The sequence below is a fragment of the Nelusetta ayraudi genome, unplaced genomic scaffold, assembly GCF_046127955.1.
Source record: "Nelusetta ayraudi isolate G7.1 ecotype Tasmania unplaced genomic scaffold, CSIRO-AGI_Nayr_v1 ptg000089l, whole genome shotgun sequence".
Taxonomy (NCBI): domain Eukaryota; kingdom Metazoa; phylum Chordata; class Actinopteri; order Tetraodontiformes; family Monacanthidae; genus Nelusetta; species Nelusetta ayraudi.
This window is the reverse complement of record NW_027466139.1, coordinates 397278-468281: the sequence shown is the minus strand read 5'-3', so window position 1 is coordinate 468281 and position 71004 is coordinate 397278. Positions and strand designations below refer to the sequence as shown.

The following is a 71004-nucleotide window of genomic DNA, read 5'->3' as shown; positions in this document are numbered from 1 at the left end:
CATTCGCTGGGCAGTTAAGAACTGAACAGAAACACTGTGTTTATTTCTATGTGGCAATATCTTGGCAACTACTTGTAGTTCACTTCCTGTGACTCACTATAAACTCATGTGAACTGCTCACAAACAATGACAGTTTTTAAGAGTGATATCCTGTTTGGACGCACACTCATGCAGGCGAGCAATTTCAGTTTAGAGAAAATGTACAAATGTTGGGAGAGACGCCGTCGCTGCCGGCTGAGATTATAAAGAAAACAGACCAGCCATGCAACAACCTCGCATCAAATAGTGTCAGATGAGAGCATGAAGGAGTGTGTTGGGACTTGCCCTGACCAGTGTGTTCAAGTGCGATTCACATCATCATCAGTCAAGACGATGACAGCACACAACAACATCAAAGAAGCAATAACATCATTAATACCAAACATTATTAGTGCGAGACCTGGGCTGTCGAAAGGTTGGGCGGTGGTGGTGGTGGTGGTGGTGGTGGTGACGTGATGCCACAGAGTGATGGCATTCAGTCTGCCAGCGTTTCCTTATTTCAACATCAACCAACTCAATACTGTTCACACAATCCTCACAACAAATCTCTCAATCTTCTTCTGTCAAATCAGGATCCAGTTTAATGTGATTTTCAGGGTCGGGGGGGGGGGGGCTTTTATTTCTGTCTTTCAGAGAATAAGAACAAAGCTTTTAAACTTGAAATAATGCACAGTGCACTGATGTGCTCTCTCTCTCTCTCTCTCTCTCCCTCTCTCTCTCCCTCTCTCTCTCCCTCTCTCTCCCTCTCTCTCTCCCTCTCTCTCCCTCTCTCTCAAAAGACAGAAAGAAGAAAAATTGTTAAGATTCTCTTTACGACAATTGTGGATGCAAATGTTAAAATTAAGTAGGTGCTTCTTTCACTTCTTTCTCACACACACACACACACACACACTGGGAGCGTTCTCTAACTCCTAACGAGTGGGAGTTTGATGGGATTGAAGGGAAGTCACGAGTGGCCACTGACTGGCAGTCAAGTCGTCACAGCTCCTCACTAACAATGGCTCTGGGAAGAGTGTGAAATGCTGAGTGGATTCTTCTTCTTCTCCTTCTTCTTCTTCTTCTTCTTCTTCTTCTTTTTACAGTTGGGTCTCCAGCTGCTTGGGCAGTTACCACCCAGTCGGTGCGTTACGAGCAGCGTCAACACGGACAGCGTTCAAAACATATGTCGCTCGTTTACAAGCTGCTGCTTTATATCCACACAAGTTACACCACCTACCTGTTAACAGCGCCGCGGGCAGCAGGAAGCAGTAGAAGAGCCAAACCACCACCTGAAGATCCATGGCGGGCGCCCCTTATCGATACCTAGCGCGCGACCATCGGCACGTGGGCTTGATCAATAGCCGCGATCGAGCCGTGCGGTGAAAGTTCTGCTCGGCGAACTCCACTGCTGAGGCTGGCCGAGTGTGTCGCCCGTCGCTGTCATCGTGGTGGTGGTGGTGGTGAGAAAGAGGCAAACTTCTTCGATTGACTGATTCGGTTCAGGAGGCGAAAGTTTTCTAATCACAGTCCCAGTTCAAAGTCGTCCCGAAGCAGCGGCTGCAGCCTCAGACATCCGAGCGGTGAGCTTCCAGTCCGCAGTGTCGCGCAGGAAGAGAGCTTTTGTTGCATGTGCGCCTCGGAGAGGCCCCCGTCCGAAGTTAAACTGTGCTGTCGGTGGAAAATATGATTCACTGGCAAAGTCAGTCAAAAGGGCGTTCGTTCATAGAGCAGCTATTCAGCGAGCTGCTGCTGCTGCTGCCTGCTGCCTGCACGGTCACCTCCCTCCCGCCCTACACACACACACACACACACACACACACACACACGTACATACAGTTCACAACCAACGTGCCTGCATGGTTGACTGACTAGAGTTTCTCTTCATCACCGTCCAACTCAGAAGAAAGCAGCCTGCTGTGACTGATTCACTAACACCACTGTTGGCGGGTAAAACGGGTCGCTGCCACCGCTGGACTTTCAATCCGCGTTAAAACTCGGCGCTAGATCAAGAGTTGAACTTGGAAAAAAAAACAAAAAAAAAAACAACCCCAAACATTCCTGATCAGTGGCGCCACCCAGTGTTCCAATAGAGTGTGTGCAAGTGTGTGTGTGCAAGCCATTCATTCTGGATGGATGGACAGCCAGTCCCAGCTGTCACTGGGTGCAGGCAGGGTGACACCCTGGACAAATGGCCACTTTATTAGGGCCACATGGAGACACACACACACACACACACACACACACACACACACACACACACACACACACACGACCAACTTAGAGATTCCAAATCACCTCACATGCATGTTTTTGCACTGTCTGGTCAGCAGTCTGGTCTGCTGCGTGGTAAGCAGACCGAACTGAAGAAGCCATTCCTGATCAGTGGCGCCACCCAGTGTCCAAATAGAGTGTGTGCCAGAGTGTGAAACCAAAAAGCCAAAGTGTGAGGTATTCATATTTAAACTTCCCTAAACAATTAAATCAAGTTCTCACTTCTGTTCAGGTCACTTCTGGGTGAATCTTTCTCACCTCCTCCCTTCATCAAGACTGAATCCTTTGTCCACTGTTGCCCTTGTGTTTGAAAGCAGGCTGATTGAATGCAATTACTTCAACGTCTTCAGTCAGTTGTAATCCTCTCATGCCCCTAATCAGTGTCCGTCAAGCATGCACAGTACACAGGGGTGTCTTTCTCTGGGAAGTGAGAACAAAGTGCACTTACAGAGTTGTTTTTTTAAATGGACATTCATTTAATTATGCAAAGAGCTGCATATTGTTGTCAAAGATGATCAATACAGGGTACTCTGGGGAAAAGAAACAGAAAGGAAATGCGTGAACAATTATGGTTGACTGATGATCTAGTTATTTTTAGCTATATTCACTAGATAGGGTGACGATCATCCACTTTTTCAAGGATAATGGGAAATGGAAATGCAATGGCATCAATAAAGTCAGTTGTGTTGAGTTTGGTAGTTGTTTTGGTTTGGCAGTACTGCTCATAGTTACTTCACATAAAATACAAAAGACAAGACAAGAAAAGACAAGACAAGAAAAGAAAAGAAAAGAAAAGAAAAGAAAAGAAAAGAAAAGAAAAGAAATGAAATGAAATGAAATGAAATGAAAAGAAAAGAAAAGGGTTTAAAAGTGAATTTTGTAGTTTCAGACTTACATGACCCTAAAGCCAAGAGTTAAAGACCGTTTAGGTATTAATGACAGAAACATCACGAGTATCACGTTAGAATGATAAAAAAACAAACAATCAGCTCACAAATAATACAGTCCGGTAGAAAACAAAACAAAAAACAATCCAATCAAATCCGTCCAATAACAGAATACACGTAAGTAAACATTGATTACCATCGGCCCTAAATACTTGGTAGCTGATTGGCCACCCCGTATGAGCCCAACTGTCCCTTTAGCGCTCTCTGATTGGAAGGAGTCGCAATGGGGGCGTGGAAATGTTGAATCCGCGCGAAACTTCGCATCCTGTCTGATCAGAGCACTTCCGGCTCCCTCTTGTTGCAGGAGACTACATAAATGGCTATCGACTGGCTCTCCTAGGTCATTTTTTTAAAAAATTGTTTCGTGTTCGTCGTAGTATCTTTCTCCTCTTTCTCTTCGCACCAGCAGCACCATGTCGCAGGTCCGAGTCACCGATTACTTTTCCCAGCGAAAGAAAGGCACCGCGGCGCCTGTGAAGGCAGCCAAGCGCTGCAACCCCAGGTCGGGTTCCTCCCAACACAAAGACCCGCTTCGACCTCGCCTGTCCTCCGTCCACCGAGAGTTTGTTCGGGTTATCGACGAGGCGACGGAGGGCGGCCCTGTGGAGAAGACTTCCGCCGCCGTCGACAAAGATTCCCCCGCCTGTCCGCGGACGCCGAAGCGGGACTCGCGCGAAGTGGAGCAGCAGCTGCCCGGCGGCAGCGCCTCCTCGTCCGCCACCGCCGACCACAGCGCCGCCAAGAAGAGACGGCAGGCCGGGGAGCCCGCAGCCCCAACCACCGCCGCAGCCACGGAGAAACTCCCCAAGAAGAGGGCGCGGAGGAAAATAGTCCTGCCCAAAGACTCGGTGCAGGAACTGAAGGAGACACGTGGACAGGAAGAGGTACTTTTGCACGAGTGTTTCTGTGAAGTCGTGTTGTGGTACTCGGAGATTTTGGTCTCCAGACCGCATTTTAAGGCAAGACAAGGCAGCTTTAGCTGTACTGCGCATTTTCATACACGAGGCAACTCCAATGCGATTTACGTGATTAAAAGCATGAGAGTTTAACCTGCAAATAAAAAACAAAACAAAAAAAAACAGTCACACACTGTCGTTTGTGTAGCATAGCAGCTAGATGGTGCTTCACCATGTTTACTTTGAGCTCTGGGCTCTACTAATCTGGTCTGAATCTACAGATCTCAGTCCTACTGGGTTTATAGATGAAAATGTTTCAAAAATAATTGGCAACGCAGCAAAGGAAATTATTATTATATCATTTTATTGCTGAAAATAAATGTTGCTGTTCCTTTTAAAGCAAACTTGTCTGGTCTGGACAGTCTTGGTCTGGTCTTGGTCTCGGTTGGTGCAGTCTTGACAACAACTGAACCAACTTAACCCTTCCACCAGAAAAGTGCTGCTACATTTCTCGCAGGGCTTTCTTTGTAACAGGACTTGACGTGTGGTGTTGTTGTACTTGCTCTCCAGGCTGCGACGGAGACCAGGCTGACGGAGGAGACCCAGCCACCGGCAGAAGAACGTGTGACTGCCGGGGACAGCGGTTCCCCGCAGAGTAGCCAAGTCATCAGCAGAAGGACCAGAGGACGGACCAGCGAGGTAACGCCCACTATATGTCGTTGTTATCTTATGTTTTGCCTTTGCACATTCAAGGCTGATCTGCTGAAGGAAAAAAAAACATGTTTTTGCCGACATCCTTTTCCAATAGAGGCGTTTAGGAACACAAGATTACACACAACTGAAAACATTTCCACTCTTAATCCCCTATTCTGGGATTTTCTTTGCTTTTCTAGAGCCTGTGCAAAGAGGACATTGCAGCTCTCAAGTCTCGTCTCCAGAGGATTCAGCAGCGCTGGAAGGAATCCAGTGATGCTTCTGTCGCTGTCCCCACAACACCCTCTCCCGCCCCCCCGACCGCTTCAGCCGCTGACGACACCAGGTCTCGTGCTCGTAAACCAACCAAAGCTCCGGTCAGTGAGGCCAAGACGCTCAGTGCGACGCTGGCTCGAGCCAAAGAGCTCGCAGCCAAAGCCCAGAGAAGAACCGAGGAGAAGGAGGCGGAGGAGAGCGCGCAGGGCGACTCAGGAATCCAGGACAGGTTGGTGAAGGAGCAAGTCGGCGTCATCGTCATGGCACCTCTCGCTCACAATCACGCCGATCAGTGACGGTGTTTGCACGTCTGTGTTGCCTGCAGCAGTGAGCTTCCGGCGTACCAGAGGTATCACACCCTCGCCCAGGCGGTCCCGCCCGGCCTGGCCCTGCCCTACCAGTACAAGGTTCTGGCTGAGATGTTCAGGAGCATGGACACCGTAGTGGCCATGCTGCACAACCGCCACGAGACGGTGACCTTCAGCAAGGTCAAACAAGGAGTTCAGGACATGATGCACAAGTAGGTGACAAGTGACTTTTCAGATTTAGTGATTTTCCTTTGGGGTTTTTTTTCTGATAGGATTTCTATGCAGTCACCAGCTGCACCACCCATGCACATCTTCATGAGAGAAGTGTGTGCACGACCGACACTCTGGAATCTCATCTCATCTCTTCTTCTCTTCTTCTCCTCTGTCCACTGCAGGCGCTTTGAGGAGAGCCACGTGGCTCAGATCAATGCCGTGTTTCCAGACGCCTACACGTTCAGACAAGAGAAGGACGTCCCCACGTTCAACAGCAGCATCAAGAAGGGCAGCTACCAGCTCACAGTGCAGCCCATCATCCACACTGGTCAGGACAGCATCCCCTCCTGGCCCTTTTATACTTGTGTATATTCTGTGTGTGGTCCTCTTCATGTGAGGTTTCTCACTTCTGTTCTCAGGCCAGAATGAAAGCGCTGCTGCCCTGTCGGCCTCCAAGCTGCTGGAGCGGAGGCACATCTTCCACATGAACCTGGTCACCATGGTGAAACAGCACCACAAGGTCAGCAGATGCTCCACTCCACTCGGGTTCCCCCCGAGTTGTCGTCGCAACCAGCCAGCCGCAAGAGGCTGGCAGCAGTTTAAAACCAAGCCACACACTGCACTGACGTAGCCTCAGTCGGCACATTGACTTGCACACTAGATCACTGGTTAGCAGCGCGTGCTAACAGGCGCCCTCCTGCTGCCTCCCTGCAGACCTTCTTGTCCTCAGTGGTTCCTGCCATGCTGGTGCCTGAAGACAAACTGACCCGCTGGCACCCGCGCTTCAACGTGGACACGGTTCCAGCCATCCAGGGCAGCGCACTGCCTCAGCCGCCCCACACGGAGAAACTGGCCACCGCTCAGGAGGTCCTGGACAAGGCCCGCTCACTCATGACTCCCAAGGTAACAAAGCCGCTCTTGCATGATGTTTAAAACTCTTTGTCCATTCCACTCCGTCACCGCAGTGGTTTTACTCGATGGTACCTCGCTGTTCCTGCAGACTGCTTCAATTCTGCATTCTTGTGGTTTCAGATGGAGAAGGCTCTGGTTTCTTTAGCTTCGAAGACGGAAGACAAAGCTCCAGAAAGCAAAGCTGCGGCGTCTCCACCAAGTTCAGTCACTCCTGCGACATCATCAGCTGCTCCTCTGCCTGCTGCCCTGAAGGGCGTCTCTCAGTCCCTCCTGGACAGGGTACTGCAACTGATTCTACTCTCACTGTTTGATGTCTCTTTGCCCTCTCACATCTATCGGTTGCTGTTGTTTATGTCTTCAGCATTGTGCGTATATTTATTTTTTATTTTTTTATTTTTTTAAAAGATCCGTGCAAAGGAGGCGCAGAAGCTGCAGGCTGCGATGACCCGCAACCCGGTGCAGGAGGACCGCCTGCTGATGATGTCACGGCTCCCAGAGCTGGCCAGGATTTTGAGAACTGTGTTTGTGGCCGAGAAGAAGCCGGCGCTCATCATGGAAGTGGCCTGCAACAGGATGATTGTCAGCTACAGGTCTGCCCTCAGCACAGGTGAGGTTCAAAAGCTGCATGCTGGGATGGAATTAGAAATTAATTTATTATAAAATGCCTTCACATTACTCATGATTGTAAAATAAGCTTCCCCCCCTTCAATAACCACCAGGTGAAATGGAAAAACACATCCGGCTGCTGGCGGAAGTTGCTCCCGACTGGCTGACCATTCATCCAATCAGGAAGGACTTCTACCTGAAGCTGCAGAAGATGACGGAGCTCAACGCAGTTGTGGACAAAATCAGCAGCAGGTTAAAGGAGGAGGAGGAGAGGAGCTGAGGAGGCGGAGTGACGTAGACCAGCCGCTGTCTGCCATGACGACTGCTGGCAGTACCACACTCAGCCGTCGCCTCCTCCCACCTCCCTCCCTGTGGCTGTCACCTCCCCCAGCCTCCCTCCCTGTGGCCGTCGAGGCTTCAGGAAACCAGGAAGTCCTGGTCGGTCAGACACTCGGTAACCACAGGAAGCAGAAACTCTGCTTCTTCAGCCTCCCTCCTGAGGTCTCACTGCCCCTGCTTTAGTTATTACTCAGCCCCCCGGAGTTATTTTGGTCAATTTAAGATGAATATTGTTTTGTATTGTTTTACTTTTTTCCCAGCCTGGCATTACTATGATGTCTTATTTAAAGGTACACACATTGTTACTCTTTCCCGAACTTAAAGTCTCCGGCTTTATGGATGTCATTTTGATGGTACATCACTACCTGGTGGGTAGAGCCAGGCAACCAGAGAGCCCAGTTCTGTCACCACGACACAGCAGAGAAGCCAGATGTGGTGACGTGAATAATTGGGAGGATGATTAAAGCATTGTTTGCAATAAAAACAAAAATAAACCAACCGTACAAATGTGGACTTTTTTTTTAATACTTTTTAAGTATTTTCTTTTGTAAGGGTTAGTTTGCGACCGAGTCACCTCATTCGTTTTCATATTTCCTCTCAAAAATAAACAACCCACCACCACCCCCCCAAAGAAAATGAAATTGTAGATTTTTTTGAGCTGAAAATGAGAAATTATGCCAGTTATTTTTTTGGTGCATGCAAAAAACCCAACCCTAAAATACTGACTTTTTGTTTTCCAGATTGAATGTAATAATTGAATCATAAGATGATGCACGGAGTGAGGTGTCAACTTTGTAACAATACTTCAAGACAACAACAGCTTTTAGTTTGTTCCTTTTATTGTCGTTACTGTTATTCATTCAGGAGCTTTGTGCAATTAGATTTGCAATTTTCTTTTTCCTCGACAGACTTGATGGACCGAAGGTGTCTCAAAGTGCTCTGACAAAAAGCAAAATGTCCAAAAAAAAAAAGCATAACAAAAACCCCTAATGTTCTCAAACATTTATAGGCTATATTCATATTTTTTTTTTTACAGTCATCAAAACATAAAAAAAAAAATCAACAGAAACTTAAAAGCTGAACTGAGTCGCATGTTTAAATCATCCTAACTACAGCTGCTCAGATGATCAGAAGGTCCAAAGCTGGTCTGCAATAATGAGATGAACCCTGGATGTTCATACATCACCGCGTCTCCTCCTGCTTCGATCTCGGCTCACGTCAAAAGGAAGCAGAATACGTGGCTGCATCTCAGGACCACTTGAGAGTGCAGTCTTGGCCCCTGCTGCTGTCGCTGTCTGCTCGCCTGCAGTCCACTGTTGTGATTTGATTGACACAACTACATTATCCATCATCAATGCCATCGCACTTCAGCCGGTTGGTCGGTCAGTTGGTCATTTCTGCACGACTGCTCATGTATGGAGGTATATTTTGTTGCATTTTCTGAAGTATTTCTTAAGTACTCCTCCACCCTGAACGCAGGAGTGGAATACTGAGTATTTGCAAAAAAATAAAAAAATAAAAAGTCTAGATGGTGAAAGTAATTGATTGAAATCCAGCTGGGTGAAGCTGTAGCCGTCAAAGCACCAGATTGTGGACACAAAGTCTCTGAGGAGATGGAGTACCAGTGAGCTGCTGCTAGTACTGAACCAGTGAGAACACACTGTGTGCTTTGAGTTTGTCCACGCCTTTCAGATCTTTGAGCTCGATGACGACCAAGCAGCCCAAGATCTCAGCCTGCTGCTTCTTCATCAACTCACAGGCTGCGTACAGAGTTCCTACAACACAACACAACACACATTCAGCTTCAGGGTGCAGGGTTTAGGTGCATATATCCCATGGCAATGTGTGAGCCAATCAGATTATTATTATTATTTTTTGCTGGATGGTTACAGAGCCCCTCTAACCAGGGGAGTCCTGACCTCCAGTCGCCAGCAGGTCATCAATCAGCACAATCTTCTGTCCTGGGACCACTGCATCCTCCTGGATCTCTGCTTCTGCCTGCAAGAGCACAAGCTGGACTCTTAAAAAGAACTTTTGGTATCAGGAAGGAAGCGTTAGATTTTATTCTATTTTAATGATATTTCTATTTTCATTTGACAACATACTTTTATCTTTCTTTATAGTATATATACATTTCTATATCTAATGTGTCATTTAGCAAGACTCATATTGCTCCCTAACTGAACGAAAGAACAAGGACTGACGGAGAAGTCACTGGAAATAAGTGACAGGAGTGTGTGTCCACTTGTTTACCTTGCCGTACTCCAGATCGTAGGCCACAGACACAGTGTTGCCCGGCAGTTTGCCCTTCTTTCTGACCAGCACGAAGCCGACACCGAGGCGCTGGGCAAGCAGAGGCCCGAACAGGAAACCTCGAGCATCTAAACCTGCACACACACACACACACACACACACACACACACACACACACACACACACACACACACACACACACACACACACACACACACACACACACACACACACACACACACACACACAGGTGACCGGAAGTGAAGTCAGTTAGAGTGCAACTGCTGCCTCATTGGCCTTTAACACTCTTTTATTATATTATAAAGTAGTTCGCTGAAGCTGTTTTTTTTTTAATTTTCTTTTTACATATACACATATTGACTCAGATTTAGCCCTAAATTAATATTCAACAAACATGGATGTCACTCAAGAAAATTATTATTATTTTTTTTTTTTCTAAAGTGGCAATCCTGGATTGAGGTTTTTGAAAAGCACATTTGAGAGACATGAGAGCGGAGTGACCAACCTAATAGTGTAGAAGGCAGTTGGCCTCTGCTCAGAACACAGAAGCAATGCTATTTGAATCATAGAAGCAGCGTACAGTGCTGTGACTCTGACACGTCGCTGGTGCACAGACGGCTGCCTCACCTACGATCAGGTCCACCTGAGGGAAACTCCGCCTCACATGATCCTCAAACAGATCGGTGACTGCCGTCAGTGCAGCTGGAGCCTTCAGTATGGGGCAGATATCTCTGTGGGACAGCACACAACAGCAACACAGAGACAGACCAGAGGAATAATGTGAAACAGGAAATCAAGATGGAATTCAACTACGATTTGTGCTTTTGGGACAGAGTTGTGTTGTGTTGTGTACGTCCCGACCGGCAGACACCCACAGTAGCTTCAAGTAGAATAAACAGTCATAAAAAAAAGATCTTAAAACAACAACAATGAGCCTTTGACAGCCACTGGAAGCTCTTTCCAGTCACTACAAACAGGAATGAGTCACTTGCATTTTCTTTTCTCAACAACGCCAACCACGTGAATGACTGATCAGATAGCTGTGCTAAAGTGCAGCTCGTGGAGATAAAGCGAGTCCATTTTCTGGACACAGAAAGCCAGTTCCTCCGAACAGCACCTGTTTTGTTTGTTTTTGTTTTTGGGACAATAGTCACATAGACATTGTTTTTCAAGCCAGGAAGCACTTTGGCAACATTAAATAAATACACTGTCACAAAAATATTTTCATAGCATGGTTATTTCTATGAGTCAAAGATTCCATGTTTTTGCTCTGGTGTTTGTTCATCACTGCAACTAATTTGGACAAATTCATCTGCTGCATTAATGCAAATAATTTAATCAATTAAATGTATAATACATAGCACTAGAGTTCTTTACAGCAGCTAAAATAATACCAAAATAATAAGAATAAGAACATACACATAAATCACAACGAAAACATCAAAAATATATATTAACTCGATTAATTCGCTATATAAGGGACATTTATTCCCAATAAATTCAACGTTAAGACAGCCGGTTTATCCAGCAGGCACGAACAAACATGGAAGAGATGCAATAAACGGCGTGACGCGTGTTTGTCTTGTGTTAAAAATCCACTTCAACCGCTTGTGTGTTGTTGTTCACACTGGAACCGAGTCGCACGTTTACGACACCGGCGCCGTGTGTAGAAATGTTCACCACGTGACAGTTCACGCGGAGCCGCCGGAGAGGAATGAAATCTTACCGGAAGAGAATTCCTTTGTGCGGAAAGTCAGCGAAAGCCCGGATGTGCTCCTGCACGAGCGACAGCTTGGCCTCCGTGTCTGCGGACATTTCTGAGTGCCGTTTATCCTGACAACACCAATAACAGACACTTCTTCCTCCCCCCCTCGCTGCTTCACCCACCCCTCCCCTTCCTCTTCCTCTTCCTCGTTGTTGGCAATTTAAAGCTTTCTTTCGCCGCTACCGCCCCCTCCCGGACAACTTTATGCTAGCGCCCAATTTCCAAGTTGAACAAATTGTATTGACGGCCTCGATAGATCGCTAGCTAGCTAGCCAGCTAGCTATATATGGACATTAACACAACACAAAACACATTCAATTGAAAATAAATGTATTTATTTTATATGTGGCAGATTGCTCGAAATCTTTCCCCGACAGGTTCAAATATTTGGCAATCAGTGACAAAAGCTGCCATTGTTTATTTAAAAACAAGTACAAATCAATTTGTTTGGAAGACAAAATAAAGTCATTTGAAAGTGAGAATCCACCACCAAAAAACTACACTCAGGTACTTAACATGTAGTCTGCAATGAATTAGCACAAGGCTTCGTCAGCTGTCACATTTCTGCTGAGTGTGCGCAGCCTATCAAAAGTTCAGCATGTCAACTGTCCCATGACTAAAACATGGAAAGAAAGCATTTGTTCAAAAATCAAAATACCATTTAATACAGGCTTAACAACAGCATGCAGTGTGTATAATGGTGGCTTGCCCATGAAGGAAGAGAACTCCTTATCAAGTCAGAATACATCAGATGCGACAGCTTCTACTCTGAAAAAATAGAACAAAATAACAAATCCGTTCCAATAATAAACATTTTTCTGCCGTATTATAGTCTCAAAAACCAAAAATTGTAAATGCGAAGGAAGAATAACAAAGTTGAACATTACTTAGTTTGTTTGTCAAATCAAATCTCTGTTGTAACCGCTGATATTTTTCATGTATCTATATGCGATGTCATGCAGAACAATCTTCTGCTCTGATTCTATCCAAGCAACAGAAACTCTGCTTCGCGTGCAGACGTCTTGCTTCCTGCTGCTTTACACATTGCGAAAGAAAAATGCCTATTTTATTGCACCTAGTTTGAATGACAAGAACATTTCTTTGAAAAGACACAGAAAAAAGAAAAGGAAAAAAACGTAGCGTTGACAACGTACTGGCAAAAATCAAGATGCTAAACTTGGCTAAAGCTTCAAATGCCAACGGCATCCGCACTCTTCAACCCTGCTGTCATTGTTCAACATGTCATTGTTCAACAAAAATCATTTCTTTTTCATTTTCTATAGAAAACGTATCTCAGGGAAAGACCGGGAGATTAATCGATTAAATAATGGACTCTCTGGCAGTGAGTGATACATTTAAATTTCTGTCTGTCACATCACAATTGCAGGCCTAGCCATGCTGAGGAGAAACACACGCACACTGCCCATTGAAATCAACAGCTGATGTCTGCAATGTGTGTGTGTGTGTGTGTGTGTGTGTGTCATCAGCACCACCACCTACAAGGAACCATCAGCTTTGTATGATTTTTGTTTTGTCAATGACATGACACAACAGGTATACTGGCAAACTTCAAGGAAGCTACAGAAGATGCGATGCTCGTTGATGCGATTCATACAATTTTTTTTTTTTTTTTTTCTTTACAACAAACCGATAATAGTAGAATAGTTGCCTCTTCTTTCGAAATGAAACCCCGCCCCTGGAAAAATAAACTAAAGTACGATGGATGAGGAATGTAACTGAAAGGTTTTGCATTAGTCGAAACGGAAATCTGAGTGAAAGTTGAGAGCAGTTGCCATGAGGGGGAGGGGTCACAGCCAGTTAGGCCATTCAGACATCTGCAGGTGAATTCACTCTCATCAAATGAACTTTTCAGATATCCTCAGCGTCGTCCTTTCCCATTTCCACGTCCTTTCTAAAAACCCTCGATTCTTCATCGTTCCACAGCAGCCACCTTCTGACCTGGCCGTAGTTGCAGATCTACTGCGGTTTTACTTTCAGTCATCCAGCCTGTACGTTGCTCATGTCTGCAATTAAATTGTCTCGCCATTAAAAGTAAAATCAGTGACTCGATGGCCGCTCGCCCGATGCAGAGCGTCGCTCAGTCAAAGCTGTATTGCCGATATCGGCAACTGTCATTTAGGATAGGAGAAGATTCAAATGTGATTTTCAGTGACATTTTTAACCGCGTTCAGACTGGCAGCCAGAATGCAACGTTCAGCCCATCCAGACTGAAACCGGAGGGCTCTTTGCAGTCTGAACGCTCAACAAATCACGTGAAATCCCACTTTTTGTGAGCGTGAACGGGGTGAATGTGATTGGCTGGAGGAGGAGGAGGAGGAAGAGGAGGGGGCGAGTCGAGACAGTAGTGGATGGCTGGATGTTTCCTAGTAGCTGTCATAAAGTAACATGTTCCCCCAAATATGTGGATTGATATGACGAAGAAAGTAACTTGGGAGTCGGGGGAGTCATCGAGCCATCAAGCTGCAACTTGTAACAATAAAATGACATTCTCATATAAATATATAGATCTCAAACTCATACTCCATAACCTAAACTCATGCGGTATGGAAGATAAAGATATGGGTTAAAATCTTGAAAAGTTATGACATAGCAAACTGAGTGAGCGGAGCAAATGAAGAACGCTTTGCTCCACTCTCACTCACAAACTTTCACTAAATAATAGATTGTGTGAAACAAAATGAAATCATAACAAATAATTCAAAGCTGCTCAGAAAGCAACAAAACAGAAAAAAAAACATGTTTTTTTTTTCCTTTTGTATGTTCATTCCATATTTGTTGTTGTATGCTTATTGGCAAATTTTGAAAAAAAAAGTTTTAATCTTTAATTTGTGATTATATTGCCCTTTCCATCATTGTACTGAATGAAAGAAAATCTCAAACTCTGAACCACTGACTGGTGGTGAACGTCCAGAGATCCTCAACAAGCTTAAACCCCAAACTGGAGAAACAACAAATAAATACAAATAAAACACTCTTTTGACTCGGGTCCATTCACGAGACGGCTGTCAAAATTATGTAAGGAATGCTTCTGTACATGTGATCTTAAATTAAACAGGAAAATACTTTGTTTGTAATACACTAAGAAATTGAAATCTGATGACAGATTTCTTATTTACTGTCTGAACTGGCAGGATCTTGTTTTTATCATCACATATCTCCTCTTATACTGAAAACCAGACCATTAAAAAAAATAAATGCACAAATATATATCGTCTGTTTTGCAATTGCACGCAACATATCGGTGTATATGCAAAACCTTGCAAAATGTTAGTGACCAAAAAAAAAAAAAAAGAAAAAGAAAATAAAAGACAATGATATTATTTTAAAATCAAAAATTGGAGAAATATTTGGCTCATTCTGTTCTGAATGGCTCGGATACTGCGACATATTTACAAAGTACCATTATTTTCACTATTATACATTTCTCTTCTCATAGTGTACAATACTTACAATGATTGCATTGAATAGTGTTTCTGGCCTCACACCTCTATGCAGAGGAGTCATGAATATCTCATATATGACCAGGCGTAAAGGCAGATTGCTGTCATTTGCCAAAACAGCACATTTGTTTTTTGTTTTTTGTTTAAAAAAAAAAAAAAAAAAAAGTCATATAGTGTGAGAACATCAAGAAGGAATCATCGTGGGTGTCTGTTTTTGGTTTTTCATGGAAAACGTGGTATGGATTTGCTCTGTGAGCTGGTCAGGATTATTTTCAGTTACAGTATTGATGTCACACAACTACAGCGTGCTAAAGTGTCTGTGCCTAGTTTTTACAACGAGTGAAACTGACCGGTCGGAGACACGCGACTGGGTTCAGGGCCCTGGTGCGGATGCAACGGTGTCTGAAAAGCCTGAAAGTGAAAAAATTTAAAAATGAAAAGCCAAAGTTTGGGGGGGCGGGGGGGGGACAGCAGCTGGCAGTCAGCCACCGCCCACCACCTGTCTGTGTTTAGGTTCCAAACCAACTGCTTGGTGATGGTTTCCAACCAATCGTTCTGGCACTGCGTCTGCTGCTGAAATGCAAACTCCCGAGATGTGAATATGAACTGAAAGATCTCTTCAGATTTCTTCGAGCTTCCTCTGTGTGGCTTGGTGGTGGAGGCAGTGGGCCTGTGGGGAGCTACTTCTTAGCCAGCTGAAAAGGATGTTGACCCTTTGAACATAGACGTGAACGCACGTTAATCATTTCACACACGCAGGGGCTTCCTGGCGAATACACACTTTCACCAGTTAATGAAGTTTAATCGTAGATGTTTATACTTTATGAATGAGGGATGAAAGTTTGGCTGGGCTGAATCTGAGCCTCGCCATGTGACATATTTATAAAGTATAAGAGTTACACAGTTATTAAACAGATCATGGCTCGGAATTAAAAAAAACAAAACAATCAAGTGACAGAAAAACATTCAGAACTGGTAAAAGTGTGTGCTTACTATCACGTGTTACAGAAGTATTAAGGAGTGCAATACACTGGATACAAATACATCGCTCCGTGTCTTGCTGCCACATTCTAATAACAGGCACCAACTTTTCTCTCAGACTCGAGCTCTTTAACACTGGATTTCCAATCCGCGCTACAAATCCGCAGACAGCTGAAGCAGTAACAGACCACTCAGTCCAGGCTGTGAGCAAACCTTCAAACCACTGCAAAGCAAAGTCAGCACACCACCGTCGAGATCAACCAAACCAAACCATCCACCGAGGCCGGCGACACTTAGAGGTGCAGTGTGTAAATGAGGTCGACTGGTGGTTCACAGAGGTGGAACCTCCTCATCAGATGGAGAAGTCGCCAGTGTGTGTCGTCAACGGCATCCTCTGTCAAATGCATGAAAGCCACCGGAGTTCACTGGGAAGCTTGGAGGAGGGAGGCTGAGTCAATTAGGGCTGCAATCTTTAATGTGGCCACCAGGTGACACAAGTTTACATGCTGCACCTTTAAGACTTGAACGGCGATGGAAGCTTAGTATGAAGCCATTCCTTCCAGACCGGCCCATGTTAGGTCTGCTCCTTTGAATGGTGTTTACCTGTTGTGTTGCCAGTCATTGCTATGGTGACAACAACAACTGGCAACCTGGCTTTTGGCCATCGTTCGGCTCTTATTTAGACTGAGTTGTTGTCTGAAGGTTTGGCTGATGGGGTTGCAAAGTGATTTTTTTTTTTTTTTATACAAAACAATTTTTTTTTCTTCCCCAATCTGTTCATCCTGTAGAACACAATGTTTTAAATAATATATATATATTAAATATTAGTGAATACATATAATAAATAATAAGGATGTGTCTTTAGAGTGGCTCGGTTTTGTTTTTTATTTTGCAACGGGTATAAAACTGACAGGTGACATCATCATGAGGCAAGGCACAGATACATGCTGGCTGAAGTCCAAATCGCTCCCAGCTCCTGCTTTTCACTCCTGAATGTCACGTTGACGCTCGATGCTGAAACTGCACGTGCTGCGACACTCTGACTGACTTTTTATTTTGAAATTTTATTTTTTATTTTGGATTAACAGCAAGTAATTACAGCACTTTAATAAGAAAGTACATTAAATTAGAAATGATAATAATAATAATAATAATAATAATAATAATAATAATAATAATAAATTAACAAATTCTACTTAAATCTAGTGACAATCAACGCTCATCTTAATTTAATTATGGCTGTCACCCTGAACATTTTTAACAAGGTAGAACTTATATGGACAGAAGAGATATAAATGGACCCCCCCCCCCCCACTCCCCCCCCGCACAGCAGCCAGCCAATGACAAAAGCAAGAATTCATGTGAGGTAATGTGTCGAAGCAGGAGACAAGAATCTCTCCAGGCATCAGCAAATTCAAGCTGTTTATAACATCAAGCAAGCGTTGTCAGATAGCAGCAACTTTCACAAACAGCTTGATGATCATCTTCATCATTTCTCCCCTGTGTTCAAGAATGACTTTCACGACTAAAGTTAGCGAGTTTGAGTTAGCCTAATGAGCGCAGTGTGTGTGTGTGTGTGTGTGTGTGTGTGTGTGTGTGCGTGTGCGTGCGTGTGTTTTTCAGATTAGCATGTCAGGACAACAGAAGGCCAAACATCAAGGATGTTCCAACTCATTGCTTCAATGGCTCGATGGACATTAGACGACGCAAAGACAATTGACCGACATCGACGCACAAGTTAATACACAGAACCTGACAGCCAAAAAAAAAAAAACAACAACGACAATGACTCGACAAAACAATAGATGCGTTACTTTTGCTTTTCTGTCGCACAACCCCCCGGATGAAAAGCCTGGAAACTGTGCGTTTATATCAATGTTGGAGGGTCTTGGCTGAATCCCCCCTCCATGGATCCACAAATCGAAGTGTTAAAAACAGCATGAACAGTAAGTGTACTTCTTTGGTTGGATGATCGTGCCCCTCCCCCGACCCTACTACTACTCCCAGTCCAGAGAAAGAGTCTGGCCCACGGACGCAGCAGCAGGGACTGGGATGGAGTGGGTTGAACACAACAACCCCTGGACGACGACTGCACGAGCTGCTGGACCTCCTGAGCTACTCTGCACAAGATATTAGTATAGCCGACGTCACACTTTACATAAATTATATTTTTTGAAAAGATGCAATTTCATTTTGCTACCTGAGCAACTGTGTCCTGCACAAATTGCACCAACAAAGACCTCGTTTTGTTGTTTTTTTTGTTTTTTTGTTTTTGTAATGCAAAGCAAAGAAACACACAATGAATCCGAGGGGAACCTCAGAGGAACTGCTCCAGCTGAAGCTGTCTTCCTTCTATTCCTAGAAGTCCATTTTTAGAAAGCTAGCGTATCACTATGGTCCCTGAGCGTGACTCTATACCTGCATTGCCTCCACTGCCATACCCACCTAATGAAGCCTGGAAGTGTGATCCTCGAATTATATTCTAGAATTACGCGTGAATATAATTCCAAAGTTATAGACTTGAAAAGCATGGAATAAAGACTTGACGCCGATTGGCTGAGAAGGCCACCATGAAGACCATCTGCACATTAAGTGTGAGTCTTCAGTCGGTGTTTTCTCAGTATTTGCCAATCTTGATAAACTACCGGTAGTTGTAATCATCTTTAGTCCCAATTTTCACCAAATAAAAAGCGAAATAAGAAGGCGTGGCTTGCTTAGTGTCTGATGTCTGTGTGCTTTCCAACAGAATCATTGAAACTAAAGACGAGGAACTTATACCTTCGTTTATAAACAGTGGTACTGCAGTGAGAAATTCAATAAGATCGCCTCACTTTAGCTCATTTTACCCGCGGTGTAGTTTGCCACCGATGGCTGTGTGGATGCTGCTCGATGTTTGTTTTTAACATTGAGTTTTGGCAGAGGAGAGATCAGCAAAGACGTCCCAAAGGTTAACACATGGTCACTCTATAGCCCACAGATCAGTGCAGCATGGTCTATTACAACAGCACAACACAACATAATACAATAAGTTAATAGGCATTATTCACTTCACATTATGCACAAATATCATGCATATGTAGCAACATTATATATATATATATATATATATATATATATATTTATATATATAACTTTTGATTATAATAAAATAATGCAAGGATAAACAATAAAATATAAAACACTATCAAAAGTATTTAAAAATAAACAATCTGTACAAAATGTTATTTTTTCAAGACTTTTTTTTCCTCCCCAACGTAACAAGTAATAAAACTGTAAAAACAGAAATAAATATGTACAATAACAACAAGCATTCCAAGTTATTGTCACTGCAAAGAGAAAGCAAATGGAAAATACACAATGTTAGTTCAAACAATGGCAATGGTAAAGTTAGCGCAGTGTGTCAGCTTAGCAATGATGGGCAACAAAACCCAGATGACCAAACAGCATCTTTATCAACATGAGTATGGCGATGCCCAAACTCCCCCCCGTCGCTCTCTGACCCCGCCCCCCTCGGCCCATGATTGGCTTAGTGTTCTGTGTGCTGCACTAACCCTAACCCTAACCTTAAGCCTAAACTTAACCAATCTGAGACCAACTCTAACCTTAACCCTAAGACGAATGCCAACCTGGACCCAAACCATAAGAAATCAGAGACGGAGGGACACGAGTGCATAAGCGAGGGGGCGGAGCCTTGGTGTCGCCATAGTAGGATTTGTAATTTCATGGCCAAACAAACAAACTTACTTTGTTCCAACATCCTGGGACAGGTAAGCCGTCATCCCCCTGCACAACAAGAGAGATAGTGTGGTGTGAAAATGATTCATACACACACACACACACACACACACACACACACACATTCACAACTTGCAAAGCGTCTTAAAGTTACATATGCTGGATTGTTTAAAGGTCTTTAGGATTTATTGTATAAACTCAAACAAGAGTTACTTGAAATTTGTCTGATTAATCATCAGGTCCCATACTTTGCACCTTAGCTTTTTTAAAGATAAATAAATAAATAAATAAATAAAATAAAATAAAATAAAATAAAAAAAACTCCATCCCTACCGAGTAAATAAACTTCCTTCAATTAATTTTTGTTTGTGATGTCACAAGGGGAAAATAATTCTCACAGATTGGTGAGAACAGCTCAACCCCGGTGTTTGTGTGTCCACCTTTTATTTGTCCAAAGCTAACACGGAGTTGTTTGTTTTTCTAAAGTGGGGTTTAAAGGTGGCTAACTGTCAGGCGTGAGGGCTTTGAGGGCTGATTGGTCTTCTGCCAGAGATGGAAAATCTCAGTATTGATAATATGGGACCTTTAAACCTGGGCGGCAGCTGGCTATGAATGCCAATTAACCAATGCAATGCAAAATACATCACTCAGACAACATTCAACAGTCGACAATTCAAAAAACTTCCACAGTTGGTGAATTAATTCGGCTTTGAAAGACGCAATTTTTCACTGAGCCAGTTAAATACACTCTTCATTAAATCCTCATTTAGTGGTTTGACTGATGAGAAAACACTGAAATGTTTTTTCAGTTTGTTTGAATTGATGAAACCCTTTGGTGCTGAAAGAGAAAAACAGTTATTAGACTTTCATCTTAAACCTCGACCTTTGATAACAAACTGCTTTTGCATTTCATTATAACCATATTGGCCGTCATATGAAAATTACAATACACTTGTTTTATTGCTCAAATAAAGCTTAGAGGAGGATATTTTATTTCTTCTAGGAAAGTATTTCTTTGAAGGAGGCCATAGAGTAGTTGAAAAAGAAAATCTCATATGTCAGGCAGTTACACGTCATGCAATCAAATAAGGATCTGGAAATGTTAGTATGATTAAAAACAACAAAAGAAAAAAACATTGCATATGGCTGTTTTATAAATGATCAAAAGAAGGTTTTTATGTCGGCAAAGGAGTTGAAAGTGATGAAAAAAAAAATGAATGATGTATCTACTCTAAATGACACATTTAGGTATTTATTTCATGATCAAGTGTTTGTTTAGTTGCTGTCAGTTTTGCTTGCTTTTATCATGTAAACGCTTTAGCAACGAACGTCCTGCTGTGACGACAAGAAAAGTGCCCCACGCAAAAGACGACTGCTATTCAGTTAGTTGGCAGCGTCGTGTTAAAATGGAAGGGTTCAGCAGATTCTCCTGTCGTTGATTTTCCATATCAAGAGCAGTCGGCTAAGGTGGCTCGGGCATCAGTCTGGGAAGCCTCCTAGATGCCTCCTGGGGAGGTGTTCTGGGCCAGAAGGAGGCCCTGAGGAAGACCCAGGACCTGCAGCAGGTCTGCATCTCTGCCCAGACTGCTGCCCCGTGTAAGTGGCAGAAGATGGATGGATGGATGGATGGATGGATGGATGGATGGATGGATGGATGGATGACTTCAATTTAGAGTGAAGGATTAATATTAAGATTAGTTTTTGCTAACTTATTTTATCCATTGTCAAGTCGAGTTAGCAAAAGGAAGTTACAGTCCTGACATTAGTTCAAAGGAAGGTGTTTGGTCAGCCTGCATGCTTGCATGTCTGTGCAGGTAAATTAGCGGTAATGATCATGTGTCTCCAAACTGGGGACATGCTGTGAAATGAAAGGGAAAGGAAGAGCACCATACCACAGGGCAAGGGGCATCCAGCCCATCCAGGCCCGGTAAGCCCGGTTCACCTTTCTCCCCTTTAAAGCCTCGGAAACCCTGTTTGTGAAATCAACCTTTTAAAACCAGTTCTCAGCCGCTGGAGCAGAGGAGCGTTTGTTCCCCACTGCTGGTTGGAAGCAGAGTCTCCGCCTCTTTCCGCTGGGTGACTGGGCCCAAGTGTCCTGAACATGAGGGGTAATATGGTGCAGACAGGAACTGGACTTATTGAGAGGAATGCCAAATTATCAGCAAATGATCCAATCAGGGGACGTCTCGTTTTAGGGACTGAGAATTTAGAGTCCTGCTACCAACAGTCCAAAAATAATAATTTTGTTCATGATCAGAGCAGTTTTGAACTTAATCCATATCAAATGTTAGGTTCTCCTAACGTGAGATCAGCCTGGAAACATCTTGAAAATCAATTGTTTTGGATTGGAAAGCCCAGCCACTGGCCAGTGGTGCTGGATGGGAGCAATGGAAAAAATGTTGTTATGAAGCAGGAGAGATATTTGGCCTGTGCAGAAGTCCAGTCTCATTTCCTTCAATAAGTTCCTGCAGGTTCCTGTCTGTCCAGTTCTTCTCCCAGGTAGAATTGAGTTCCTTTGTCCGTCCATGCAACACCACCACCGTTCAGTCAATCTTTAAATGGAGGGTGGCGGCGGAACTGATGGAGCATTCCGTCTCAAGTATCAAGTCAACAAAAAAAGGTATTTGGCCTGACGTTGCAGAGACAGCGGAACAAAACTCTTCCTGAGGTTCAGCAAAAACAAGTGATGAGCAGCGGCAGAGGGAAGAAGACCGGAGAATACCAAGCACCGAGACCGTGCTGTGTTCTGCAGGTGCTCCTTCCCTGCGCCCCTTGGCTCCACGGCAGACCACCAACATACCAACGGACACGGGGCATCTAATCCAGGTGCTCCTTGGTCTCCCTTATCCCCTTTGACTCCCCTGTTGCCTTTCTTGCCCCTCTCTCCCTGTGAACAACAGCGTATTACAGAAAGATAAAAAACTCCAGTCCTCCTTTCAAAGCCACACATGAATCAAACGCGTTGTGTTGCAATGTTTGATCGGTCAGCGAGTTCCCAAATGAAGGCGACTGTCACACTGTCACAACACGGCGACTATATTTCATTATTGATTTGGTTTACCGTCGGCTGAAACAACGGGATTAAGGAATGCGGGTCAGCGAGGGTGCAGGGGGGTTAGGGGAGAGGGACGCTTTGGTGAGCAGGCTTCACACTGGGACGTTAGCCAGACCTCCCTACAACAGCTACAGCGAGCGTGTAGCGACGGTAGCATTGTAAGTATGAGGCGATGAAGCCAGTGTTTGTACGACTTTTTACTTTCTGGCATCGATTCGCTGAAACGTCCTCAACTTCAAGCCGTAAATGGGAAAGCTTGGACTTAATTAGGGCAAATATAACAGCAACGGGTGGAAAATGCTCATTTCAAGTATTAAACACTTACTGCAACATTAAAGCTCCCCTGCAGACTGGGCTGCAGTTCATTGAGTAACACTCTTTGCATCGCCACGCTAAGCGGATCATTGGTGAATCATTTCTCATTCTGTTTGGGGTTTGTTTGAAGGGGCATGACTATCATCTCAGAGAAAATCCACAATGCATCAATACATCATTAATGACCTGGAAGCTTTCTCCAGTGAGTCCTCTACAGTTGAAGGTCTAAACCGTTTAAATGAGCCCCGTGGGCCCAAGCAGTACAACAACATGTTGTAAGAGACTTGAAATCATCTCAAAAATCCTAAAAACAAAACAAGTTGCAAAAAGGGGAGAAAAAAAGGGAGAATTCTTGTTTATTCCTCATTTCTGCTTGAAGTGAAAGCATTCAACTTGCTGCTTTTTTAGAGCATTCAATCAAACGGTCAAATTTGATTCTCTTGTATCTTGCCTTTCTTTATTCTACGTTAATTAATTAGGAGGGCGCTCTGAATAAAGCACATCAATCAATCGATCAATCAATCGATCGAGCAGCATTCCAGGCTACCTGCTCACCAAAGAGACCAGGTTATTTAGCTTGCAGGGATGTGACTGAAGCGTCAGTCAGTGTTCTGCTTTATCAACTGGACACATTCTCAGGCTCATGGCTCCCACCAGTTGTCTAACATTCAAACTGTGAGTGAGAGTTCTCCTGGGAAGAGATTCTACTCAGAGTTGAGATCGACTCATGCAATCGTGGATGGACATACTGAAATTCACTTGGGAAAACGACGCGGCCCACTTTTGGAGCTTTCGTCCATTTCCATATCACCACCATGAAAGCACAGGTTGTGTAAAATGATATAGAAAGGCACTGTTTAAAAGAGATGTGTTTCAACCTCCTCAGTGATCCTCGCTGGAACCCTCTCAGGAGGAAATGCTAAAATGTTAGCATACTTGCATTTTGATTTGGAAAGCATATAACATCCTGACAGTGAGTAGGAGAGGACCGCTGGCCAATCTGAATTAGGGGACGAGGAGATTTAAGAGGGTGAGGGGGCGGTGGAACACTTGCAAGGGGGAAGTTGTGTTAAATAAGGATGGATGAGGGGGGGGGTAGTGTGAGAGGATGAAGATTAACTCAGGAATACATTAGATTGCAGGAGAGAGAGGAGGTGCAGGAGGCCAAGGTTTGTAAGAGGGAGAGAGGGCGACCCCGGCAATAAAAAGAGCCATGGGCCGCAGGGCAAGGTGGAGGGAGGGACAGGGGAAAAGGAAGACCTGCGGAAACAAAGGAAGACAGGACAAGAAGTAAAGACAGCAACACTGTCCCATAGCTTGGTCCTCAACACCTCCAACTGGACGCCCGCCTTCAAGTGAAGTGCACTTTGCTGCACGTTTGAATTGTTTTGGTCCAGTGTCCAGTCGAAGGTGTTGAGGGAGCTTATGAAAAGTGCAAACTCAAAAGATGGGAGGAGAGAAATTAAAAAGGTCACAGGTTAATGGGAATGGAACTCGGAGGGGATGGGGGTGTGGACGAAACGGAGAAACCCTGCAGGGATCGGGTTATTACACAAGGTGTGTGTTGATGTTCACCGTCGTCCGATCAACAAATAGAAAAACGCTTTCTGAAATAAAGCTGAAACTAAATATTGTTTGAAGATGGATATCAATCCCTTCTGATGATTAACGCTCAACTATTTCCCGACAAAAGGTTTCCTTCTTTTTCACTCTGTAGTATTTCCCCACGCGGGTCGAGGATGTTCTGTAAAGTATGGGGAGTCCTTACAAGCAAACTGTCGTCACAAACTGGGGTTCATAGAATAAAGAAATACAATAAAAATACGTTTTGATTTTATTTGACAAATAAAAGTTGATGTGATGGAAACGAGCCTCGTTCACACAACATGAGACAGTCGATGGTGTGATATACTGACCACAATAATACAAGTGCCCCAGTTGTTGCTGACTCTTTTTGATGAAATATTTCCAAAAAATATAAAAATTACGTTGGATTTTTTTTTTCTTTTTCAAATGCACAAAAAAAAAGATTGATATCCATCTCCAAGTTTGAACTCATACACACATTCACATTATGTAAAACAATCAGAGGCTCATATATCAAATGGAGATGCACTATCATACATAAATGACATGGATACAAACTCTGTGTATTGAAATAAAACCTTGTCTTCATAATAGTACAATGCATCTTACCTTGTTTCCTTTCAGACCTTGTGGTCCAACTATACCCTGAAAAACAAAGAGAGCATTCAAATTGCTGTCTCACTTTGAGTGGATACTTTTCAGGCCAAAGGTCAACATTGTGGCCATTTTGCCATCATATCTACAGTCATTGTATGTACATTCCCATGAACTATCAGTGCTCATGTTGTCTGTTAGCTGAACATGTCTCCAATCTCCTCTAGCTTGATGAAGCACGTTGCCTCCTCTTGCAGTACGGACGCTACCATCGTAATTATAACACTTTGCTGATGAATCACTCGAGTTGAATGAATGACTTACAGGGATGCCTTTTGGCCCAATTGGTCCTGGTATTCCACCATCTCCCTTTTCTCCCTGGTAATAATACATCAATGAATAAATACACACGTTTCATATCCGCTGGAAGTGTATGAAAGTATCTTAAATTAGAAACAACACCCCATGAAGCCACCACAGAAAGGCAAAGAGACACTCACTCTCTCTCCCTTTGGTCCGGCTGTCCCTGTCATACCACCTGGTCCGACTAGACCCTGGAGGATGAAAGCCACAATGAACACCAACTACAGGAAGACTGGAAGCTACTCGGGGGGAGACGAGGGGGGGGGGGGGGGGGGGGTCCTCGTAACAGTAAGTCAACAAGCCTGAGCTGCATGGAGAAAGATCTTCGGAAATACGTGTCTATAGAATTGTTTTCTTTTAGAAATCAATGGAGAAAATGAGGGACTTGCATCTATCAGACAACTTGATGAACAGCACAATAAGCTTGTTGAACTACTGTTAAGACTGTTAAAAAAAAAGAGGAGAGAGAATGAACAGTGTTCGTTCCACTACAGTTTCCAGTGCGATATGCAGTCATAACTGAAGTGGGAAAATGTGAACGTCAGGCATGTCCGGCTTGCTTTCTTCCGAATGCTCTGTTCTGTGTGAACATGCAGCACGAGCATCCCTCCATGCTTTGCAATATTTCCCAGCAACGGCAGCCGTGAAGGCCGCTGCCGAGGCGAAGAGGAGGAAACTGCTCGAGCACGATTGAGGACTGAGGATTCCCACTAGACACGAGTCTTCCAGCGTCCATTAGCAGGAGAATTTACATCAAGACAAAGATTGTTCTGATTCAAATAGGGCCCCTTAGTCTTGCAGCAGACTATTAATACTCATCGTGACCATAGAATACCACTCTATGTTTTTCTTTCAACAGAAAACAGTCTTTTCTCTGCTATTTTCATTCTTACGATGCATCTCCACGAGCCAAAACTCATTTTTGTGGTGCTCAAAGAAGTGGTAGTGGGAGTGTGATCAAGATAACAGATGGCGATTGACAAAACAGAGTCGCAAAAAAATTTTGGCCAATTAATCCTCAGAATCCAACCATAAACCACTGGTGTTCCCAACAGATTCACCCCATGGAAAAGAGGCAGGACAGGCACGGAAGGCAGGAAAGTGACGAGCAAGACACTGAGCAAGCAAGGAGATGGTGGAGGAAGAGGAGGATGAAGGAGGAAGGAGAGGGCACCAGAGCAGGACTTTCACCACTCACCACTGGACCCGGTCTGCCGTCTAACCCATGAGCCCCCTGTGCAGCACGGTGTGCAGTTAGAGAGCAGAGAGGATGGGAGGATGGGTGGGGGAGGGGGGTGGGAGTGGGGGAGGAGGTGAGGAGGGGTGAGTGAGTGAAGCACCGGCACATGTGATTGACCAAAGTACAGATGATGACCCGTGACAGGTGGTGGAGGTGGAGGTGGAGGTTTAGGGAGTGATGGTGGGATGGTGGGTGGGTGTGAGTCAGTGCAGTGTGTTTGGCTGCTGAGTGAGTTGAGTCGACTGATTGAAAAGGTGTAAATGTACATGAGACATATTTCAGTGCATGGCTCCCATTGACTTTGGTTGGTTTCAAATTAGGAACAATTACAGTACTGCCCAGAAAATGAGAATCTCCTGAAAAGGTTGCAGCATTTCTGCAATTCAACTTCAAAGGCGAATGTGACATATTATATACAGGAATAATATGCAAATCAATATATTTCAAGTTTTTATTTCTTTGCATTTTGCTGATCAGGTCTTGCAGCTTAAAAAAAAACAAAACTCAAATTTTATAATAATGTTCTGAGTTTGTGGCTTTGTGGTTTTAATAAGCTGAACATCTTAAAAAAGGAACTGCTTGAGAGGTCAATGTGCGTGGAACGGCTCAATAACGTGTGTTGCTTTCATCTTTTATGTTAAATTGCCAAAATAAAACAACTTTGACTGGATATTCTCATTTTTCGGGGTAGTACCCTGTATTTCTCTCTGTGGAAAAACAAACAGTCATGCAAATGACCAAGTGTACCTACTGGAAAGAAAAGTTGACATTTTATGTGAATTATCCATGCAATAACTGTGATTCATCGATGAAGATAAACAGGATTCATTTACAAACGTACACCATATGGAACCACACACAAAAACAGAAAGTAATAAATGAATAAATGAATAAATAATGAGCGAGATGAATGAGAGTTTTGTGACAATGTGAACTTACAGGAAGTCCAAGATGTCCACGGTCTCCCTTGTCCCCCTTCTGGCCTGTTGATCCCCTCTCTCCTCTCAAGCCTATTCCTGGCTCTCCCTGCAGGATGCAGAGACACAGGATCCCAGTCACTTTCTGCAATAACATGCATTAATAAATAGTGGAGACATGCGAAAGGAGGCAATTGGAAATAATGCTTCACCTTCGGTCCTGAAGGTCCTTCATGTCCCTACAGGGAGTGAAGACAGTGGCATCAGTGACCAACTGAAGGATCATTGGTACAAGTTGTAACCTGCTCTATGAAGCAAAGCAACGAGTGTGAAGGGGGCTGAAAAACTCTGTTGTTCTTCATCGGAGCCCTTTTCAAAGAGCATGTTTAGCCAGCGCCCAGGTAGCTTCACCGCCTCCTCTGGATTGCCTGGAAGAATTCCATCAAACTGGCCTTTGAGTGGTGGACCATCACTACTCATCACTAACACTGACTGCACTCCTGGAGGCCCCTGCTTGTTGTGTATTTCAGGGCTTAACCGGTGATTTGTTCCTCAGGCCTAATCACCTGTAAACCCTGTCACACTGTGACATTGATTTGCAAATTTGACTCACCGCTGGGCCAACCGGTCCTGGAGGTCCTGGGGGCCCCGGTGGACCAAAGTTCTAAAGACAGAGGTAACAGTGTTATGAGCGGCAGACTCGGTGTGCAAGCTGTGGGGAAACGAATGAGCCTCACCGCATGGGACCGGCCTCCGTCTCCGGGTTCACCTTTAGGACCCTGACAGGACGCCGGGAAGAAGCAAAAGTGAATCTACAGAAGTATTGGAGATGCTGACCCTTCACAGCACAAGGGGCATCTTTACCTACCGTTGCACCAGGTAAGCCAATAGAGCCTGGAGATCCTGAAGATCCCTTCTCACCTGTGGGACCATCGAGACCCTGAACAACAAGGACGAGGGGAAACAAACAATCATTAGAGTATCGAAGGTCCTGAAGCCAGTATTCTATTGATCCTCATATTAGGATGAAATATGTAATGTGGCCAGTTCACCAGCAGGGGTGCATGTGTGTGTGTGCTTGGGTGAAAGTGAGTGAATGTCCCTCTGAAGGAGACATTTGAGACCTTCACCTGACAGCCCAAATCTAAACCAGTGGACCCGGGGCAGTGATGTCATGAGTTGCTGTGGTGTTCTGAGAAAAGCCACTCACTGGTGATCCGAATGGACCCATTTCTCCCCGGTCGCCTTTTTGTCCTGGGAATCCCATGACGCCGCTCTCCCCCCTCAGACCTTGAGGACCTGCTGGACCTGCAGGACCGGACTCCCCGGGCTTCCCTCTCGGGCCCTGACAAGAGATCACAGCACTTGAGGTAAACTTCATCAACCAGCAAGCAGGACTGTCCCCCACAATGTGTTCCCACTGCCTTTGGCTGGAATTCAGCACTCACATCAATAAAAGGTGAATAATTGATGGCTGTACTTAGCACCTCTGTAGTTGTCGTCCATCTGTAAATTTCTACAATCTAAAGTCTCCCATTCCTCTATGAACTTAATCTGCTCATTCATCCAGAAACTCTACGTCCTGACCTCAAGGCTTAGGATTTCTGATCAATGACACAGATGTAATTGTTAATATAAAAAAGAATCTGATATGCATAAAGCTAAAATAGGTGTAATGTGTACGTTTCTTGAAAAAGAATGACCTTCTCCCCATCCACTCCTGGAGCTCCTGGCAAGCCCACTTCACCCTGATGACACAATATGAAGGGATTCATAGCAACGGCGCTGAGGCAAGACTGGGATTATTTTAACTGGATCACAAGATCACATTCGGCCTGGAAGCTGTGGAGCTCGCACACAATACGACTCCACAGTCGTTCCTCTGATGGACCACGAATTGAATAAATGCTGCAGTTGCTCTATGCGCTCACACACATGTCCCCTACCTTGGTACCAGGATGTCCAGATGCACCTGGAGGTCCAGGTAATCCTGGGGGGCCCTTTGAAGAAAAGCATTGTCATTTAAGAGACCCTAAAAGGTGCTTTTTGAAAAGTGGTGTTTGAAGCTCTTGCAAGTGCTCACCATGAGCGGTACGTTGCGAATGTCCTGTGGGGAGAATGAATGGGTTCACTACAGATTCTATTCAGTTCTATTTCTATTGAAATGCCAACTAAAGAAAATGCTTTACATTTTCACTGTTGTTGTTTTCAGGCTTTCCTGGCTCCCCAGTAGGACCTGTTTGACCCTATAATAATAATAATCATAATATTGATGATAATAATAATAATAATTTGATACTGTGTCACCACTCTGCCACTCATAACTTACTTGTGGTCCTGTTGGGCCCTCTTCTCCCTGGAAGTAAAATGACGTATGATATTTAGGAGCTGGTTAAAATCAATATTTTGCAAGAATGTGTGGATGATTATTTTTGCATTTAGTTCTTACTTTCCCTCCCTGGTCACCTTTGTCACCCTGTGAAATATAATACTGACGGTGAGTTTCATGAACATTTGGTTTGTGCTTTTGAATCTTTCAGCACCGCACGTGTTTCACGTCACAGTGTTTGAATCGGTCATCAGCCCATAATGCCTCAGTGCTTCTTCCTTCATACCTTCAGGCCGGTTAAACCTGGCAGTCCTGGTAAACCCGGCTCTCCTTTCAGTCCCTGCGCGGCAAAGCTCGACTCTCCTTTCTCGCCCTGCACAGAGCACAAACACAACGGCTGTGGAAACAAACACTGTTTGCACAGGGGGTGAAATGCAACTCATGCCTCGATGATGCCACGTATGCTGATGATGCACAACACTGAATCAAATGAGCTCAGCGAGAAATGAATCTCTAATTCAGTGTCTGTGCGCACATGCACAAGGGGATAACCAATGGCTATGCAGTAACCAATCAATCAGCGGGGGTACGGGGGGTGGGTGGTGGTGGGGGGGGTGTTTTACTACTGCCACTGACACTGACATCAGCAATGGATCGGCCGTGCCAGGGATGCAAGGACGACCACAAGCTTGCCAGCAGCACTTGGGACGGCAACAGTGGACGTGTTAGACATGTCTTGAACACATTAAAAATAATAATACAATAAAATTGCATTCCACTCTTGCACTGTTGATAAAGACATTAGTCACAAATGCAAAGAAATGGCGTAAGACACGAGACTTGACGCGTGTGTCTAGTTGCTATGGTGGCACAAACGGTCAACTGTCATCGTCATCAAGGCCTACCCTGTAACCCCTCTTGCCAGGAATTCCAGGGGTACCAGGGATACCAGCCTGGCCCTTCACACGGGAAGACAGACACACACACGTATGAACAAGAGATTTCAGTACTGCCACCCATCCACTGCTGAGAAACTGGCTTTACCTTTAACCCCGGAGTCCCAGGGAAACCTGGTTCTCCCTACAGGAGCCACGGTGGCAGACAGGTAGAGAGAAGCAAAAGAGAAGAAAGGAAAAGTAGAGTCAGTGGGAAGGTTAAAGTAATGATAGAAACAACTTGGAAAAGATGGAGAAGGGAAACATCCAAAGGAAGAAACCAAAGCAACATCACTCTGCTTCTTGAGTGTCGCTGCAAGCCTCAATATTTGCCTGTGCTGGAGATGCTGCGCCGGCATTTTCAAAATTGGATATCCATTCACAGATTGGAACTTTCTCCATCAATAATTCAACCAGCGATACATTTATTTTAATCAGACATTTCAACCTGTATCAGACCGTGCCGCAGTCAGCAGTGCACTCTGCAAAGGCCCGGAGGGAAGAAGACGAACTCCACTGTCCTTCACAGGGTTTGAATGGGCTGAAGTGTCGTCACTCTGACACACTGAGTCAACAAAGTCAACGACTGGAGAACGATGAAAGTTCACTCGACACTTGTTTTTGTGAGTATTTTACAGCCTCCTATAAGAAGATAGTTACAGGCCGGCTCAGTCGGCCTTCTTCTGGAGTAACAGAGACGTTGAGACAAACAGAGGTCGTGACAATGTCGGAGTAGCCATTTGAAATAATAATTCCTATGTGTTCTACAAAAGGTCTAACCCCTTATCCCCTTCTGGCACAAGGCACCAGTATGCAGCTCTGTGACTCCGTCTCCAGCCTTGATAGGCTCTCCCACCACTGTGCGACCTCACTCTTTAAGGGAACCTCACATCTGAGGATAAGTCTGTAAAAGCACTTCCTTCTCAATACTAAAATAGTGAAAGCATTTCCAGATTTTGGTTTCCTTTGGATACCTGGGAAATGCACTTTCCTTAAAACCTTCGTGCAATTTACTTCCCTTTCCCCTCATCTGTCTATCATTTACGAGGCTTAATGGGAAAAACACTCTGCAGCAAATGGCCGCGGCTACTGCTGCCGTGCTTACGTGGCCATCTGTGGCCACCAGAGGAGGAGACAGAAATGACAGAAAAGACTTCCTGAGGCTGTAGAATAAAGGGCACACACACGCACACGCACACACACACACACACACACACACGCACCAACGACTTCGCTTCGAATCATTGGGGATGCTGTAAGAACCGTGCCACTTTATCCTGACCTTAGACGTGGGACACACACACACACACACACACGTGTGGCAGCGCTACTCGACACGGAGCAACGGACAAACAAAAGGTCGGAGGTACTCTGTGCTGCAGTTGAGATTCTTGTTTTCATTCCGGCTGTTCCTCTCAGGGAACCTCTGCCTCCACCCAACCCTCATGTCTGCATTCTCTGCTCTTATTAGCCACAGGTTGAAACAGTCGTATTGAATTGCTCACAATCAAAGCGGAAGCATATCACATGGAAACCATGATGATAAAACCATGACTCGGCATGGGCAGAATACTCTTATACGACAGAAAAGAAGCAGCAAAAATGTAAATACCTTTGCGCCTGTGGGACCATCTGGGCCGACCTCGCCTCTGTCCCCCTAGGCACACAGGAAACATACTTAGGTGGCTGTTTGCACAAGAATTCTTTTGGGTGGACACAACAAAATAATCTTGACTTTCATACTAGCTTATAAATATATATATATATATATTGGTATACAAGTGAAATATATTTAAATCTGAAAAAGAAGGAATCTGAATCTGCTATCCATTCTTTAGTCACCTGGCAGTGGACAGGTAATAATAAGTCCAGGACAGCTCAAAGGAGGCCACAACTCATCAGAGCCTCCCAGGAGCCCAGTTAGTGCCCCAAACAGCATATAACAGGGCTAGCAAGCCCTAGTCTGGCCTCTGTGTCACTGGTACCTGGAGTCTGCATGTCATAGGGCATATCAACGTCTAGTCTTTCACTACACTGTGCACCACCTTCTCATTTCAACCTGTTGAACTCAGCGACTCACTTTTTGTCCCGCAGCTCCCGGCTCCCCCTGCAGACAGAAACAAAACATACAAAGCATATATGCAATGACTGCATCCATTCACAAGATATATATATATATATATATTTGCTCTGTGTTGGTGGTGCTGATCTGGAGAACAGACATTTTGTTCTCTAATAAATCCAATCTCTCTTTATTTGTTTGCATAGAGTTGACATGGTTCAGCTGAACCTTTCTGTCAATTTCAGTTTTGATGGCTGGATGAAGATGTGCAATTTTGTTTTACCTTCAGTCCAGGAAGAAGCTGCACAAACAAATTGGAGAGAGAGAGAGAGAAAAAAAAAATCAAAATCACAGAAAGTTCATAACACAGTGAGAAGACGAAAAGAAAAGTTCCGGTAAAAGCTGCTGGGATGAAGACTGGGAGGAGTCTCACTCACCCTGGGGTCTTTGCCTGGTTTGCCTGGCTCGCCAGGTTTACCCTGCATCAACACACCAAACACTTTCTCACATTTCATCTGACTACACTGCAGAACAGCATTTTTAAAAAGAAATTCCATAAAGCCATAAAGAAAACTAATTGGCTAAATCATATTTAGACAGCAGATTGCTGAATAATATATTACAATAATATAATACAACACATAGATGAGAAACTACAGTTGAGAATAATTGGTAATAATCACAGCAAAATACTTGATAAGAGTTTAGTATGACTCACTGGTGGGCCGCTCGCTCCATGGAAACCTTGGGGTCCTGAAGGTCCTGAAGGTCCAGGTGGTCCGGGGGGTCCCTGCACTCCAGGCTCGCCCTGCTGAGAGACGTTGAGTTACAACCTGCCTTCAACCACGGAAGTCTCAGCACATTACACAAAACACGCGGCAAAAACACGGCAAACAAATGCAGCAGGAAATTAGGGCGGTTAGTTGGAGAGCAAGGTTGGTAGTTTCACAGTCAAAGCATGGAGATGAATTCCTGAGCCTCGAAAATGGAACTGAATAATGCCGCATTATTTTACGAATATGTCAATATATACATCACACCTTCATGTAATATACTGCATATATCACATTTATGATGTCATGGCAACATTAACCAAAGAACCACCGGCGGTGGTTTTGAAGGCGGAAACCCTCGCAGAGACTCAGGACCTCAGGCGGCGGCCATCTGCCTCGTGGAAACATGTGACCTGCATGGGACTAAAACCACTGCACTATCTCAGAACGGACCCAGGTCGGCCCTCACGGGGAGAGAGAAGAAGAATGGATGGATGGAAAACCACATTCAATGGATTCCACACATCAAATATCATGCTTTTTTTTTTCTCTCATCTACACGAGCCTACTGTACAGTCCCACAGGACTGTAATGGAAGCACGACTGTCCTGAAAAACATGTTATCCAATCAGAATCATCAGAACCTATCGGGACCCGTTGAGCTGCTCGTTCATTGGTTTGGACTTCGTGAATCCGGGAGACCAAGCTGAGTGTCTCAGTCTCAGAGTGAGGGGAGGGAATTGACCAATCGCAGCTTGGATTTGAGGTGGGCGGGACAAACATCAAATGCCTCCTTGAAGTCCCACTGGTGGCGAGAGGCCAAGAGAGGGCGCTGGAGAGCAAGATGTCAGACGGTGATAGCTAGAGATGATACTGATGGAAACGGGCCTCGGCGTCCGTGTCCCTATCTGCAGCTTTCAAGAACTCCATGTTTAGCAGGTTGTTTGTTGGGCCTTCAATTTCATATGTTTATATATAGATATATATATATATATAAATATCCACATATACGTAAATGGATATGACATTGAAGGCAAAAGGCACACTCGTAATAAGATAGGTCACTAACTGTCTATGTATAGGTTTACATGGTCATGATTAATACTGTGCAATGTAAATACATATACTTCTCGTATATTTATGATATTGAATGCTCTCTGAGTACCTGCTGTTTATTATAAGCTGTTTATTTCCCTGCATGTGTTCATATTTAACTTAGATTTTGTACCTCTTACTATGACTCTGTTTTAACAGTCTTATTACAACTAACAGTTGTTTTTTTTTTGTTTTTTTTAAACTTGTCCTGTCGTGAATGAATGAGTGCGTTCTCATTGCTCAGTTGAATGACAGCGCAAACTCTGCAACACTGAGTCAGAGCAACAGCCGCTGATACCAAACACAGATGCACGTCAACGGTGCACAAAAAAAAAAAAAAAAAAAAAAAAAAAGACTGCATTACTCATGCACTCACAGTAGACAGCACATTGGGCAGCCAACAGAGAAAAACAGAACAATACAGAATCCCCTCATCCAAATTCATTTATAATGAAGACAGATTAGAGTCATTCACTTAGTTCAACATGATCGTTTCTCCTCAGCGAGCTGCACAACCAGGGCCAATAGGTGCAGTGTGCCAGTGCAGCCTGCTTCCAATGCATAAACATGTCTTTTTATATATTGGACGGCCCGGCGCCAAGCACAGTTAAAAAGCTCTGAGTGGAATTTAAAGCGGTGGAAAGACGTGATTCTAATATCCTGCTGATTTATTTCAGCCAGTCAAACTGTCTGCATTTCCCTGCGTTCTCTATCAGACTGCCAAACGCTAACTGTCAAGCGCTGTAGTCTAACTCGTCATTGTTAAAAGGAGCACACATGAATCAGTGTGCTTATTGGGCTGTCAAACAGGAAGTGTGCTTCAGTGATCTCAAAGACGAGGCGAGGATTTCCTGACTTGAACAACACCGCGGGTGTTTTTCTCATTGCGTCACATTCAAAAATCCATCTAATTCAAGTGCGTGAAGACAACAAAAAAAAGTTGCAGCGGTTGATTAGTTATGGCGCCGTGCCAGAGAAAGTGCGGTGAGGACGAGCAGCAGCGACAGGCGGTGGCAGAGAGCAAATCCAGCGCGTCGGCAGAGGGCGAAGCCACCGCTTCTGGCAGAGAAGGTTGTACCTTGAGGCGCTTTAGCATTAGAGGGTTGACGTTGCGAACGGTGAAGGGCAACATCTGCCAGGGGTAGTCGCAAAGCACAGGTGGTTGCAGGGCAAAGGTCACCAGGAGGCCAAAGGAAGAAAACCAAGTAGAACCAGGAAAAGAAGGGGAGAAAGGTGGTAGACATGGAGGGAAAGAAGAAAATTAAAATTGAGTTTAAGGCAAGTAAATGACAGAGAGAGAGAGAGAGAGAGAGGGAGAGAGAGAGAGGGAGAGAGAGAGAGAGAGAGAGAGAGAGAGAGAGAGAGAGGACATAAAGGGCAGAGAAGATGAGAAGAGGTACCAGAAGAGCAAACTATGGGCCTGGACTGGTAAAGGGGACGACAGATGATGACTGATGGACCATGAGGGTTCATTTCTAAACAAACTCGAGCGAGTTGTAATTTGTCAAGTGCACAGGTGGCTGGTTGTCCTGCCACTGGGACTAGTGTTGGTTGACGTCCCCGTGAAGAGCAAGCCAGGTCCCTAGATTGCAGGCAGCAGAGGTGGGAGGCAGTCTGGGCACGAGGAGCATCCACACTTACTGTCGACAAGCGTCCGGCGCAGGGCTGCACAATGCGCCGCCTCTGTTGGAATGACCAAGTGTGATCAGGTGACATTGAGAGGAGAGACTTTTCTCATTGGACAACTGTGCAGGTGAAGCTAACTTTAGCTTTTGATGTCCTGAAAGTCCAAAGTGATGAAAGCAGCATTGGCTAAAATCTTTTTGCTCAGCTGTGTTCAGGTGCTGTTGGAAAGCACACTTTGCTTTTTTTGGGAGCAGTTGGACACAAACAGCAGTGGACAACTCTGCAGGGGGCCCTGCTGTCAGCACAGCCGCTCATAGCAGCAAAGCATCATTGTCACGCCACGCAACAAGAGCGACAGGGAGGTTTTTAAAGTGCTGCTTCAGAACATTTTGTCAGCTTTTGGGAAGAAAAAAAAAAATCATTTTTGAGGCAACAAGCCAAAAAAAAAAATATTATAAAGAATCAATCAATCAATCAATCAAAAACTCTTCCCTTCAGCTCATCTGGTCAAACTATTCAGATCATGAACTGAAAGTGCAACAACAAAATCATGTATACTGTGGATATGAATGTCCAGGTGTGAACAGCATGTCCTAAAACTAAACTAAACATTCTCTCTTGTCGGTGGAAGAATGAATCCATTGCCTTCTGCTTGGGCGGCTCCTGGAACGAATTGCAATGAAAGATGTTTCTCCTGTGTCTCAGTGATGCACTGAAAGGCAAACTCAGTGTTTCAGGTTGTCGTCAGGAAGTCAGACATTTGTCAGGTGGTAAAATACTCAGTACGTTTGCAAAATTCACATTTCTACACATTCTTTGACGACAGAGCATTCCAACCCATCACACTCCTCAAACAGGAAGACTCTTGTGACGCCTCGCTTGTACCGGATTCATTGAGGATATTTGCTTACAACACCAAAGCAGTTTGTATTTCCTCCAAGCCAAACGACAGAAGGTAGCAAGTACAGAATTACAGACCTCAACAACCCCAACACGTCACGTCTCAAATATATTCCACCAAAAAAAAACAAAAAAACAACTCTTACCCTGTGTGCGAAGTCTCCGCATCCACCCTGAATAGATGACAGAAAGTGTTACTGCAGGAGTAAGAAACACTGAGTGCAATCCATGAGAAACAACAGCGGGAGAACTTTGAGCCTCTGAGCTTCTGTCCGTTTAAAGACTCGGCGCTGGGAGGGTTTGTTGCTTTGGTTTGGTTTGATATCACACGACCATTTTACCAGTGGCTGTAAAGGGAAATCTTTTTGCACTATTTTAGGTTATTTAGGTTATTTTTATACGCTCTGTTCACTTTATTCTTGTTTGCCCTATCTTCTGGCTGTTGTAACACCTAAATTTCCCCGTCGTGGGACGAATAAAGGTTTATCTTATCTTATCTTATCTTATCTTATCTTATCTTATCTTAAGGGGGCTGAAGTCTCACCTTTTCTCCTTTGGGTCCAGGTTCACCCTGGAAATCAAAGCAAAGAGGTGGTTAAAGCAAGACGGGAGCGTTAAACAGATGGGAGGTTGTGATCTCTCAGCTGACTGGGAACTTACTGGCAGTCCTTTCAGACCCCGCTGACCCTGATAACAACACAAACACAGTCATTCTACTTAGATGGGGCCTCTTCACATGAACTTGGCATGAGCACATGCTCCAAGTGACATTTTAGATGCAACTATCGAGTCTAATTCCATTCCTAATTAATACGGGCAGAGAAGTTCAGCTGGTTTCCCATCAGCCTTTGGGATGCAACCAGCGTCAGCAGTCGTCACTAACCAGTAGCTGCGTTTCCACTCAAAATTCCATCTCAAATATGGAGAAAAGGTTTCGACGTTCAGACGTATCAACATGGAGGGATATTGCAAAAGTGTCATGGAAACACTTTTCTTTTTTTGGGGGGGGGCATTTACACGTCAGCATACGTCATGTGACCAGGCGCATTATGATTGGATGGAGGAGGAGACGGAATTGTTGTTTTGTTTTTTTTTTAACCAGAATTCTGGCTTATATGCTTCACACCATTCAATGGAAACACCTGCAAATGACAATTGTACTTTGTGGAAATGTTGAGAAATATGATCTGGCTTTTATTTTGTGAGGGACTGTGGTGGAAACGCAGCAGGTGACTCATGAGTGAGGACAGGATCCAGCTGAGCACATCCAGCCCACTCCATGCTGCTGATGAGCCACAGCCACAGAACTGGAGGCCACTTAAAGTCAGGACAGGCAGGTGGCCTCAGAAGGACATTGTTCCACTTTGAGAGAAGTCAGGCATGACAAAGACACCGGGAGCCATTCCTGCTCGTCACCACTGCCACACAAGACACGGGGGGGGGGGGGGCAATCACAACGTTTTCAGAGTTTTTAACCATGTCCATCAAACACACAATGCTACATACTAGAATTCTGCTACTAAACATAGATAGACGCCCAGTTCCAACCTCTTCCAAACGGTCCCCTCCAGCATGCAAAGCACTGATAGCCAGACACTCGACAGCACCGGTCCAACTGCTGTTCTGTCCTTCACTGATTTACACTCAAATACAAGACAATATTCTGACTCTGCTCCAGGATCAGTTGAGGTTTACTGTCTGCAGCCCAAACAAATGCAGACACACAGTGCCCCCAAAACCATGCAGCTGAAGTGGCTAACACAAGATATTGGTATATGATGAAAAGTCATTTATTAACAAAGAAGAAACATTTACCACGTCTCCCTTTTCTCCTTTGTGTCCCTGTGCCAACATCAATAGTTTGAGTTTGGTGTATCCACAACTGTTCATCCACTTATAATAGCCAGTTGAACAATAGTGATGTTGCTTAGTACACAGACACATATTACAAATGAATCATAATCACAGTGTAGAAGCACAAGGTTACATCATCGTTTCATATTTGGAGGGGGGGGGGGGAAACACTGAAACTCACCGGTTTGCCATCCAATCCAATTGGACCCTGAAATGCACAGAGGGATGATTTGTCAGTGTCATTTTTAATATACATACGTATACGCGCGTCTGTATAAGTAAACGTATATGTACACGGACAGACAGAGCAACAGAGAGGCCATTCGAGATGACCAGAACTTACTGGGAAGCCTGGGAATCCTCTTGTACCAGGTTGTCCCTAAAAATCAAACAAAGAGACAAGCGCGTGGTCGTGGTTGAGGAGCAGCAGTTTCACTCATTTGTGTGCAGGAGAAATGACTCAAATTTATATGTTTGTCAATGGAGCCAACGCTGCACACCCGACAAATCAGCTGATAACTTACAGGAGGTCCTCTTGGGCCAATGATGGACAGACCTGGTTCACCAGGAGCCCCCTACAGACACAATGAGAGCAGTGCATGACTTTACAAGCCAGAGGAAACATCAACTGACCCATTTGGTTGACCATGAGTTGGCAATGCTCTAAAATGGGCAAACACATCTATGTCCGTCCTGTGACACCGGCATTCCCATTCGGTCCCCAGCCAGAGCCCAGCTGGACCGTCAGTCCGCTGACTCGCTATCGCACTTCAAACTGCTCAAACTCGTCCATTCACACAAACGTCCTCGGACTGGAACCACCTGCTGCCTCGCCTCGTGGAGGGAATCGTTCATCCCAGCCGAATCCACGAGTATCCCTCCCAACCATGTCGCCTTTTGCACATTGACTGTGATGAGTGAACGTACCACTGGACTGCAGCAGCCTCATGAATGAACTCCTCCAGGACCATGTTTTCCAAGGTGTCATTAAAGGTCACCAATAAATGACGAGAAATTGTGTTTGGCTGATGTGAAAATGTGTTAAAAACATCGATGACGTGACGGCTGATACATCAATTAGGACAAAATGAATCGTGACAGTTAATCATAATTTAGTAAAATAAATAAATAAATAAAACCAGGACAAATATAAATAGAACTTTTCTGAGATTTTTCCGGCCTTCATTTATTTATTTATTTTTTTTATTTTTTTTGCAAAGATTAGAATTCCATGAGTTAAAAAACCTACGATAGAAAGATTTATTACGAACTGTGTTTCAGTTCAGAGGCGTCCCGTCATCCGTTTTACTGCCGTTTGTTATTGTATTGCGGTCTGTGGGGAAAATGTTCTCAGCGGCCGTGTGGGCTTTTTGGCTGCAGCACCTCCAGGCCTCGCTGGGAGAAACCAGCGGTTATGCCTCAAATCCCTCCACCACGCAGTTACTGTGTTTATTTTGTGCCTTCCATGCCAACTATGGCCGAGGTGCACAGTGGCAGGGCTGACAGCTCAGCGGGATCAACTGCTGATCTTCTTCTTCAAAAAAAACATCTCAATATGATGCTGTGGCTGCAGAAAGTGGAGGAGGAGGAGGGGGAGGAGGAGGAGGAGGAGCGGTGGTTGTCATCAACTTTGAGAAGCAACAGATTGTTTTACATTTGTTTTCTGCTGGACTCTTCACTTTGAGCTGTTGGAGAAAGGACAATACGTGTGTGTGTGTGCGTGTGTGTGTGTGCGTGTGTGTGTGTGTGCGTGCGTGCACTTTTAAAGAACTTTTTTTTTTTTTTAAATCGCGTTTACTTTTTTATTTATATTTACTAAATTGTAGAATATTCCGACGTGAAAGTTTCATTCAACCCATTGCTTCACAATAACTGAGCCAGCATTTCTCACACCTGCTGTTGCTGTCGTCTATTCTTCTGAGTCACATTGCTTGGTTGCACCCTTTCCAACATTCCACACGATAAAAGAAGCCATGAAAACTAACATGCACGATTCATGCTGATATCCTATCGGATCCATGTGAGTATTGGCCGACACTCAAGCGCCTCTCTTCTCAGTATCTCATCGGGACTCTCCGAGATCACCAGATCACCACGAACACAGCTGTCCTCGTTCAGGGTTATGAGTCATTTTCATCCAAAGCGGGATGAAAGGGGAACAAGCTGAACCTTCGAGAGCGTTCACTTTAGATCCATTAAAATGATCCAACATCAACAACAACAACAACAACAACAACGGAACAAAACATGTCAAATGTAACCAGGCAGCCTCAACCCCCCCCCAAATTGAAATCGTATTAATCATAAAAGAATAATCTCCTAAACGCAGACTTGTGCGGATAAACTTAGTCAAAGCAAAAAAAAAAACAAACTCAAATTTAAATATTGTTTTTTTTTTTGAAGAGTAAATATTGAAGATCCGTCAGTTGGATGAAGCTGAACGCCGTCTCGACACCACGTCGCTCTGCCTGCGCACGTCAGTCTGACAGCCACCACCTCTAAATCTCTTCCACATCTGCCGGATGAGTCATCGCCCCGATGCACCGAGCACTTTGGTTTGGTCACAGCTTTCGCAAAGTGAAGGACACCAAACCAAAGGCGGAAAATTACAGGAACGACTTGCGAGTGCACATGTCTTTGATGTTAAGTGGCTATTTTTAATGTAATCATGCAAATGACACGTGATCCTAAACTTACCTTCGGCCCTGCTTGTCCTTTTACGCCCTGGGATCAGTCACAGCAGAAACAGTTGCATGCAAATAGGTGTGAAGGGGAGATGGGCACAGGAGAGAAGAAGAAACCACGGTTAACGAGGCAGGTCGGGAGCGGGGGCATGCAGCACCCTGGCTCTAGTCACAGGGGTGGGGGGGGCATCAGAGAGCCCAGGAGGGCCAATGGCCAAAGTTAGGAGGAACCCAGCAAACTAACCTCTCTCTCATAGTCAAGTCAGCACTGCATGCAAAGGTCAAGTGACTTCCATTTATCGCAGATTATCTTGTTATTCAAATGGCTGTGCAGACAGCAAAGGGAGCCGTGTTGCCCACGTCACAAAATAGCACAACCCGAGAAACGGACGGTGGTGTGTGTGTGTGTGTGTGTGTGTGTGTGTGTGTGTGTGTGTGTGCGTGTCATCGTGGAAATGTGTGTGTGATCGTCTCCGTGCATCTTTGCAACCAAGACATTGTTTTAGTAGAGAGCCACTCCTCCCATTCTGACTGCTCATCTGTTGGCTTATGTACTTTGATAACCTCTGGGGATATATTAACATCTGTGATGGAGATGCCATCTCTCACACTGCACTGCACTGCACTGCACTGAGTCAGTAGCTGTGTTTCCATGCTGTTGTCTTTCCACTCCAGAGAAGACAAAGTTTCGCCTTTCATCCACATGTGCATAACAGCAGGATGTACTTTGTTATTACCGAGAAAAAGTTAAAAAAAAAAAAAAAAAAGTTTTTACAGGTCAGTGACAATAATTCAGTGACAAAGAAGGAGCAGAGTTTTTGTGTGCGCAGAAAACGGCATTTTACAGTTAAAGAAATTGAATTCAAACTTCAGTTTTTCTGGGTCCAACAGCTTTTTAACAGCCTCAATTGAAACTCCTCCCACACTAATTAAAGTCTCTCAATGCTTCTAATCTCCCTTTGTCCACACTTCATTTACATATCTGCAAAGCATTATTCGTGTAATAAGTACAGTTAGATCTACTTTTTTTTAATTATCCAACAAACTATATTTTCTATTAATCCCAATTCAGAAGGTTTGTATACAAGAATGCGTATTGTATAGCACATGACATGTGCTACACAAGAGAAGAAATCAAAGAGTCCATTTATTAAAATAAAGATTGCAGGAGTGAAGGAACTATCAATCAATACGTGAGGATCCATTCATCCATCCAGTAAATGTGCAAAAAGCAACATTTCTTTTTGTTTTAATGGAGCGTAATCAATAAATGCAGACAGAGATCAATCTGACTTAATTCAATCAATAAACAAAAGCATTAAAAAAAACAACAACAAACTAAAAATCTTTACTGAAAAACCTTCCCTGCTTTCCTCCTGCAGAATGCAACTACACTGCAACAACTTACCAACCGCTTGTTCTTTACACCCCACTCTTAGCAGGACCGACGACCACGGTTAGTGCATTCAGATTGTATGTAGTACAAGTACACACCAATCACATGCTGCGGTTTTCAAGGTTTCTGCAGATTTCGGACCGATGCGTGTATTTTTAATGGCGTGTTGAATGGGAACTATTGATAATAACAAACGGTTAGTATTAATTGAGTCGTCATGTCAACTCATCATCCCACCGAGTGACAACTACGGTACGGAGAGAATGTTTTCCCTCCGTCCCAAACACAAAGTTTTACAATCAAACTGTGATTTAAAAAAAAAAAAAAAAACACACACACAAGGGAGGGGACTTGTGACAACTGGAATTTGTTTCCCCTTCCAAAAAAAAAAAAAAATAGATGAAGGAGCTGTGTTTACTACACAGTAATAACACGGTGAGTCACTGGTGGGATGAAGCATCAGTTTCACCAAGCAGCAGCCCTTCAGTCAGCCAGGGGATGCTTCCCTTCACATTAAAAGCAGCTTTAAATGGTGCAGCCAACTAAACTGGCCATGTGCTGAATGCCAGCATCGCAACAGAACGCTCTCTGTGTGTCAGGCCACGTCACTCACCATTCTCCCTGGAATTCCCATACTTCCTTTGCCACCCTATTGATCAACGCAAATTCAGAGGTCAGAAATGAGTCCATCAGGGTTAAAACGGGCACCGCAGTGAAATCCTACACGGATGCCCGGGACACATGAACCAACAAACCCTGTTTTGATGCAAGTCAGTCACAAGCAATTAGGATCACGTTAAACTGGCTAGAGAAGATCCATTCGTGTGTACATGCATACATTTAAAGACTGCAGATGGAACCAGGTGTCATGGTATCCATGCCACAGACAGAAGCTCAGCTGATGTTTGTCATGCCACAAACACTCCAGAATGCTGTGAGGAAGGAAAGTGGGAGGGTCCATGCAGTGCAAGTGCAAAACAGCTGCAGTGACACCGGCAGCATGGGTAGCAAACACAGAGCATGCGATGCATTCTAGCAACATGCAAACACGACAGCGAATAGAAGAATGTGTGGGGAACCAGGATGTGTTTGTTGGCTTGACATTTGTGTTCACTGTGTTCCAACAGTTGGACTTTCTCTACAAAACCGTACGTCCCAGAACAGCACCACAGAGCAGTGTCCAAGTTCTGGAGCACGAAGCAAAGCAACACGCCACACTGCTTGAGTTTGCATGAAGCGAGCAGTCGGAGCAGAACGTGGTTGGTTACTCCACCGCCGCCTGTCCTCATCAGAAGAGCAACGTTGGCTCTGACTCCTGGAAAGTTCCAGATATCTTGGTTTCGAGTTATTGAACATTCATTTGATTGAAGGCATCGGGGCATCATTTGACCTCCTGTTGCACATCCAGCAGTTAGAAACAAAGTTTCTTGAAAGATTGAAGGCAACCCAACGCAGAGGCGAAGAGAGCGTCAATCTGTCCTCCCGCTCTGCATCCATCCTTCATCTGAAACTGCTCTGCCTTGTTGTGAGGTGCAGGGGAACCAATCAGGTAGGAGGACCTCAACACACTCAAGCAATGCGTGTGTAGTCGATGAAGATAATTCAATGATACTTTGACTCCCGAAAACCACAGCCGGATATATTTGTTGTTCACTGTTTTTGGTCAATTCAAGGCGGAACACGAGGCGGAGGGTTTTTTTGTTCAGTGGAGAGTGAGCAGTCGCACACAAAACACGTCAAAGTCAAGGCAGTTACCGGAAAGCCTGCTCGTCCAGGAGGCCCCTGAAAGAGCAGCGAGAAGAAAATAGGAAATGAAAAGGGAAGATGGCCAATTTTACAGAAGAGCAAAATATATATATATCCATATCCGTCTGAAAGCCCGGCACCTCCACAGAGGCTTGATTAGTTTCAGTTAGACTGGGCTTTGTTTCATTTTGCACTGCGAACTTTGTGACAGAATCCACACAGAGCTGCTGCTGCAGAAATGCACCTGTGCTGCACTTAGAGGTTAGTGTGAAAAAAATAAATAAAAAAATAAAAAAAAAGGAAAAAAGCACAAAGAAGACAGAAGAAAAGACAGGCAGATTCACGATGAACCAAAGTGTCCATCCAACACTTCCTTTACATTAAGGAACTGAACTTGTTTTTGCAAAAAATAAAAGCCTGAAAGCAGTTGCACTTGCAGAGAAGCAGAGGGTGCAGCAGAGGGTGCAGCAGAGGGTGCAGCAGAGGGTGCAGACTGTCCACAGCCAACAGGCAGGGCTGTTTGCTTTGATCCACTGCCAGCAACTCTTTCAGGGGAGAAAATATTATGCAAAGGTCGCAGAGGTAATTAGTCGGGAATAAAAACAGGAACTCTTGATGTTTTCCACATGGACGGTCGCTATTAACCTCCATCTGACAACACAGTGCAACCGCCTCACCTCTGCTTCTGGCACCTTTTCAGGAGGATACTTTCCTTTCCACTGTGTGTGTGTGTGTGTGTGTGTGTGTGTGTGTGTGTGTGTGAAACAGGTATTGGAGTCCATACTGAGACACTGCAAATGACTAGAAGAAGCTAAACCAGCCTGGATGTGACAAAAAATGGTTTAGCTGAAATGTTGATGAAAAGTTTTTTTTTTTTTTTTTCCATTGCTGACATCAAACATTTTTTTTTTAAAGGGCAAACTTTATGGTAACATGCTGGGTAATAAAGAAATGTATTTCTAAAATAGTTTTTTTTTTTTTTTTTTTTACTCCACTCTATTTCATTTTTATTGAAGCTTCATTTCCCCTCTTGTTTTTAAGTCAGCAACATTCTGACATCTTCATTCTTTAGCTGAACATAAAACAAATATATATAACAAATATAGAATGTGAATGGAAGCAGAAAGGGCTTTTTTTTCCTTCCAACCTCACCGGTGGAGCAGATACGAGCGTGAACATTGGTGTCGACCTCCAGCCCTACTAACTCTTTCTGCTTTGTCCACATTTCACCAATGCAGTGACGGGAATTGCCAATGAACTGCTTCTTTAAGCTCTCTGTGAATTCTACCATTAAAATATATGTAATAATACATAATTGTACATAAATGCCCGATCAGCTTTAGGGCAAACTGAGCAGAAGCAGCGTTGTAGTTATCATTTTATTACCCTGTGCCCCTCGTCTGCTGCTGTTCCTCAACACTTTCAAGGAAACGCTCAGGTAAACAGGCTCTATTTAGCACCCCCTTGTGCTGTGACGTTGACACACCACTGACAGCTGCATCAGAATGTGTTGCCTTAACATTGTAACAGGGCTGGGAAAACTGTGTGACTGGTGGGGCCACAGTGGGTGGTAAAATGTGATTGAGGGGGGGGGGGGTAGCGGAGCAGCAGCAGATGGATGGAGTTGTTCTGGTGAGCCACCTCATAGGAGGAGGCAATCTATCCTGGGATATCATGGAGGAAACACGTTGCTGTAATGTCAATGGAAAATGAAGCAAAGCAACGTTGCACTGTTGAGCTCTGAGAACCATCCAGAACCACCCAGAACCATCTAGAACCATCTAGAACTGCAGCTACTTTCTGACTGACTGACTATTAATATCATTTCTTCAAGTTTGACGGGCCGCATTAAAAAGCTTAGCGGGCTGCATATAGCCCCCGGGGCCATAGTTTGCCCACCCATGCCTTCTAGGAACATGTCACATGTAGCCGCCCCTCTACCAAACATCTCTCCAGCTGGTTTTTCCCTCACGTCCACCTGGTTTTTAACAGTCTGAAGACACACATCTGCCTCCATTTCAAAGCCGGGACAAGTGGAACACTTCCTGGATGTCACATGACTCAGCTACAAACACTTGCCACTATCCCCAGTGTCTGTCAGGGGAGTAGAAACTCTGGGCTACTTTTATTCCTAGCATGGTGTGTCAGTAGCTGCACATCTGACAGTGCCAGACGGTCCAGGGCACCACGGCTAGACAAGGTATCGCATTGGTTCAATATGTGCTGAAGTTGACAGCTCTGTTATTGCAGGTTAAAATGAAAATAAAAAGTCAGTTGTTTTACCAAGTGCAGGGAGCAAAAGACATCTGGTCTACTTACAGGAGGTCCTGAAAGACAAAAAGAGAGAGAGAGAGAGAGAAGAAAAGCATTAAGGTCAATGAATGATGGTACACATGCTGCCTTTGGTTCAGTGGTGAATTGTGTATTAATGACTGGATAGTTTTGACATCAAACATCATCCCCCTCCATCACCCTTATTATCAGCAGGAGGTTTCCCGACGACTGAGAGGTCATGACAGTATCAGTCTCACAGACCTGAATATAAAAAACCCAACCCCGACGCTCCCACAGAAGCCCTTCGAGTGAAGCCAGATCCACCGAGAGGGCCTAAATCAGGGCGGCTGAACTGTACGTGCACGCTGATAGGTTGCACGTGTTGGCGGTTTTGCGTGTTGCGGGTGATCTACTAAGATTGCGCGAGCGTAATTGACAACAGGCGCAACAGTGGTCGAGGCCGCCCCGTTTTAAAGGAGAGGATTTAGCTCCCGCTGTCCGCCAGAGAGACCAGGAGGGAGACATGGTGGTGGCAGCCGCCATGCAGCCGCCATGCAGCCGCCATGCAGCCGCCATGCAGCACTGGACAGCGTCCCGGCAGGTCCGGACCTTGGATGGACGAGTTCTCTGGGGAAACTCAGCACTCCACCGAGCGCCGTCAAAGTCTGTCAGCCTGACCTCAGACATCAATGGATTTAAACAATCAACTGGGGGGGGGGGGATACAATACAACAAAAAAATGTTGCTATTGGAGGAAATCCATACACACACACACACACACACACACACACACACACACAGAAGAAGAACTTCATTTGTGAGCAGCTTCCAAGAGAAATCACGGAGGTTTTCAACCATGTGGAATTGAATCATGTTTTCTGCACTCCTCAACAACAAAAAGACCTCGCTCTGATCGTGCATTCTGATTTCAAGTCATCATAATGTAGCCATGCAGCATAAATACAGCGTTTGCCCTCCCTCATCTCAGGCTGGTTGCATCAAAGTGTTCTTCGAATACAAGTTGGCAAGTAAAAGAATCTGCAAAGTGCGTGGAGTATCCAGTCAGTGGCAGACACCACGCATGCACGAGGACAACGGGACGCGCTCTGTATCCACCGTCTCTCTCTCACTGCGGAGCTTTTTAAAGTTCTACCACAGCTGAACCGCGTCCAACAGCTCATCCTAACCTCGTCAACATGTCCACTCTGGGCATTTACGAGTCTCAAGACCTCCGTGAAAAGCACATGGGACACAGAGACAAGGACACACACAGCCTTATAAAAAAGAAAATGAAACAGAAAACGAGTGGATTTGGTTCCTGCCTGCTGACCTTTCACTGAACACAACACCACCGAAACCCAAAATGAGTTGAGTTGGATGGGGTCTGCTGAAAATGTCATGGCAATAAAGTGAGAGAGAGAGAGAGAGAGAGAGGGAGGGAGAGAGAGAGAGAGAGAGAGAGGAGCTGAGCAGGCGGAGCATCCTGGACCACTTCAAAGCCACCTTTCACATTTTGATCTCCCTTTTAATTCAGATGCTTCTGTATCCTCTTCAGTCTCAGTCAAGCAGTTCTTATTATTAGATATTATATAACATCATTATTATCATTATTATGGCCTTAAATGAGTCGTGAATAAGTCATTGTTTGACCAACTGCATCCCTTAGTTTTACACCAATAATTGTTCCATTGAAGGGAGAATTTCTAATTCCTAGGTTTTCACTGTAACCCAAACTGAACAGATCACGTGTGTGTGTTGTTGTTTTTTTTGTTTTTTGTGTGTGTGCCATTCTCTGAGCCAATCAGCAGCAACAAGCGGGTCTGTTTTTCCAGGGGCACTTCAGAGGTGGGCGTGGTTTTCCCGCCTGGATGCTGCTGTCCACGGGCCACTTTCTGCTGCTTAATGTGAGGAGAGGGAGGCAGGGAGGGGGAGGGGCGAGAGAGTTGCTGCAGTTGTGTACATAAGGCCACCTGCACTAGTGACCCCTGAGGAATGTTCTCCCCTGGTGAGTCCTTCCCTCTCTCCTGGAAACACAATTTCACACCAACAACCATCCATCCTTTGAAATTCTGTGTTTACTGATTATAAAGTGTGCATACGTTTGGCATAGTGGAAGATTGTTAGTCTGTTCACTTGACTGATGGAATATTGTCCATCTATCCATCCACCCATCCATCCATCTTCTCCACCCACTTCCTCCTGCTCTCAGGCTCTCGGGGGTCTGCCAGCTGTCGCTGAGGGAATTGGGGGGGGGGGGGGGGCTTTCACTCTGGACAAGTCGCCGGTTCATTGCAGGGCCACATAGAAAGACAAACAAACATTCACCCACTCACACTCACAAACCTACGGTCCATTTAGAGTTCCCAGTTCACCTCACGTGCACGTGTTTGGAGTGCGGGAGGGAGGGAGGGAGGTGGAGTGGCCCAACCACCACCTCCTTGCCGCGAGGTGACAGCGACAACCACTGCACCTCCATCACTTCCACAAACCAAATGAGCTCTGTTTGTGGAGCTGGAGTTTGAAAGCAAAGACAGTTAAAGAGAGAGAGGGAGAGAGAGAGAGAGAGAGAGAGAGAGAGAGAGAGAGAGAGAGAGAGAGATGTGATGTGTATGGCCGACAGGCAGATGTTGTGTATGCACTCAGGAAAACCCCGGTGTACTCTTCCTCGAGCATACAAGGGTTAAGATTAAAAGACCAAAAACTAGAATCTGGTCAAAGATAACGTGCTGTATCACTCAAAAAAGGGCACAACATACATACATACATACATACATAAGTACTGCATATATACCGTATATACAGGGTACTACCCGAAAAATTTGAATATCAAGTAGAAGTTGTTTTATTTTGGCGATTTAACGTAAAAGATGAAAGCAACACATTTTATTGAGCCGGTCCACGCAAACTGACCTCTCAAGCACTTCCTTGTTGTCACTTTGCTGATGAAGATTTTCAGCTTATTAAAACCACAAACTCACAAACTCAGAAAATTATTATAAAATATGAGGGTTTTTTTTTTTTAAGCTGCAAGACCTGATCGGCAAAATCCAAAGAAATAAAAACTTGAAATATATTGATTTGCATATTATTCCTTTATATAATATGTCACATTCACCTTTGAAGTTGAATTGCAGAAATACTGCAACCTGTTCAGGAGATTCTCATTTTCTGGGTCGTACCTGTATACATGTACATACAATGCACATCCACATATAGCGACATAGATATGTATATATTCACACATGTCTATTTAAATGTGTATATTAGCTGCCACCATCCTGGGAGTCTTGGGATTGTGTGGTGCCTGCTGATCCCTGTGGCGCAGCTTCAGTTGCATCAGTCACTCCCGCCGCTGCGAGCCGCTCCCAGCGGATACGTCTAAGCCTGGCCCGCATGCCAGTACCGCCGAGAGAATTCCTGCCGCATTCTGAGCCTGCTATCACATCCTGTTGCATGCGGCGGCGACGCATCAGCTGGTGAGAAAGCCCGCTGCACACAGCACCGTGATGAAAGACGCTGGAGGCGCCCAGAGGAAGGACCATCCAATATAGAAGATGAAGGGACGGCTGACCAACAGATTCCACCACAGCACACGTTGTAACTGCGCTAGAAAAAGTTGCATCGATTTGTTTTGGGGTTTTTTTTTTTTAGTTTTTTTTTTTTGGGGAAAGATGAAAGATGAGGAGGGAACTGCTTTGGTTTATCCTGCATGTTTCAGTCTCCTCCTTGGCTTCATGGTGTGACCAGCGTGAGCTTATGTCAGGACACCCATTAGATGTGGGCATGATGGGAGATCAAATATAGCACATCAACATGTAAAGTCACTGGCGTCTGCCCTTTGTTCTGAATAAATACATGTTGTGAATCACGGCCTTGTAATCTCTGCTCTGAAAATATCCCAATACAGAGGCTCACTGGAGAACAGCAGGCCGGAGCTTCCCAGTCGCCCCTGTCAGCAGACAACAATGACCTCCAAGGAGTGTTCTCGCCCCAACAAGGCTTCCGCTTGCCACACTGTGGGACGCCGTGCAAGGCTGCAAATTTTGACAAACTTTTCCAACGACGGCGGCCAAATCAAAGCGAGCGCAACCTCCCGAAAAAGAGAATCGCTGGCAAAATGGGAGAGGAGAACGGATCGAGACAAGCAGTCGCACGGTTTGCTTCAGGGTTTGGGAATGCGAAGAAGTGGCCGCGGGCAAAGAGAAAGCATCGTTTAACTCTCACGCACAGTTGTGACAGTGAGTGAATTAATAGAAGCTGAGTTACCAAGCGTCCAGTTTCACAAAGACACCTTTCAATCTCGCAGGGACCGCACTGCAATATATATTTTCCATCCCTCCGTCTCTTCTCTACACCCACTTCCTGCCGCACTCGCGGTGTCGGGGGGGGGGGTCTGCTGGAGTCTCTCCCACAGCCTCCAGCCTGGACAAGCTGCCCCAGTTCATCACGGGACCACATAGGAAAAGAAGCAACAAAGAGCAACAACCACTCAGCTCCAACACAGCAGAGAATGGACAGAGGTGAAGATTTTACACCGGGGGGCTTCCTCAGAACTGCACCTGTTTGTCAGGGGCTCAACGTTCTTCTTTCTTCTTCAATTAGCTTGTAGCACAAAGCTCATGCACACCTCAGCGGGGAACACATGCTTAATTCACTAAGAACATTTGAAAAGTCATTCTTCTGCCAAGCTTAAGAGTGAAGTGCAGTCAGGATTTAGTGAAAAAAAAGAAAGAAAGAAAGAAAGAAACTCCTCCTAAATTGATGTTGCAGGCCAGAGAAATGGTAGCCGACACTCTGGGCCACTGAAGCTATGAAAACAGAAGCTGCGATAGTGGGAGAGTGATTGCTGAAGAAAAGGGAGGTAAAGTCAACTCTTTTAACATGTGTGCTGGACAAGGTTTGCATTTTTTCACCGCCGCTGTGCTACAAACTGACTGAGTGGCGAAAAACAGAAGCTCAGCGTCTGCTCAAATCCAGTAGCGAAGAACAGAACTGAGTTTTCGACACCGACAGCAACGGCACACAACTGAGCACACGACTACAAACTCAATCAGCGTGGCAGAACCCTTGCAGTCCACTCTTGCAAGAAGCCAAACACTGCGAGCTGACTCTGGAGCGACCCTGCCTCTGCTTTTTTTTTTTTTTTTTTTTTTTTATTAACGTCTGGCCGTCGTACATTCCTCTGCCCAAAGTGTTTCTGCAGCTCTGCGATGATGAAAAACGGGCTTCGGATTGAACTGACGCTCACCTTGTGTGGTCTGATAATGACAACGCGGTGCAGCTCCGATTTCGGCTTCTTTAAAAAAGGCCCCCCCCAGAACAATAAACCAATGAGATCTCAGCGAGGCTCGCTGGATCGTCATCTAACCACACCACCTGATTATCTTAACACATGAAATGACGCTCCGGGTCTCGGCAATATAAGAAGAGAGCAGAGAGGGAACGCATCTCATAAAACAAAATAAAAGCCCCGAGCAGCTTGAAACCACATGTCAAAATCAATCATACAGTCACAGTGAGTGCCACTGTAGGGTATCATCCTACACTCTTACTTACTAATGTTGTCTCTTCACATTTGTTTCTTCTCGCATAAGCCGAGTCACATGTTTGACTGACTTTCCGTTTTTCTTTAAACTTGTCAGAATAAATGAAAGGAATGAAACCTACTCACCAGCTTGGTTTAGAATGGACCAGAATAGAATCTGCCTGTGTTGTTATCGTGCAAGTCGATCAAAGGAACGCAACTAAAAACACTCAAACTCCCCATTTGAAGAAAGTTGCACCTGCAGTCCGCCCCCTAGTGCACGATTGAAACACCGTTGTCGTGCGAATGTGGACTATTTGGAGGACGCTTGAATGAATGTTGTTTGGACAGCCTGGCAGTGGAAGCTGTCACCAGGCACAGGAGTGACCCGGACGCCTTCTCCAGCCACAACCAATCAAAGACGCGCACGGACGGAGCTCAGAATAGCCCGGCACCAACGCTCTGTTTACATTTGAGTGAAAAATGAAATCCCGGCGCTGGATTCTCAGCAGCGGCCTCTCTTTGCTTCCCTAAACATCCTCGGATAAACAGGGCACACACGGCGACGGGACGCCACATCCAATTCATCGACGCGCAGGCCCGAGAAGCTCAGTCAGGTCTGAGGGATCGAGTTTCGTAGCGAGCCGGCCCAAATGAGAAAAACAGGCCCGGCCCGCGGTAACCAACTGCACTTCACCTCCGGCTTGGCAGAGTTGTGACTGACAGGACATTCTCGCATTCCTGCGCTCCGCCACAAACACACTGCTCACGAGTCTCTACCTCTGTGTTTTTCATACGAGTCGCGAGAGGAGTTTGGAGCGGCCGCTGACCTTTGACACGCTGGGGGGGGGGGGGGGGGGGGGGGCGTCAGCAGTTTTTCTTCTTGCATTCGCAGAACACAGAAACATCACTGCGTTTGATCAGGAATTCCCAAACATGAAGGAAAGCAGCGTTCCCTCGGGGGGGGGCGGAGCTCGTCCCGAGACTGCGCGCGCTATCGTGTGTCAGCGGCGCCCGCGGCTCATCGTCGCCGACTCTACAGTCCGACACGGATCCAAGTCAACAGTTTCTGGTGGCAGTGAGGCAACGAGCTGCGGTATTCTTAGACGGCTGCAGTGAAGGTGCGAGAGGTTCAAAGCGCCGCCGCCGCCGCCGCCGCCGCCTCGTCACGCTCAGCTCGCCAAAGCTTTTCCACCGTAAGTGGGCAAATCAGAGCGGTCGCGACCGCAGCCGTTAATGCAAACAGCTGCTCTGGTCCGCAAACATCAGTGTGACAGCAGGACAACAGAGCGCCGGTGTGCTTCTCCTCCATGCCACTCAGACAGAGAGAGAGACAAACCCTGCTGAGAGCAAATCACTGTTACCAAACCAGTCAGTCAAGCAGTGTGCTAGTTACACACAACTGATCTATCAAAACAACCCCACAAAAATCTAAATCACAAAAAAGTGTTTTTTCTTACTTGGAAACACAACACTGTACAAAACCATTTTTTAAATTTTTTTTTTTAACTTGTGTTGCCCCAACAAATTAAAACACTCAATAGTTTCTCTTTCACTTTTGATTTGAGCTTAATTGTCACAATCCTCTCACCCTGACTCGTTTCATCTCTTTTATTTCAGAACAGGCAAACATCTTCGCACATCTATTTCCTCAGCAGGTGCGTCTGAGGTTGACAATTAAGTCCAAATCAAACAAACAAACAAACAAACAAAACAAAAAAAAAGCAGTTCCCGCTCACTGCTAGAATTTATTGCCATGTTTCGGGACTCGACCTTTTTCAAGCAAACTTTTTTTATGCCAACACTGGAAGCCGTCTTAAATAGGTGTGGCTGTGTGACACCAACCAATCACTTTCACACACGTCCGAGTGCAGAGAGGTCAAATATCAAATATCGACAAAAATATCAAGAACACAATGGGTGGAAGCAGCATCAATGTACAAATACATCATAAGAACAAAGTGCAATGAATGCATATCAGTACGAAGCTGTCGTGACCGGATACATTGGGTCCTCTTAGACGGTAAATAAAAAAAATATATATATAAATCAGACAGATAGAACAGTGCATGGCCCAACTATCGGAACATCAGGCAACAGAAGAAAGGCCTCTGGGTTAGGGTTAGCGTGGAGTCCCAGCAGTGCAGCAGACTGGCTGACATCTCACTCTGCCTGCCAGCACCGCTGCTGAAGAACAACAAAGTGCTCTCAGCGCCGGCAAAGTAAACACACTGGCAACAAATGTTGAGGTGAAGAGGGTCAGTCAGGAGAAAACAAGTTGTTGTCACGCCAACTTTCGCTGCCCCCCCCCCACCATAAATAACCCCGTTTATGCTGGAAACATCAAAAGGTTGGTCAACGGCGAGATGAGCAAACCAACTGTTGCCACTCTTACCCCCCCCCCCCCCCCCCGCAGCAGCCGCAGCCTTGGCTCATTTCACAGATGGCTCATTTGGCTGGGACACATGGCGCTATAGTTTGTGTTGACATAAGCACAGAGGCCAGCGCCGAAGCAGCAACAGGTTGATTTCTCTTCAGTCCGCTCACCTCATCGAGCCTCTGAAGGTAAAGGCAATGGGAAGGAAGCAGCCATGCTAATTATTCATGATCAGGAGGCAAAGTTTCAACTTAGGCTTAAACTGCACAACTAGTCAACCGGACTGTTCATTTTGAAAAGAAAAAAGAAAAAGGTGGTTTAAGTCCTAAGAAATAAAACTAATTATATGCATTGTATGAGCAAATACGTACGTATGTATGTATGTATGTATAATCACAACAAAAACACGAGTTGATGGATGGTAATGTCTCAGGCACTGACATGCTCTGCTAACTATGCTAACTAAGATGATGATAGAAATGACTTCAGCTTGAACAAACGTGGCTGCAGTGGTCAGCATTGTCCAGAAGGTCGTGGAGTTTGCACCTTCTCCCCGCCTCTGCGTGGCTCCTCTCCAGGTTCTCCGGCTTCTTCCACAACCTAACAGCGTGCACCTGAGGTGAACTGGGAGCTCTAAATGATGCATGGGACTGAGTGGGAATGTTTGTTTGTCTTTCAATGTGGCCCTGCGGTGAACCAGCGACTTGTCCAGGGTGTCACTGGAGAGGCTCCAGCTGACCCCAGTGGAACCCAGTGGACCCCAGTGGACCCCAGCGGACCCCAGCAGACCCCAGTAGACCGCAGTGGACCCCAGTAAACTCCAGTGGACCCCAGTAAACCCCAGTAGACCCCCGCAGGCCCCAGCAGGCCGCAGCAGACCGCAGCAGACCCCAGTAAAGTCCAGCAGACCCCAGTAGACCCCAGCAGACCCCAGTGGAATCCAGTGGAACCCAGTGGACCCCAGCGGACCCCAGCAGACCCCAGTAGACCGCAGTGGACCCCAGTAAACCCCAGTAGACCCCCGCAGGCCCCAGCAGACCGCAGTAGACCCCAGTAAACCCCAGCAGACCCCAGCAGACCCCAGTAGACCGCAGCAGACCCCAGTAGACCGCAGTAGACCCTAGTAAACTCCAGCAGACCCCAGCAGACCCCAGTAGACCGCAGCAGACCCCAGTAGACTCCAGTAGACCCCAGTAGACCCCAGCAGACCCCAGCAGACCCCAGTAGACCGCAGCAGACCCCAGTAGATGGCAGCAGACCCCAGTAGACTCCAGTAGACCCCAGCAGACCTCTGAAACCCAGAGTGCAGGAGGAAGCAGGTATAGAAGATGGATGGATGGATGGATTCTATTTTAAACACCGCTCCAACTGGTTTAATGTTGCTTTTAAAATGGTCAATTGTCTGCGACTGCACATTAGGGGCTGGCACACAATGCAGTTTCCTCAATAATCTTAATTTCTTATTCAGACTTTAAACCAAACCACCGAAGATCAGCGTCTCCATATCACCTTGTGTGTACAGTCAGCCTCCACTAACTGCTCACAAAAATTCATAATGTTGACACTTGAAACTGCAGTCAGGAAATGCCATCCAGCCCCAAAGATCTGATTTCACAAAGCAAATCCAAACCAAGCCCAGCGCCGGCAGCCGAGGCTGCGCTCCAAACCGCTCTTTCTCACCGCTGAAGTACGCCTCCCTCTGGAGAAGAGCTTAAGTGGCCCTGGGCGACAGGCTACTGCGCTGAGTATTTCCTGGAGGCATTGCAGTAAGTGAACTGAAGTGTGTAATGTCAATTCAGCATCACTTATCAAAGAGAGGCTGACTTCAGTGCAGGGCTAACCGGGTCACGTGGGTCTCCTCTGCTGCTGGAGCCCACAGCGACACGGCCTGCTGCGGGTCGACCCGGTAAGATTCTCATCAGTTCAACGGTTCTTCTGATGATCGTTTTTTTTTTTTTTTTTTTTTTGGTTTCTACCAGTACTAGTATCGCTGCAACCATTTGGAAAAAACATCAAGCTACAATTACACCATTTTACTCACCTCAGAGACCAGACTGATGCATTTACAAGACAAGGAGAGCTTATATGTGGGAGCGTGGCACATACCTGCACGGCTGTGAGAAAACTCCCAGCCCCTGCGCTTGACACCAGACACACAGGCGTGTGTTTATCGCATGATGTATAGCTTCACGCAGAACAATGAGAAGACGGAGGCGGGAAAAAAAAACAAAACAAAACTGCCGTCTATCTCGGAGGGAAACACAAATATTCCTCTTTGCGTTTCAAGCGTCACCGAGCGAGCGTGACGAATGCTCTTCCTTCCTCCTCCTCATCCAAGAAGACCTCTGGGGTCGAGCCACCAAGATAAGAGCCGGGAGGAATAATATCGACAGGGAAATACCCGAGCGAAACACTTTTCATCATCACGTCTGTGTGAAATACGGTCGTCCCTGCGACCACCATCAATAGAGAGGCACAAAGCCGTGTTGTAAAAAGCTGACCTTTTTAAAAAAAAAAGCGGCCGACAACCTCGGAGGCGTCGTGGTCCAACGCGTGGCCGTCGCAAACAGCTCAACTTTGAACGGAATGGAGATGTATTGCCATTTGTTACCAGTTAAAAACAGATTAACAGGGGCGCATTGGTTTTCATTGAAATAAAAGACAAAATGAAAGGGGAAAAGGCATCGATGAAGAGCTAGAGAGGGGTGTGGCTCGGTGTGGTCAGTGCACCTGTGTCAACGATCACCTCAGCTACATCATGCTAGCGGACAAACGCCTCAGTAACCTCCAGCTCCAGCTGATGTGAGGAGCTGCAGGTCCGTCACGTGTTCAGAATAATTGTCAACTGACCACTTTGGATGGGCTTTTTTTTCCTCCCCCACCCCACATTGATAGCATTAAAGAGCTTGGAGCACAACAAAGGACAGCATGATTCTGCAGACGGGAGTGAGCCATTAGCGCCGGCAGGGCAGCTGGAACACAGAGATATGCTGCAATCTCACAGATCCATCTTAAAAACCTCCCAGCTGAACCGTTTCCAGCTGCTGGAGATGCGATCGTGACCAATCAGCCTGCGTTGAGGAGGAACACGCCCCCTAAACCTCATTAGAATATCGCAACGTAGGCATGTACATATGTTTAACTGTTTGGTAGCACTTTATAAGTACACACTATTAAGCAGTAGTTAAGCATTAATAAGCACCGAACGTATCATTGGTAAGGCCTGTTTCTGACATGAATACTCACTATTATGTAGTTTATAAACACACAACTCATTAATAAGCTCTTCTACTTATTATAAAGTCTCACCAACTATTTGTCCGTTTCTATTTCCGGGCCTTTCCTTTGCATTCCTGGGACAGAAACCCGAGTCAAACACAACACGCAGTGCATTTCCATTCTGACGACAACACACATCACTCGGCGGTGCGCAGACTCACTACAAAATGTCACATATCAAATCTCTTTGCACCAGCTGGAACTCAGATTTGCAATAAATATTTGAGTGAACACAGGAGGAGAATAAGAGGAATGACAGGAAGTCGTGTTTCTCCCAAGCAGCACAGGAAGTGTGATGATATAGAGACCAAGGGTTCCAAAACCACACTGACCGACTGTCTTCCAGAGACTCAGCAGAGGGCATCGGTTTACACCTTCGCTCAACCAAGTGTTTGTGTCCTCAAGCCGTCGCTGCCATCTTTAAAAAACCTGCAAGTTGAAGTCGAGCGTTTATTATTTTTGGGCGACGTCGCGACGGGAAGACGGCGAGGACGTGAAGCTTCTGCTCTCATCTGAGAAGTCAATTGAGCGTGAAGGGGAAATAGAATACAGCAAGCCTTCAGGACGTTCGGACAAATTAGAAAAACGCCTCTCTCGTGCAAAAGTCCAGCATCCGCGGCCGAGGGCTCTTATTGCGCGCACATCTGGAAAAGTCATCGACGAGGCAGCATGAAAGCAGCGCTTTTTATTTACAATGGCTGATCTGTTCGCTGATGTGGCCCCACCCCCCCCCTGAAAACGTCACACACCGGATCTGAGAGTCATGGTCCAAACCCCCCCCCCACTGCCCAGCAGGAGGATCAGGGACATTAAATAACGACATCTTGTCAGGCGTACAAATTTCAAGAGAAATTTTCGGAAGCCGTTGATCGTCGGTGAGCTTCTGTTCCTCCAGGCCTTGGTGGTGGTGGTGGTGGTGGTGGTGGTGGTGGGGAGGGGGGGGGGGTGGCGGCAGCTAATCTTGCGGTTGCTACACCGAGTTCGAACAACCTGTGCTACTGTCGGCCCAATAAACACCACATGTTGGAGGGACCAGCGGGCACTTTTTTTTCTTCTCGATTTTACAACTGCCGCCAGTTGCACAGAATGAGACTCGAAAGGTGATACATGACCTTAGCCAATGAGCTATTGCAATTTTAACTACGGCTGCCTGTGTGTTTTCCTTCAGCCAGATGAATAAAAAAAAAAAAAAAAAAAAAGAACACAGCGCCGACGCTCGACTCCACTTCTAAAAATGTCTCTGAAACATACTTTTGTTGGCCGGCGGCCCACATCTGCTAATGTGAGGGCACGATCCCTGCAGGCTCGCAAAAGCAGGCCGATACGCACAGGATGTCTGGAGTGCAACAACACAAGGCTCACTGGCAGTGCAGGCACTGCTGGGAGCATCTCTTCCAATTAACAGTCGTCTACGTCATGCACCGGCTCAGGTCAACCATGCAAGGTCAACCAGTCAGACACAATGCACACACACACACACACACACACACACACACACACACACACACACACACACACACACACACACACACACACAGTGAACCTGATGAATTATTCAGCCAGTCTCAGTGAACTCCAGGTGGTCTTCTGCCACTCCTCTCAGTGCGTCCCTGTCAGAGTTGTGTTAAAGCCATTTCCACACAGCATTCTGCACGTTAGCCCTGCAGTGACAGCTTGTCCACCACGACTGAACCTTTACAATCTCTCCCCCCCCCTCCCGACGCAATATTCACCTTCACGCGCCTGCAAAGGCGCCTCAGGAACCAACTGAACGCTGCTTTTCAAACCCTGAAGCCCTGCACGTCGACCGCAGTCCAGTCCGAGTTTCCGACTTCACTTTGCACTTTGGTGACTGCTGCCTCCTTCTACCATCTTCTCATGCGAGTCACAGATGCCTCCAGAGATGAAGCCACACATTGGCCAACTCTGTATTCGTCACCCAGGATCAAATCCACTGGAAGTCGCTGCGCCACAGACCGGAAACCAGAAGTTGGGGAAGCACAACGTAAAGGAGAAGCAGGAGGGCTTGGCAGGGCCATAATGACAAAAACACACCGCGCAAGGGCTTGGGGTGTGTTTCACTCCTGCCTCTCTGGCAAGTTGAAAACCTGCGCACAAGAAGAATAAAGACAGTGTGCCGTCAAGATGTGCATTGAAATTAAATTTGATGCCAGGAGGTTTAAGTGGGTCCGCGTTGTCCGTCAAAACCGTTCAGTATTTAACTTGTGTAATGGAATGATAATATATAATCACGCATATGTGGGAAAAAAAAACCTTTAAAAATATATATTTGTCCAAGCAAAACTGTCCGGCCCTTTTTATTTTGCATTTTCTCTGAAGTTACCAAGAGAAAGATACAATAATTCTTAATTATTAAAATCAGCCGTGGTGTCGAGTACAACCACAGCAGTAGCCTCGTGCACAGCCGTTGACAGACCATAGTGACGGGTCCGGCTCATTCTTGTTCGGTCCCCGGAACCAGAACCGACGGTATGCCGTCTCTTCTGCTTTACTTCCCTCCACCTCCGGCTGCCATATTCCCCCAAGTATGGCCATACACTGGCAGCTGCACTGTGAACTTATCTCATACTGGGAAAGGCGATCCGCCCCGCTCTCTTCCTGTCAGCACAGATGTCAAGGTGAACTTGGGGGACGTACATAAATGGCTCGCAGCCCTGGGACCCTCATGCCCCCGTGTCAGCTGCTGAGATTAGAGGAAGCATCTTGTTTACAAGGGCTATTGGGCTTTTTCTGTTTGTTTGAGTGCCAACTGTGTCCTGACTCGTGGCAAATAAACCCGTTTATATGGCGCGCCCCTTTAAAGCGTCTGACTTTTGATCACGCAGCAGTCACTTATGCGAGCCCACATAGACTAAGCTGGTGGAATCAGCGAGTGAGGAAACTATTCCTGCAACGCTAGCATGCACTGATTAAGCAATGAGTGGTCCAGTCATGTGAGTAAGGTCAGCTGGTTTCACATTTATGCTTGAAACAAACAGGGTTTTCTATCTATCTACTGTATCTGTCTATCTATCTATTGTATCTATCTATCTACTGTATCTGTCTATCTGTCTATCTATCTACTGTATCTATCTATCTACTGTATCTATCTATCTACTGTATCTGTCTGTCTACTGTATCTGTCTGTCTACTGTATCAATCTATCTGTCTGTCTATCTACTGTATCTATCTATCTGTCTGTCTATCTACTGTATCTATCTATCTTTCTATCTGTCTACTGTATCTATCTATCTGTCTGTCTATCTACTGTATCTATCTATCTATCTATCTATTGTATTTATCTATCTATCTATCTGTCTACTGTATCTATCTATCTACTGTATCTATCTATCTATCTATTGTATCTATCTATCTGTCTGTCTATCTACTGTATCTATCTATCTGTCTGTCTATCTACTGTATCTATCTATCTATCTACTGTGTCTATCTGTCTGCTGTATCTACTGTATCTATTTATCTATCTATCTACTGTATCTATCTATCTATCTATCTACTGTATCTATCTATCTATCTATCTATCTATCTATCTATCCATCCATCCATCCACCATCCACCTCTAGTGTTCTTCCTCGACCTCAGAGAAAAACCTGGATGGAGGGGAACATCCCCAACTCATTGACACTCATGTGGTCACGTCGTTGTGAGTCAATAGTTTAATGCAGGACTCAGGAGGGATGCTTAGCGGAACTTATTGGGACAATTTACAGAGCAGGTTTAATTGGACACCTCAGTTTGTTTGCTGATGATGTGGTGATGGAAGCCGACCGAACCAACGCTGAGCCTCATTTCACAAAGAGGCCAATTAAACTCCGAGTCCGTTCTTCTGTGGCAACAGTCTGTGAACTAATCTGCTGTGCGTGAGTCAACTCAGAGTTTGTGGTTAGACTCGTTTGTTAGTTCAGCCTGTATTTATTTCTATGAATAAAAGGGAAATCTCATTGAAACGCTGGGCGTCCTTCTCTGTCCTTTGGTAAAACAGGCGACCTCATCTTCAACCTTCAATCCAATTTGCAAAACTTTGCTTGGAATTTGCTTGACGCTCTATGGAAAAAGCACCAATTATGCAATGCAACATTGTGACGGGGCAGTTTTTCTTCCAGTCCTGCATGTGTTGCAGTGACCACTGATCACTTTTGCACAGCTTAATACTAATGACGTCAAACCACAGCGTGTTTTATTCTTGTTTTTACATATAAACTTCCTGCTTTTGCCCTCAAACTGTGAGCTGCAACTGTTTAAGTTGTGCACCTAACCATCACCCTCGACTTGTGCGTCTGGTGTTGCACCATTGAGACGACGACTCACCTCAGTGCTGCTACGAATCAGACATTGACTCGTCGTGTTCTCTACGTGTGGAATCCTGAAACGGACCAAGTTTTGTAATAAGCTCACTTGATCGTTACATTTCTGGAGACACACACACACACACACACACACACACACACACACACACACACACACACACACACACACACACACACACACACACACACACACACACACACACACACACAGGCTTTTTTTTGATCTGGTACCCAGCGGTCTGTTCCTGTCAGCAAACAGGCTGCTAAGAATACCCTCAGGGCCCGCAGATCCATTTGCCATCTCGCCGTCCCACCACCCTGGCAGCTGTTTTGGCACTGCAGCTTCACTGCTGGGTTTGTCTTGAGCCAGCAAAGTCAACGGTCGCTTCCACAAAGAAGACGCACTTTGATCAATTTCATTGTTTCTCTGAAATATATATAAAAAAAATAAAAATAAAAATGAAACAAAAACAGAACCTTTTTCTCCAGAAGAAAAACTCAAATTGAAAAGCAAACGGAACGGAACGCAGCACCGAGGTTCTCCAGTGCACCTACGTCTTTGTGGTGAAGTGGTGTGGACGAGAGGAGGAACCACGCCAGCCATCCCAGGCAGCTGAACATGGCTGACAGGGGGGTGGGGGGGGTCAGGGTGAAGAGAGGTCAAATTACAGCCTCTGTTCTCTCAACATGAACTCTTGCTGGGAAGCCGGCCAGGTAAACTGTGAAAGTGTGTTTCCTGTCTGAGCAGCGCCAGGCCTTTAACCGGGGATGTGACACCCACTGTCAAAGCCCTTTCTGTGTTTCTCTGACCCGACCGACCTCTTGGAGCAGAGCCACACTGCAGCGGAGCGACGGCGCGCTCCTCCCTCCCTCGCCGCCGCCGCCCCCTTCAGCCCCGCGGCCACACGGAGCTTCCTTCACCTCTGGTGGCTTTGCAGGCGCCGGAGGAGGCAACTGGCCTGCGACGTGGTTGGATGGGAACACGCGTGTGGTGGGCCGCGTGGTAGCGGCGATCCCTGCGAGCCGCTACCTTCCTGAAGTTTCCAATCATCTCGCCCACGTCTGACGATCGGAAGGTGGCCAAGGCGCATCGGACGTGTATATATTATGTTACACATTGACGTGAGGGTCACCGCCACCTGAGCGCAATCTACAGCAGCTTTGTAGCCGATCGGATCGAGCGAGCGCAGCGTCCAGGTGCAAGCAGCCTTTAAAAAAAAAAATGAAAAAGTAAATTGTATATGTATCTCCTGTATCTCCTGTATCTCCTGTATGTACTGTATGTACTCATGCCCAGACTCTGTGGATCCGGTGTGTCTGACCTTAGGGACGGACGCTGTAGATTTCCCCACGCAAGCTCGACTCCTCTCCCACAAGCGTGGCGCTTTTGCTCCGTTTCCTTCACCTCACTTTTAAAAAGGATGAAAGCCACGCCAGCCATGTGAGCGCGGCATGCTGCTGGTGAGTGGCAGGCACCAGGTGGCCAATGGCAGGGCACGCAGTAGCAGTCAAACGGAATAACAAGAGCGCATGACAGGGGGACCGACAATACCCGGAAAATACCGATAGATAGATAGATAGATAGATAGATAGATAGATAGATAGATAGATAGATAGATAGATAGATAGATAGATAGATACAGTAGATAGATAGATACAGTAGATACAGTAGATAGATAGATAGATAGATAGATAGATAGATAGATAGATAGATAGATAGATAGATAGATAGATAGATACAGTAGATAGATAGATACAGTAGATACAGTAGATAGATAGATAGATAGATAGATAGATAGATAGATAGATAGATAGATAGATAGATAGATGCTAACAGGAGAGGAACTCTGCTAGCAGACACCCACTCAGTGGCTGCAGCGCACAGAGACTCACAGGAGGCTGTAAAAGCGTGAGAACCACCTGGACTGTCCCGAGTTGAAAGATGTCTCCACCTGCACCGGCACTGAGAAGCTGCCAGCTAACCATCACCTTGGAGGGACGTCCCACACGCCCATTAAAAGACAACACACCCACTGACCACAACTAATTTGCACTGTTGTGTCGTGAACGGTGTCTGTTCTCACTGCTCTGTCCCACACAACTGTGCTGGAGGAAACCCGCGAGTGGAGGAGGAAGAGCAAAGGAGCTTGAAGGTCATTGGAGAAGGTTTGGGAAGTCCTCCTCAGCTTTTGTTGGGAATTAAAGTTTAAAAAGTCACAGTTGAGTGATGCCGCAGAAGCAATATTGTGACGCACGTTAAAAAAAAAAAAAAATCATCAAGTGCTTTGGAACATCTGTCCAGTTCACAAACATTGGAGTGATTTGTTCTGCACCCAGCAGCACCATGATGACCACAACCAGCTAGGTTCTGCCCCCCCCCCTGCCCCCCCACCAGAAACCAACAAAAACAAGACCAAACTGACCAAGCAACTGAATCCTAAGAAAGAAGGAAAGCACCTGGACTGGCACCAGGTTCTGGCACCAGGTTCTGAAGAACATCAATCGCCTCCAGTGCGAGTGACACGGCGCTGCCAGCGCAATTAGCAGCCGAGCCAGCACGGTAAATGACCAAAGGCGACGGTTGCTGCCGATGTGTGAAGTCATAAAAAGGGGGAGGGGGTGTGGTGTGGTGTGGTGGGGGTGGTGGGGGGGGTTGATAGGTGTTTTGTTGGATTGCGTCTCACCAGGGGGACACAGGCAGCTGTGGCGAACTTCCCTCGCCTCCCTGGTCTTGGGTAGATGAGCTTCCAGCTTCTGTGGAGGTGATGGCAGAGACAGAGGACAGAGTCACGCACAGTATCTTCACAATAATAAGAGACACAGTCAGCACCGCTGGAAGTGGGAGAATGACTTCGTCAGCAAACTCACTCAGCTGCAGCTCATTTTCTCCAACCACTGGAGGAAGTGTGAATAAATGTTGTGGGGACTTCTTGTCAGTGTCAGTGCAACTCAATCTCTGTGTGAATTCTGCTGAGATCCTTTCATGGTGACTGGTGGCCTTGGCCAGGCAGCTGAGATAGAGATATAGAGATAGACAGAGATGTCTATCTCTATACAGCCAGGCCTTGGTCGGCCCAGTGTGTCTGAAAAAAAAAAAAAAGAGGCTGTGGCCTTTCCAGAGCTATTTAAAAAAAAAAAAAATGGAGACTTTATATTTAGCACCATAATAACAAACGCAAGCGCTTGAGAAAAGAAAAAAAAAAAAAAAAAAAAAGGAATAAAAAGGCGGCGAGCGAAACCGCAGGGTCGAAAAACTTATCTTTGGTTCTTTTTTAGCTTCTCTGTCCTTTTTCTCAGCTGTCCAGCAGAAGGCAGGGTGACCATCAGCAGCCGTATAGCGACGACATACTAGCTGGCCAACTGTAACTGTCATATCTATATATATCTGGCCAGTCCTTGCCTTTAAGAACCAGCTTAATTATGCTGGTCAAAAATAGGCGGCGTGCCCAAACTATGTTGCTGCTTATTCAGTTGCCCGGCACTGCAGCTCTGACTGCACTCTGGACACAATACAACTGCTTTGGCAGTGTGTTGAAGTTGATTCATCCGATGAGGTTGATCCAAACACAGTTGGAGGGACGGAGACAACTCACTGTCCATACTTCTCACTCCACTGGAAGCCCAGAGCTGAACCCCACAGTTTGGATGAAGCACAGTGGGAGGACCGAGTGAGCGAGTGAGTGAGTGAGTGAGTGAGTGAGTGAGTGAGCGAGCGAGTGAGTGAGTGAGCGAGTGAGTGAGCGAGTGAGTGAGTGAGTGAGTGAGTGAGCGAGCGAGTGAGCGAGTGAGTGAGCGAGTGAGTGAGTGAGTGAGTGAGTGAGTGACGCAGCCACTTGAAGCAGACCAAGGACCATTATTTTTAGATGGACCAGAGTTTGCTCCTTTGAGCCGCATCCGAGTTGGACTGCGGATTCGCAACTCCAAAACCATCGAGTCCGATTCACCGGCGCCGGTGCGAACGGCTCCCCCGGGTCCATGCAACCCACTGGTGAGCAACTCTTCCACGATGCATGGATTGAAAAGACACACGGCGCAAGTATGAGATGCTCGACCGTCGAACAGCTTTTAAATATGTTGACGTTCCCAACAGTGGATTTCCCAGCGCCACACCGTCCGGAACGATCATGACGATGGTGAACTGACGCTGACGGCAGTTTCTTTCCCCGTCGGTGACTCTCATCCGACTCCAGCAGGACGAGTGATGTGTGATCAATGACCTCTGACCTACATCTGGAAGGACAAGGCCGCATTCAACTCTGCCGCTTCTGTGTGAAGCCATCGAGAAGATTCCCTCGACCTCGCTGAGGGAAAAACAATATTCACACACACATTAAGAAAAAAAAAAGAAGAAAAAAGAGGGTTGGGCTCGATGATAAACTGTTGAACTCGTTCTCATCACTCTCGGAAGCCACTTTAAAGTTCACGTCAGGGTTTGAGGCCTTCAACTTTTAAAGATCATTATTATTTATCTTATCTATCTTATCGTATTATGAGATTATTATTGTCATCATTTCTTGTTATCTTGGAATTTTCTTGTATCCTCACAATGCTCTTCACGTCCCACTTGTGCCAAATTTAATTTGCACGATCCCGGCGCTCGTTGCTCGGCAGCACGTCTTCTCACGGGCAAGGTGCATTCAAATGCACTGCACTTCCCAAAAAGAAAAACAACTTTTTTGTTAAACCTCATTAAAATGGCAGCGTCATAGAAACGGCATCAGCTGACACAAAGAAACCTCAACGACAGCAGGGTTTCTGGAACCAACGCTGCAATCGGGTTTGGTTCTTTGAAGCTCCTCAGGAATCGTAGTTTCCAGGGATTTTTGGGAAGCGGATACATCTCAGAGATCAGTTGAGAGTGTTTTCAAATCTTCCTACACACTCTGTGCATACGGCTCCCCTCGCAACTGCGGAGAGCAGGAAGGTCAAGCGGAAGAATTCCCCCTTTGCTTCTTTTTGTTTGCGTCTTACGGCCCGAGCTGGGCCAATCACCAGCTGTGATCTGAAGAGGCGCAGATGTGGCTTGAGCTCTTCACGCGCACGCTGCTCCATACGTCAGGCACGCACGGAATTAGCATTAGCAGGGAATTCAGTCAAAAGTGACAGCAGGCAGTCTCCACGTGGTGGCAGGCCTGTTGGGAGTCACGGCCGGAGGCTGGTGCCAGGCAAGGCTGCATATTCACATTTCAGCTCAGCACGGTAAACTCCAGCACTTACACCCTGCTTACATTTCTCCAGAGGGGTCTGAGTGCTGAGGGAAGAGTTGGGAAAATGCAATGCAGGGATTGGCCAATAGGGAGTCAGAATGTACACATCCTTGCCCCCCGTTTACGACTGAACACCAAAAACAGAAGAGGGGCGAAAAGTGTAAAGTTGCGCCATATGGGAAGCCTGTGAGAGGAGAAGTGAGAGTCGGAGCTGAAGTGTGACTGAGGGCAGTCAAACACGCCGCGCCTGGTTGGAACAGCCACGCTCATGTTTAAATATTTAGTCGATGCTTGATGTGTAACCCAGGTGGCGAAAGAAGCAGCATCCTCACTGAGGACCGCTCGGGTTTCAATAGTTCCCAAACAAAGAGACACAATCTGTGCTCCTCCGCTGGGCTTCAATCCAGCAAGCACCCAGGTGCCAGGAGTTCCCTCACCGCTGAGCTGAAAGTGGGTTTGAAAAACCACATGAGAGCAACAATATTTATGATTTACATTCTAAATCGTAGGTTACAACACACCACTCCTTCAAGTGGATTCTGTTCAAATCCACCGCGTCATTATGGGTCAGTGGGCGTCGTTAAAGGTTCCGACAGAAAGTGGAATTATGGAAATAACTTGGAGGAAGATACGGAGGGCACTGCAATGATTTACTGCCTTTCCTCAACTCGGTTTAAAAATGATACCAATGTGCAGCACCACATTCAGGTGAACGGTCATCAGGGGAGAGAGAGCACTGGGAACAGATTAGGGACATGGAACTGGTTCTGGTTCTGGTTCTGGGCTAATAGAGACATGGCAGACCGACACAACAGAACAATAAACCTCATTCTTCTTATTGTGCAGTTGTCAAGCGTCTCCGATGAAACACCTAAAGCACCCTCATCCCAACCTCAGCAACCACAGCCCCTCCCCCTCCCCCCCAGCAAGCCTTTCTGTGTGGTGGGGTAGCATTAAAAAAAAAAAAAAAAAAGATGGTGAGACTGAAGCCTCAGGAGAGACCGGTCTCCTGCCAGGGTTGGGGTTGGGCTTAACCACCGTCACTGTTGGGAAACTATTAGAAAAATCTAAAAGACTTTGCAGTTATTTTGTTGAGGAGGTAAAACAACGATGGATTTTCCTTCCCAGTGAGGTCTGGCATTGAACAAAACTTCCCTGTGCCAACTTGGTGCGTGTTAGCAGAGCAGCAGCAGCAGCAGCAGCAGCAGCAGCAGAGCGGCTTCAGAGGACAAGATTGATTTAAAGAGATTAAAGCGTCGGGGGTTGGTGGATGACTGTGTGTGTGTGTGTGTGTGTGTGTGTGTGTGTGTGTGCGTGTGTGGTTGGGGGGTTGAGGTCGGGTTGCTGGGTGGGGGCTGGCTTGTGAAAGTAGTTCAGCAGAGAGGCAGTCAGACCGAGCCGAACCAAAACCAACCCCTTGAAACCATCGGCTGAGCAGCGACGGAAACAATCAGTGCAAGAACCATGTGACTGCATAAAGAAGCCCCGGTTCCACCAAGGTCTCAGTGTTGCACCGTCACATCAAGGCACTTTATCACCATCAACCAGCAGCAACAACAGGCAACAGAACATAAATCAATCACTTTGAGTCAGATTCACCTTTCTTTTTTTTTTCTATTTCTACTCTTCTTTTGTAAGTTGTCAGTTGTTTTTTTTTAAATATTTAATTAAAATTTTTTTAAAAATAAATTGACTGAGGAGCGACATTAAAATGTACTTTTTCTCTGTTTGTTTGTGTTTTTTTAGCCATAAAATGAAAATGGTTGATCTCACACATATTCCTCATCAACTGATGTCAGAGTATAGAGAGAGATAGAGAGATAGATAGATAGATAGATAGATACTTTTTTCATCCTCTTGGAAATTCACTCTTCACAGCAACTTTAACAGTTTAACAACAATTAGCGGAGACATTCACCAAAATAAAACACGCCGCACAATATCAAAGTGAAACAGAATCAACCTCATGTGAATTCGAACCGGATTCTATTTTGACCGCCGACACCGAACGGCGCGTCTCCCTTTATCGCGGTTGCCCACTCCTGCCGTGTGCTCCACGTGCGGCTGAGAGAAGCGCGTGAAGCCTCACCTCCTCCAGGATGCGGTCCAGTCGCTCCAGGATCACGGGCTCCACCTGCTCCGCAGACTGCATCCACGCGGACAGCTTGGCGTCCCAGTGCTGCTGCTGCTCCAGGCGCAGCAGCCTCGACTGCAAATCTGACGTCCGCGCGAAGACCACCGCGCAAAGCCCGACGCAGAAGAGCGCGAGCGCAACGCAGACCGCTACTCCCAGCACGTCGCCCCAGCTTCTCCTCCGCGCGGGCTTCTCCAGCAGCTGCCGCGCGCCACCGCTCCTCTTCTCGCCCGCTCTGCCAGCAGCCGCTGCCCACTCTTCACCAGCCCCCTCCATGTCTGACCAGGTGATGGACCAGGTGATGGTACTGTTGGACCGCTCGGGTTTATGTTGTGCGACGGACAGCGCCAGGGAGCAGCTGTGGGTCTGTCTCGAGAGGCGCCACGTGAGGTGGGAGAACTTTGAGAAGAAGATCTCCCTCTTGCTCTGCTGTCTTGAGGGTCAATCCAAGGTCCGGTTCCTGCATCTAATTCACCTTAAAGATCTGCTGAGGGCACACATGCTGCAGGAGAACGCCATCAGGGAGCCAGTGCGTGATCTTCCCGATGGTCCGAACTCAACTGTGAGGTCCACTCCACTCCACTCCACTCCACTCCACTCCTCTCCCCTCTGCTGGTCTGCTGCTGCTGCTGCTGTGACCCGACAACAGTATGTTCCTCTGGTCGGACGTCAGTGAATGTCCCTGAAACCCGAGCTGGCCCCTCTTCTGTGTGTCTGT

The 71004-nt window shown here is 45.8% G+C and overlaps 4 protein-coding genes across 5 annotated transcripts in view; 1 reads left to right on the top strand and 3 right to left on the bottom strand.

The window, feature by feature from the left end:
- piezo1 (piezo type mechanosensitive ion channel component 1 (Er blood group)) overlaps window positions 1-1487 on the bottom strand; it is a 40507-nt gene extending 39020 nt beyond the window's left edge. For both annotated transcript variants that reach the window (XM_076046021.1, XM_076046022.1), the window contains exon 1: window positions 1256-1487. In XM_076046021.1, the coding sequence (XP_075902136.1) occupies window positions 1256-1319 (64 nt within the window). In that variant the 5' untranslated portion in view covers window positions 1320-1487. The remainder of the gene's footprint in view (window positions 1-1255) is intronic.
- Window positions 1488-3521: 2034 nt separating this feature from the next.
- Window positions 3522-7986, top strand: cdt1 (chromatin licensing and DNA replication factor 1). The gene is made up of 10 exons (XM_076046154.1): window positions 3522-4120; window positions 4703-4831; window positions 5026-5330; window positions 5427-5621; window positions 5805-5950; window positions 6042-6142; window positions 6337-6525; window positions 6655-6813; window positions 6940-7141; window positions 7254-7986. The coding sequence occupies exons 1-10, from the start codon at window positions 3650-3652 to the stop codon at window positions 7418-7420; spliced, it is 2064 nt and encodes a 687-aa protein (XP_075902269.1). The 5' UTR covers window positions 3522-3649; the 3' UTR covers window positions 7421-7986.
- A 310-nt stretch (window positions 7987-8296) lies between these two features.
- Window positions 8297-11618, bottom strand: aprt (adenine phosphoribosyltransferase). Its single transcript, XM_076046173.1, has 5 exons — window positions 11480-11618; window positions 10381-10484; window positions 9733-9866; window positions 9399-9477; window positions 8297-9254 (listed from the first exon to the last, which is right to left on the bottom strand). Exons 1-5 carry the CDS (start codon window positions 11566-11568, stop codon window positions 9115-9117), a joined length of 546 nt encoding a protein of 181 aa, XP_075902288.1. The 5' UTR covers window positions 11569-11618; the 3' UTR covers window positions 8297-9114.
- A 5847-nt stretch (window positions 11619-17465) lies between these two features.
- col13a1 (collagen, type XIII, alpha 1) lies at window positions 17466-45196 on the bottom strand. Its single transcript, XM_076046182.1, has 37 exons — window positions 45176-45196; window positions 44034-44069; window positions 42038-42064; window positions 39865-39915; window positions 39684-39719; window positions 39522-39548; window positions 39302-39328; window positions 38147-38173; window positions 38031-38057; window positions 37633-37659; window positions 36039-36092; window positions 33811-33903; window positions 33530-33571; window positions 33376-33393; window positions 33111-33137; window positions 32643-32687; window positions 31140-31175; window positions 31001-31054; window positions 30382-30468; window positions 30216-30242; window positions 30096-30122; window positions 29713-29766; window positions 29470-29514; window positions 28977-29111; window positions 28635-28706; window positions 28504-28545; window positions 28380-28430; window positions 27979-28005; window positions 27789-27875; window positions 26808-26843; window positions 25747-25800; window positions 25571-25624; window positions 25262-25297; window positions 22496-22582; window positions 21588-21665; window positions 19705-19743; window positions 17466-19286 (listed from the first exon to the last, which is right to left on the bottom strand). Exons 2-37 carry the CDS (start codon window positions 44052-44054, stop codon window positions 19284-19286), a joined length of 1680 nt encoding a protein of 559 aa, XP_075902297.1. The 5' UTR covers window positions 44055-44069; window positions 45176-45196; the 3' UTR covers window positions 17466-19283.
- Window positions 45197-71004: the final 25808 nt, after the last annotated feature.

Excerpts from the sequence above, each read along its gene's own strand:
- cdt1 (XM_076046154.1), top strand. The coding sequence starts at position 3,650 with ATGTCGCAGGTCCGAGTCACCGATTACTTTTCCCAGCGAAAGAAAGGC. Across the intron at positions 5,951-6,041 it reads GCAGCCCATCATCCACACTG|GCCAGAATGAAAGCGCTGCT; the intron begins GTCAGGACAGCA and ends TTCTGTTCTCAG. Across the intron at positions 6,143-6,336 it reads TGGTGAAACAGCACCACAAG|ACCTTCTTGTCCTCAGTGGT; the intron begins GTCAGCAGATGC and ends GCCTCCCTGCAG.
- aprt (XM_076046173.1), bottom strand. The coding sequence starts at position 11,568 with ATGTCCGCAGACACGGAGGCCAAGCTGTCGCTCGTGCAGGAGCACATC. Across the intron at positions 10,485-11,479 it reads CACAAAGGAATTCTCTTCCG|AGATATCTGCCCCATACTGA; the intron begins GTAAGATTTCAT and ends GCTGTCCCACAG. Across the intron at positions 9,867-10,380 it reads TCAGGTGGACCTGATCGTAG|GTTTAGATGCTCGAGGTTTC; the intron begins GTGAGGCAGCCG and ends GTGTGTGTGCAG.
- col13a1 (XM_076046182.1), bottom strand. The coding sequence starts at position 44,054 with ATGGGAATTCCAGGGAGAATG. Across the intron at positions 29,112-29,469 it reads CAGGAGTGGATGGGGAGAAG|GGCCCGAGAGGGAAGCCCGG; the intron begins GTCATTCTTTTT and ends ATCTCTTGTCAG. Across the intron at positions 27,876-27,978 it reads AAGGACCTTCAGGACCGAAG|GGAGAGCCAGGAATAGGCTT; the intron begins GTGAAGCATTAT and ends TGCATCCTGCAG.